The sequence below is a fragment of the Trifolium pratense genome, linkage group LG5, assembly GCF_020283565.1.
Source record: "Trifolium pratense cultivar HEN17-A07 linkage group LG5, ARS_RC_1.1, whole genome shotgun sequence".
Classification (NCBI taxonomy): domain Eukaryota; kingdom Viridiplantae; phylum Streptophyta; class Magnoliopsida; order Fabales; family Fabaceae; genus Trifolium; species Trifolium pratense.
In genome coordinates this window covers 1,028,305-1,100,393 of record NC_060063.1, presented here as the reverse complement: position 1 = coordinate 1,100,393, position 72,089 = coordinate 1,028,305, and the positions used below count along the sequence as shown (strand labels likewise).

The window sequence follows — 72,089 nt, the reverse complement described above, 5'->3', positions numbered from 1 at the left end:
AACTACCCACTCTAAAAAATAAACTACCCACTATCAATTATGTAATTTTATATTTAATAACCACTTTAAAAGCTAATTTTACCAAACACTTTAATTTCAATAAGCTAGCTTTTCAGCTATCAGCTATAAGCTAGCTTTTCAGCTATCAGCTAGCTTATCAGCTATCAGCTAGCTTATAGCTTATTTTTACCAAAGAGAACCATATATGAGTTTGAAACGGTTTTGCCTAATCTATAGAGAGTGTGGACTAATTATTTCTTACTGAGTCATGGTTTTATGTTTAGACTAATTTTTCTCTGTCAAAAAAAAATGTTGAGACTAATTTTTCCTACTTATCTTAATATAAGCTCACGATGCATGGGATTGGGGTGCCTAATCATAGCCTACATAACCGTTAAAAAAAAATAGTCTTTTTTTTTAACAAATCAAAATGAGATACTATCTCGTCCCTAATTATAAGACTCTGTTTGACCACTACACGTATGTCAATGCACAATTTCAATCACTAATATATATTGGGGTGCCTAAAAATTATAAAAATTTAATATTTTAAAAATACCCATCAAAACAAATTGAACAAGATCTCATATGCTAATATTTATATTTATATATTATTAAGAAAATACGATCAAAACAAGGTGAATGAATAGTACATTTTTGTCAAACAGAGTCTTATAATTAGGGACGGAGGTAGTATATATTAACCAACTAATTAATCATTTCAGCACAATGTGTACCAAAAGAGACTACAGGAGTTTAGATAGGATAAGTGTAAAAACAATCGTGAAAACAAAGTTACACGATGCCCAAACAAGTAAGCGAGTTTGACCACCAATTATGGTAGTTAGAGACTAAATTGATGTCTTTAACCACCGGTAAGAATAAAGCTTGACCTTGTCTAGCAACTGATATAAGGATTAGCTCTGAGTTTTTGAATAATCATTGATTTCTTTCATTCCAAATAACCCAGACACATATAAGCTGTAGGAAGGAGTGGTGCACTATGAGAGGACACCAGATGAAAAAGTAAACTGCAGAAAATGATCAACAGATCCATCGACGACAAGCCAATCCACGCCTCACTAACGACCAAAGAGAGCCAAAGATGCTGCAATAAATAAATAAGTGTTGAGCTGACTCCATGTCTCCACATCCAGCCACACAAGAATAGCATCTGGAGTGAGAGAAAGAAAAAGTAAAGTGAAGAAAATGATCAGAAGATCCACCGAAGACAAGTCAATCCATGCCTAATTGACGACCAAAGAGAGCCAAGGATGCTGCAGTAAATAAATAAGTGTTGAGCTGACTTCATGTCTCTGCATCCGGTCACACAAGAATAAAATTTGGAGTGAGAGTCGCCAAATTTGTTTTTGTTGGTAACCTGTTTGTGCCAAATAAGTTCTGCTAAGTCAATAGCTGGTAAGCTCTCGAACTGAATAACCTCTGGTAGGATCAAGCCGCCAAAGCCACATGTTTGGCGACTGAGCCTCGACTTGTTCAGCGCCAAATCGAATAAGAGCCAAAAACCTCACACAAAGGGATTCTCATCTAACCAAGTCCAAAAGAATATCTTCGTCCCATCCCCCACCTTCTTCAAAACACACTCCCCAAACCACCCACCGCCTAGACCATTTACTCCATCACGAAGATCTTAGACTATGTTTGGATTGGTGGTAAAGGATGGAATGAAATGGAATGGAGTGGTAACTAACTAAGTTCCATTGTTTGGATTTGCAAAAAATGAATGAAGTGGAATGGAACACAATGGAACTCATTCCATCTCATACCATCCAATCTTCTAATTTTCTTTCCCCTCCAAATTGGGGTGTATGCAATGGAATGAATATTTATAAAATATATTCAAACAATGGAATGGTATCTATACTCCATTCCGCTCCGTTCCACTCCATTCCATTATGTTCCATCCCGCTCCATTTCATTTTGTACCACCAATCCAAACATAGCCTTAGTGAATAGGGCACAGAACAGGGATCACCTTGATTAATCCAGCGACGAATCCTCACGAGCTACCTCCACCATGAAGACTCACTCCTTCCCGACCCTAAAACACCATCTCTCTACCCATAACAACTTTTCCGGCACCTTGATAAAATATTGTTGTTGTTATATAACAAGCACTATACATCCTTACACCTAATCATATCCACTTTTCATGCACTTTGCATTGTTTCATTTTTTTATTTAAGTATGCTAATGGCTAGAAAATCCACCTTTAAAAATGAATAAATTGAATGTTCGAGTTCGAATGCCGGCTCTTACACATATAATGCGATAAATGTCCCTACCAACCGAGCTAAATTCACGAGGACAAAATTAATCATAGTTAATCACACAATAAATTTAATATTCTTTAATTTCCGTAGTTAATTTTTATAATTCAGTCAACTAGGCTGATCAATTAATTAAATAAAATAAAGTAATTAATTAATCACGGACACATGTTAGCTTTTCTCATTTTAAAATAGGAGACTAATTTCGTAAATGATTGAAAATAAATACCAAAATTATAAATAAGGCAAAAAAAATTACTACTACCTACCCCCTTCATCCTTATCCTTAATTACTATAAATAAAAATTTATTTTTTGAATTGATTGAATAACTAATGTATCTTGTTTATATTATAGACTAGATACATCAGATACAGAATGAACTCAAGTAATTTGAATAAAAGGAAAGATGATATGGCTTTACACTATTGGATATGTTTAAAGAGTGTGACAACGGTGTGAGACCTATGATTACTCAAGTCTCTCTATATAACTAGGGTTTTGCATTGGGAATAACACATCATTTGACTCATTTCTCATTTCTCAATTTTCAACAAAAATCTCTCACCATTTTCTCCAATCAATGGCTCCAATCACAGTCGGAGATGTTGTTCCAGATGGCACCTTAGCCTACCTTGATGAAGAAAACAAACCCCAATCTGTCACCATTCACTCTCTTGCCGCCGGCAAAAAAGTCATCATCTTTGGTGTTCCCGGTGCTTTCACACCCACTTGCAGGTTAACCCTTTTTCATCAATTTTCTTTCAAATCCTAACCCTAATTAATCAAATAATCTTAATCAGCTTCATGGGCACCTTTGATTTACCTTAAAGTTTTAATTTTTATTTGATTTATTTGTTATTTAAAGTTTTAATTTTTATTTGATTTATTTGTTATTTAAAGTTTTCATTTTTACTTGATTTATTTGTTATTTGAAAATTGAGATGCTACTGATGTGATCTATGAGAATTTTGAAATGGGGTATTCAAAGTTTTGATTTTTATTTGAACCCCAATTTTGCTTAGTTGATTTATTGTTTTTGTTCGATCTAATTTTTTTTTTTTTGGTGATGGAATTGTTGGATCTAAATTAATATCCCTTTTGAGTAAAATTCGGAGATGATAAGGATAGTGTTTGAGATTTTTTTCAATTCCACTTAAGGGGTAGTGGAACATCATGGTTGTGACATGTATTTTTCTGTTTCACTATTTATAAGGTTTTTTTTGTAGTTATGTTTCAAGAGTTTTTCAATTTTGAGATCTAATTTTTGTTTTTTTTGTTACTTGTTTGGGACAGCTTGAAGCATGTGCCTGGCTTCATTGAGAGAGCTGAGGAGCTGAAAGGAAAGGGTGTTGATGAAATCATCTGCATCAGTGGTAAAATTTCAGAAATTTTGATTTTGTTAATTTTTCGAAGATAATAAAGTGTATTAATTAGTGATTAACTTGTGATTTCCTATGATTTTGTAGTGAATGATCCATTTGTGCTGAATTCATGGGCCAAGACATTCCCAGAGAACAAGCATGTGAAGTTTCTTGCTGATGGCTCAGCTGTCTACACTCATGCTCTAGGGTTGGAGCTTGACCTCACTGACAAGGGTCTCGGAATTCGCTCGAAGAGGTTTGCTCTTTTGGTTGAAGACTTGAAGGTGAAGGTTGCAAATGTTGAAGGTGGAGGTGAATTCACCATCTCTGGTGCTGATGACATCATCAAGGCTCTTTGAAGCTCTTAATGAATGTGTTGTTTAATCTTTTTTTAATACAACATTTTATGTATAATGTTATGTACTCTAGAAAAGGACATGATATGGTGCATATTATGTAGAAATAAAATTGCTAGTTTCAAGTTATGTGATTGTTTTTGCTGGTGAATTAATTAGTTTTTCAATGCTACAAATTCTAGCCTCTAATCTCGTGAAAATTATCTATCAATTTTTTTTTGTTAGTGTCGAGAAGTAGGAAATTTGAGATTTGAATTTCGGTCTTAGCAATAATATCTCTGGTAGCTATCTTAGCGATAACTCTCACTTTCTCTCTTCTATTGCAATAGCTTCCATTGCTATGTGAGCTATTGAATTCTTTGGAACTCTTCATCTAATCACCAACTCATTCACAAAATTATTGATACTTTTGAAGAATTCATTTCTCAACCTGTAAATAAAAGGACAAGTAAAACAAAAAATGCTTTAACAACAACAAATTGTCAATCGTTTCAAGTTAATTTTAAAGCCTTTCTCAGATCTTAAAACAAACGCAAAAAATCTCTTATATTGTTTTTAAGTTAAAAATTTAGGTTTGACAATTTGAGATTTAGGGATTTGAAGATTTTATCTACTGTTGTTTTTCAAAATCATGACAACCATTTTGAGTTATTCGTGTTGTTTTTTAGAATCATGACAACCCAATTCAGATTTGGGGATTTTGTTCATGTTTTTTCAAAATTTCTAGATTTTCTTATGAAATTGATGAACACGCAAAGAAGTTTGGAAGAAAGTGATGAACATGAAATTTTCAGGTTTCATAATTTCTGGGTTTTTCAAATTTTTTGGGTTTGATGATGAAGTTAGTGATGAAGATGATGAATGGTGATGAACTAACATTTTTTTTAAGAAAAAGCTAACTGAATAGAACAATGTGACAAACAAATGAGTTACACTTCTAGCATTTCCTGGCGTACCACAGTTCGCATGCTAACCCGCGAATGTGTAACTAGCAAAATGTGAGAAAAATAGACGTGAAGCTTAGAAAAACCAAATTTTAGGCATTTGACTTTTTGTTTGGACTCATTTTATTATTTCCATTTATATGAATCCCTAATCTTTTTTTCGTGTTCTTCCAGCTATTTGATGGCTAAAATGCATTAATTTTGAATTATGGTCATTAACTAATGTTGATCATATGTTAAAATGCATTAATTTTGATTTGTGTCCATTCTCATGCCCATTAATGTTGGTCATATCATATCCTTCATATTAAATACTCCCTCGATCCTTTTTATAAGAAACTTTGACCAATTTTCAAATGTTTTAATGTTTAATTTTATTTATACCCTTATTTATTATGAGAGATAAGTATGAGAGAAACTATGTAAACTGGTCTATGTAATTTTTTCAAAGTGTTTCTTATAAAAAATGATCGGAGGGAGTACATTAATTGTGATTAATTTGATTGATTTCATGCTCTCCATGGTACTATCCACGAGCATTTAATGTTGTATTCCTTTTTTATTCTGAACTTTAGGGGTGCTCGCGGTTTCAGTTTGGATTAGGGATGACAATAGATAGGGTATGGGTAGGGTACTAAAGTACCCATTTCCATACCCGCGGATTGAAAAAATACTCGTACTCATCCCCATACCCGCGTGGGAAACAACTTTTGCCCTCATCCCCATACACTATAGGTACCTAAGTACCCATACCCGCACCCGTTACACGCATTTTTACTAAAAATAAATTGATCAATTATAAAATATCATATTATTATAAGATAATTAAAAAAATTCAAAGATTTTAATATTGACTAATGAAAATTATAAACAAAATTATTTTTGTATAATGGTGTTATAAATAAATATTTTTATTAAAAATATGTAATAGTTTAATAGTGTTGTATTGTTTTAAATTGATTTACATATATTATTATATAATAATATAAATAAAATAAATAAATATATATTATGTGGGTATGGGGCAGGGTGAGTACTAAGGTACCCGCACCCGTACCCGTTCATTTTTGCGGGTAATTACCCATACTCGTGCCCGTACCCAAAATGCGGGTTTTTACCCTACCCGTTGTGGGTAATTTTTGCGGGTACCCTCTGGGTATGAGTCAAATTGTCATCCTTAGTTTGGATCGGTTATGAAACAAAAAGTCATCCGATCCAAAAAAAAATAGCATGCGGTTTGGTTCGGTTTTTGGAAGACTAAAAAAAAATATCCGATCCAATCCAATTTTATACGGTTTACTTCGGTTTGGTTTTATTCGATTTTTAAATACTCTACATAAATACTTGTAATATAAAAATTATATTTTATCTGGAAAAAACATTAAGCAAACAACTAATTATATTGTTAGATTTAAAATTTTTGGGATTGCTCACTAGCCATGCCTTAAGAAACTCCAGTTTTCATATGCACCATGGGACCAGAGTAACTACAAAATATCTAAAAAAAAAAATTAACATATAATAAGTTATTGTAATATATCATACTAATAAAAATAAGTATTAAAATATATGTATGTCGTTTGGTTCGGTTTGGGTCAGTTTTGAAAAATCAATCCAAAATTCAATCTGATCCAGTGATTTTTACAAAACAACATCCAAATACATCCAAAATTATTCGATTTTTTTTGCAATTTTCAATTTTTTTGGATTGGTTTACGATCTTTATTTGATTTGGTTTGGACTTGAGCGCCCTTACTCAACTTTAACTCGCCCCCTTTGCAACGTATCAAGAGTATTATTTGGTGTGTTAACATCTCGATTTTATTCATATTCGGCATGATCCCCTCATTAATGCATCCTGAAATATCATACTCTAAGTAGCGAATCATATTTCAGTCTGCACTCTAAATAGTGGATAACATTATTTTTTACTCAAATCCAACGTCTGCATCCCATGATTCCATCAATGAAAAGAAATAATGAAAAAATAAGTTCGCTTTTGAAAAAGAAAAAAAACCATGATTTAAGGAGGGTTATTCAACTATTTGAACTTTGAAAATCTATGTTGTCAAATATGGCAAATAAAGCCAAAATTGCTGTGTTGTACATTGTGGATAATGGTTGCCCCCACATGCGATGTCTGTCTGCCTGGTAGAAGAACTGAGTAGCAGCCGTGCGGCGGCTGCCTTAACGGGCCAACCATAAGTGCACCACTATTACATTTTACATATGGGAATGGATTGTCTCCCGTGGGCCAAAAACTGGAGGAAATAATGTTGATAAATCTCAACTCTTCATTTCTTTTAATGAGAAATCAATGGTCAGGATTACAAAGAGCATAACATATTTTGTCTCTTCTCCCTAGGCTTCCATCTTCTTCAAAACTTCAACAACCATTTTTCAGTTCTTCAATCACCATCATAAATCATAATCATCCCCAAAAATCACAATTGCAGAAACAAACATAAATTTAATAGAGAATGAGTGAGGTTATGAAACTTGTAAAAATTGAATTTTTATTAATTGAATGAAGAACTGCACAAGTATGTTTTCAAAAATTGGGTTTTTCATTAACAGTTTGTAAAAATTAAACAGAAAATGTTTATGGAACTTGTAACAAAATTCAAAGAAGATAATTACATTTTGATTTTAGAGGTTCATATGTAGTAGAAGAATGCAATAATAGAAATAAAAAAAAAATCAATTATTTAGAGCTAGGAAGAAGAAACAAGAAAGAATGAACACATCCATTATGTTGCTGGCATCTGTCATTGTGGCTGTACAGATTCTCTCCACCGTGCTGCAAATATGTTGTAGGCATGGTGTTACAAAGATCCGGCAACCGCACAAATGGTGGGAGGAATTTGGGCGTTGAAGAAAAATCAGGAAAGAGAAGAGAAGTGGACCCATAATGACATTAAACTTTGTGTTTTAATCATGACCATTGATTTTACATTAAAAAAAATAGAGGGATGAGATTGCACATTAATTCCTCCAGTTGTTTATCCACGGGAGAGAATCCACTCCCTTTTACGGGGGGAATGGATTGTCTCCCGTGGGCCAAAAACTGGAGGAAATAATGTTGATAAATCTCAACTCTTCATTTCTTTTAATGAGAAATCAATGGTCAGGATTACAAAGAGCATAACATATTTTGTCTCTTCTCCCTAGGCTTCCATCTTCTTCAAAACTTCAACAACCATTTTTCAGTTCTTCAATCACCATCATAAATCATAATCATCCCCAAAAATCACAATTGCAGAAACAAACATAAATTTAATAGAGAATGAGTGAGGTTATGAAACTTGTAAAAATTGAATTTTTATTAATTGAATGAAGAACTGCACAAGTATGTTTTCAAAAATTGGGTTTTTCATTAACAGTTTGTAAAAATTAAACAGAAAATGTTTATGGAACTTGTAACAAAATTCAAAGAAGATAATTACATTTTGATTTTAGAGGTTCATATGTAGTAGAAGAATGCAATAATAGAAATAAAAAAAAAAATCAATTATTTAGAGCTAGGAAGAAGAAACAAGAAAGAATGAACACATCCATTATGTTGCTGGCATCTGTCATTGTGGCTGTACAGATTCTCTCCACCGTGCTGCAAATATGTTGTAGGCATGGTGTTACAAAGATCCGGCAACCGCACAAATGGTGGGAGGAATTTGGGCGTTGAAGAAAAATCAGGAAAGAGAAGAGAAGTAGACCCATAATGACATTAAACTTTGTGTTTTAATCATGACCATTGATTTTACATTAAAAAAAATAGAGGGATGAGATTGCACATTAATTCCTCCAGTTGTTTATCCACGGGAGAGAATCCACTCCCTTTTACGGGGGGAATGGATTGTCTCCCCGTGGGCCAAAAACTGGAGGAAATAATGTTGATAAATCTCAACTCTTCATTTCTTTTAATGAGAAATCAATGGTCAGGATTACAAAGAGCATAACATATTTTGTCTCTTCTCCCTAGGCTTCCATCTTCTTCAAAACTTCAACAACCATTTTTCAGTTCTTCAATCACCATCATAAATCATAATCATCCCCAAAAATCACAATTGCAGAAACAAACATAAATTTAATAGAGAATGAGTGAGGTTATGAAACTTGTAAAAATTGAATTTTTATTAATTGAATGAAGAACTGCACAAGTATGTTTTCAAAAATTGGGTTTTTCATTAACAGTTTGTAAAAATTAAACAGAAAATGTTTATGGAACTTGTAACAAAATTCAAAGAAGATAATTACATTTTGATTTTAGAGGTTCATATGTAGTAGAAGAATGCAATAATAGAAATAAAAAAAAAATCAATTATTTAGAGCTAGGAAGAAGAAACAAGAAAGAATGAACACATCCATTATGTTGCTGGCATCTGTCATTGTGGCTGTACAGATTCTCTCCACCGTGCTGCAAATATGTTGTAGGCATGGTGTTACAAAGATCCGGCAACCGCACAAATGGTGGGAGGAATTTGGGCGTTGAAGAAAAATCAGGAAAGAGAAGAGAAGTGGACCCATAATGACATTAAACTTTGTGTTTTAATCATGACCATTGATTTTACATTAAAAAAAATAGAGGGATGAGATTGCACATTAATTCCTCCAGTTGTTTATCCACGGGAGAGAATCCACTCCCTTTTTACGGGATATGGCTGTATTGTTCTCTCAATTATATAATGGTGAATTCTTCGGTACACATATTATGTGGATGTGTATTGGTACATCGCTGAGGTGGTTAACAAGTGGCAAATATTTAATGCAGATTTTGTTTCTTTATTAAATCCTATTTTTTAATATTTGCAAATGCATCCTTCACATAAATGTAATCACTAATTATGTCCCACAATAAATCAAAGCATGCATCAAATCTTTCGATCTAGATTTTCATTTTTTTTAACAAGATTCAAATATTTTAATATTATTTAATTTCCATTTAAAAAAATATTATTTAATATCCTATAAAATAATATGATTTTAGTATTTTTAACAACATTTTGATATTTTTTTCTTTAAAAAACACGTATGATTTTAATAACTTTTTTATTATTATTATTTCCTTTCAATTTTTTTAATATTAGTAGTGTATAAAGTTTAATATTTATTTACCGTTTAACAATTAATACATATAATTATTAAATACAATTATTTTCTTGTAAAAAAAACTTATAATTTTTAATATGTTTATATATTTTATTGTAAGTCTGTTAATTTTTAGTGATTAGTAATATTTGATAGGGTTAAATAAGTTTTTTGCCTCTGCAAAATTACTAAATTTAATTTTTCGCATGCAATTTTAGTCATGTCACTACAAGAAAACCATGTTTTACAAACAGAATTTAAAATCACTTAGTGACGGATTATTCGGCCACTAAATTTAAGGAAATTGCCACTTTATTGACACAACCTTTGTAACGCAGTTAGTGGCGGATTTGTTCACCACAAAATTTAGTGACGTGCGTTTTAGTGGCAGACCTGTTCCGCCACTAAATTCTCAGTTAGTGAGGGAATAATGCACATAGTGAGGGAATAATTCCGCCAAAAAAAAAGGTTTTTCTTGTAGTGTGTTTTTAAGTTGATGTGTATTTATGATGATTTTGCAAATATGTATAGAGCGTTATAAAATTTGGCCCATGATGGATTAGAATTAGAACTCAGACTATACGTTAACAACACATACAACTTACCAACAAGACAAATAATCATCTTGTTAATTGAACCTATTTGTTATTATGGGCCCGATTGAATTTAGCTTATTTTTTAGTTTATGAAAATAACTTATTCAAATAAATAAAATTTATGTTATTTTGATAAGTTTTCACCAACAAGAATTGTATCTTTATAAGCTAATTTCTCATAAACTACCTTGAAAAACTTATATAATATTGCATAAAACCTTATTTGTTTGTATTGTTAGATTGATTAGGGTTGTTCTACCTTGTTTGTTTGATCACGTTGTATTCCCGTTTAGGTTTTAGCCAGGCTAGGTTTAATGTCCTCCAGTCTCTGTATTTTTTATTTTTACTTAATATATTTTTCCTTTTGTCTAAAAAATCATTTGACCTAAAAATCAAATATCGTGCTCTTTATTTTTGGACAAACTTTTTATAATGCTCTATACATATTTGCAAAATTATCATAAAATACACGTCAACTTAACACCATGACTCTATCTGCATGCATAAACAGTTTGAAGAGATGAAAACACAAATTTTTTTTATGTATACGAAAAATTTAATTTAGTTGTATTTAACCCACTTTAATAACTCGATATCGCCATTATATTTCTTCAATCCAACCGTTGAATTCAAAGATCTTATTGAGTAGATCAACTCCACAAATTTTTATAAAAATTCAAAATATGTAGTTATGTATTCAGACCATTGAAATTCAACGGTTTTTTTTAAAAGTTTATCGTACGTTCAATTGAAGTTGTTAAAAAAAGTATCAAACGATTTTGAATTTTAAAAAAATTTTGTGGAGTTGATCTACTCAATGAGATATTTGAATTCAACTGTTGGATTGAAGAAATATAATGTCGATATCGAGTTATTAAGTAAATCAATGGAGACTTACTCCTGGAGTCAATATATATATACACACACTAAGAATTATAAGTTTTTTTTTTACATAAAATAATATATAATTATATCTATCAATGGTTCAAAGGTAAATAAATATTAAACATTACAAACTAATGATATTAAACAAATGGAAATATAAATAATATTGAAATATTAAAATCTTCGTTGGATGCAAAAATAATAAAAATTTATCAGTTGTTTTTTTTAAAGAAAATACCAGATGTTGTTAAATAATAAAAAATCATATATTTTACAGGATATATAATAATATTATAATATTTGAATCTTGTAAAAAGAAAATATTTGCTTAAAAAAAATTTGAAAATTTAAGTTGAAAGATTTGATGCATACTTTGATTTATTGTGGGACATGATTAGTGATTACATTTATGTAAAGGATACATTTGCAAATATTAAAAAGTTGGATTTAATATAGAAAACTTAATAAAGAAACAAAATCTGCATTAAATATTTGCCACTTGTTAACCACCTCAGCCGTGTACCGATACACATCCATATAATATGTGTACCGAAGTGTTCACCATAATTTTGAATTACACAACATTATTACCTTATATACATGATCTCATGATGCAATTATGAGTATGATCTCTTGATTTGTTACATAATTATTAGAAGAAAAAAAAAAGATTTTTATAACGTTCGCTATTTAGAATGCAAACTCAAACACAGTTCGTTACGTAGGAAGCAAACTATGGTGTTCCTATTTTTTGCAATTTACACACTCGCTTCCTAAGTAGCGAGGGGGTAAATTGGGAATATCAAGGGGCGTGCATGTAACTCGGGGGTGCGAGAAGAAAACCTCTAATAAATTAGTGGTAAAATTTAATATATTACAATAAACTGCAAAAACAAAATTGTCAGGTCCATTATCTCTTAATTGATGATTTTGCTTCAAAAAATGTTCAAAAAATTACTCGTCTTAAATAGTTATAAAATATTTATTGTTATTGATTTATTATAAAACTCAGAATCGACTCTGCCATTAGGCTACTTAACAAAATTTTTTTTTAATCAAACTTATAAAAGCGATGGGAAGGAGTATATATATATCAACCATCTTTGATCTTTCAACTGATATTTGGGTGAACCGCTCCGGTTTTTGTAATTGAGAACACAAGTTTAGGTGCTATCGCAAGTGTTTGGATATATTATTTGTTGAATTAAGTCTTACATCGAGTAGTATGAGATCTTTAGCGAAGTTTTACAATCGGTCAATATTTCGATACTTATCACCATATTTGGCACATTCTACACAAAATTTACATGATTAGTGTTGCATAACACCGAGGATTTCAAAACTAAGACTACATTTTGTTTTTGAAAATTTCCAAACAAAAAATCAAAAATCATCCCAAATAGGATAAAAATGCTATAAATTACTAATAATTATTAAAAATTTCATTCTTAAGGTGAATAAATATGGACTATCCGAAGTTTGAATTCCGACTCATACATATATAATGTGATATTCTTATAATCCTATCAACCGACCGATTAAGCTCACAAGTCACAGGAACAACTTTATTGCGATGTTCACTAAATATTTTTGTTACATGGGATCCTAAATATGAGTTATTTATTGTGATGTTCACTAAATATTTTTGTTACATGGGATCCTAAAAATGAGTTATCTTACAACATGGTCTTTGGAATGTTGTATACATGCACCTATTCCCCGGCCTCTTTTATAAGCAAAAGTTTCCTTTTGCACACTTATTAAGTAGTAACTTTTTTGTCTTGATTTCATGTGATATTTCTATTAAAATTCCTAAAATGACCTTATAACTTGCATTAGAACTCTACTATTATGTTAAAAAGTATAACAATTAATTATGGTACTTTTGGAAGAATAACATTAAATAAAGTTGATTTTGACAACTTTTACTTATATTTAAAGCCAAAATATTTTATTGACTTTTACTTATAAATAAGGTCGGAGAGATTACTTTTAGCTGTCCCAATTTAGTTTATTCAAATCTCAATGGTAGTACTCTTTAACAAAAGTTGGACATTAGGACCTTTGAGGCGCAAAAATGAAAAGGAATGTGCGCATGCATGTTAATGTGACAACCAATAATCACTTTAGAAGTGAAACTTTTCATTAACCATATAGTAATCTTTTGGATCAAATTAACCATCTAGTGTTGAAAAAGTGTTTTTGTCTCTCGTCAATCGAATTAAGCTTAAGCATGCAGGTGCAGGTTATGGTGGGCACATGCTTTTATTTTCCCACCATGGGAAAATGGCATGATGACCATTGATAAAGATGTTTTCTCTCCCAACCCCCCTCAATTCTTTTCTACCCTTGAATTTCTGTTTTTGTCCTTGGGGGTACTGCGGTTTATACGAACCGAAATAAGCTGACATGCTGATAAATTTCAGTAACCACTTACCGAAATCTGGGATATTTCGGTTCGCAGGTACCGAAACAATTATTTCGGTAAACTTCTATCGAAAATGACCTAATTCCAGCGACCAACGTACCGAAATCTAGGACATTTCGGTTCGCAGATACCGAACAAGCTGACGTTCGTTTTTTGTGTACCGAAAACGCTAATGTTCGGTTTGCAGTTACCGAAATGGTCTAATATTTGGCTTCGGTGAATACGAACCGAAGTTTTTTGGCAAAAATGTTTGAAACCGCAAGAGGCAAAATTGGATTTTTGGGGGGTAGAAAAGAAATGAGGGGGGTCGAGAGAGAAAACATCATTGATAAATGGAAGAGATTTTTAACGGCATAGATGGTAGAGATGTTACCAATCAATTGTGCATCCAATTCCAACACATAAAATAGATGTATTTATTAGTATTTATCACTATAGTTTTTCATTAAAAAAGAAAAAGTAAAAACTTGAAGCAGTTGGTGTAAGTTTTATAAAATCTAATTAATGATGTAATTTTTATTGGGTATAATGATAGTATTTTTAGGAAAATATTACTTTCTCCGTTTCTTTTTAAGTGTTTATTTAGAATAGTAATACCAAATTTAAAAAAAAGTATTTTTGCACTTTATCTTCCTATTATACCCTAATTTTAATCCACCAATAAATTCCTATTTTCGCACTTTATCTTCCTATTTTTTCAAACACTTTCTCTTTCTAAAAAAAGTATGTTAATATTTCAAAAAATTACCAACAACAATATCCAAGCCATCCTTCCATAAAAACCAATATCCAAGCCATCCAATATTTTACCAACATATCAATGGTATATATGATCTTTTCCCATCATGGGAAAATTAACATACCTTCCCACCTTAACCTTCCACCAATCATGCATTCTTTCAAAACAAATGTTGCTTTTATCCATTGAATTGAACATACATTAAATTGTTACTTTTTAATATAAAAAATAACCTAATTAATATTAGGTTATTTTTTATAGGATAAAAGCAACTAATTAAAATAAAAAACCCACCTTTCGGAAGATAGCTTCCGAATACTAGCGCTTTCGGAACTATTTTCCGAACCATTCAAAACCTAACTTCCAAACTGTTTTGAAGTGGCAATTTTGGATTTTTGTGGGGCCTGAGCAATGCAGGGGTCTAAAGAGCAAAATTCATCTTTCAGAATGTTCTTATATAAAGTTGGGCCTAGGGCATAAATTTTAATTTGGATGGGCCTCTGGCCCATTAATTTTAAAATATGAAAGTGTACAAAATTGCTAGAGTGACATTATACAGTCAACTAATAACATATGTTTGTTTGTATGTGTCTGTCTCATTCATTTATGGGTATGTTAGCTTTGTCACACCCACAAATGTCTTCTTATGCAAGTCACCTTAAGTCAAAGAGGGAGATTGCCATGGAACAGTACAAAATTAAGAGAAAATATATAGAAAATTAAATATATATATATATATATATATATATATATATATATATATATATATATATATATATATATATATATATTAAATTCAATCAGAAAATAAAAATTTCATTTCAAAGTATCATCTGCGTTTTGAATTGTTGTCTGCCAATTATTTCCCCTGCTTCTTTGCTGCCACTGCACATTAGTGGGTTTGCTTGATTTTTTATGATTTATCATTTAGAGAAGGGTGGTTCAGGATCAATTTTGATCCGGAATCATCTCTCTTGATTGTTTTTTTATTTCTTTTTATTTAAATATAGGTTTCTTTCGTGTTTTTATCATTTGGTGTAATTTTATCCCGTCTTAGTGCAAAGTTTTTATTTTGATTTCCCGTCTTAGTACAGTGGTTATTTCGATATTTGTTTTTGTTCAGATTTGCGAGTTAATTTTGATCCAAATTCAGTGCAGATTCAATGACTTTAGCGGCGTCAACGTTGCAGATCCGGATACATCTATTCCAGATATTTGAATTTTGTTATATCAATTGTAGGCTTTGTCATAGACATTAGACCATTTTATGTTATTAACTCAGATGTTATGGGTTTGTTTGTAGATTCGTCCTTATTCATTTTTAGCGAAATTGAATATGTAATGATTTCGATTGATGTACTCCATATGAATTTGAATAAATGAATATTGTTGTTTTTAGTCAAAAAAAAAAAAACTATCGTCTGTAGAAACTTATCATTCGAACCTTATGAGACTCATATAAAAGACAATCTTTCTCTAAGAGTTTTAACATGGATTTGAACCCAAAACTTCGTTTAAAAGTTATTTTTCTAAATTTATTTGCTAAAGTAACACTAATGGTCATTTTACAACTTTATCCTCTATAAGCTCATTCTCTATAAACTAATTTATCAGCTATCCACTATTTTTTTACCAAAAAAACCCTAAAAATAGGAGATTAATACAATAAAAAACAGATTAAAATATTAATTTATAGAAGTGCATTGGGGAGCAAGTAAGGGTCACTTTATTAGTGATAGTTGGAAATAGTTGGAGTTTGGAAACAAGTGAAGGGATTGGATTTGGACTGTGGAGCTATGCCTTACCGTTTGAGAGAGGGTCCCATTTGTGTGTAATTCAAAAAATATTTCTGTTGTTAGATTTGAAATTTATTGAGTGGGACGATAAAGTGCACCAACTACTACACACTTTGACTAGTAGAAGAGCTACTTGTTGTACTATATACACATGTATGTATAATTTTTTTATTCAATCTTACATAGCAAGATGTAAAAAAAATTATTCAATCTTACATAGCAAGACCAAGAACTATAAGTATAACTATGGAACAACTAAATTAAATTTTTAACATATGATATATTGATGTTAAAAAACAGTTAACATATTAGATCAATATGCACCATATAAAACACTATTGCACATGTTAGACAAACCCTATAAATAAATTCATAAGTTAAAATATCTCTACATATACATAAGATTGACTATATATGTGTGATTTTCTTTTAATATACATGTAAAAACTAAAAAGATTTTTTTTTTGACAATAAAAAAATTATATTTATTGTGTATAAAAACAATTGTGTTATTTGAACACTCTTATGTTCATCTATAAAGTTTAGGTGAATTGAATATCAAGAACTCACCGTATCCAAATAAACTTTAAGAATGAAATAACGTTAACAGATGTACTTATATACTCCCTCCGGTCATATGGAACATTTTGAAAGAAAAAAAATTAGTCCTTTTTATAAGAAACACTCTTTAAATTTATTCTTTATTAAATAGATAATACATATACTCTTATTAAATTGTATAAAATGCAACTTATTCCAATGTTATTCGTTAATTACACAACACATTCCCAAGGTTAGTTTTGGAATAATACATAACATTTTAGAATTTTTAATAAAACAATAAGCCTCCTTGGTATACAATGAGTTAGATTAAAGTGAGATGAATAACTCAACTGATTAAGCTAGTTGAGCTAAGTATTAAAGTGTAGGAGGTCAATTCAAGTCCGGTATAAATTAACCACTTATTAATCGGACGAGACCTGTATTTTGTTTTTATATCAAAAGCTTGACAACTAAATATCATTTTTAAAAAAATTACTACTTCCTTAATTTGTCAATAATTTCAAATCATACTTTATAATTTTAAAAAATTAACCAACTTTTTAATCATTTTTTTTAATCTCTAGTTTCTCTAAACAAGGACAAGGGTCTCTCTCTCTATATCTATTTCTCTACCTCACTCTCACACTCTTTAATGCAAACTCAGATACCAAAATCCAGAGAAACCCCTTTTCTTCATTTACTCCTTCTTAACTCTCTTCAAACCTCAAAACTCAATCAAACTTTTGAGGTTGTTTCTTTCTACATTAAAAACCAAACAAGTGCTTGTCTTTTCCTTCTTATACTCTTAGTCTTACCAAACATTTCCTATTTTTATATCATGAGTGCATCAAAGTTCATTAAATGTGTTACTGTTGGTGATGGAGCTGTTGGAAAAACTTGCATGCTCATTTGCTACACCAGCAACAAATTCCCCACTGTAAATTTTATTCCTTAATCATTCATTCATATGATATAAATATAAATTTCCCTTTTTTTTTAATTTTTATTTTTAGAGGTTTTATTATTTAAATGCTTATTTTTCTTCAAGAACACAATATATGAACATGATAAAGTTTTGAACTTTTTAATGCCAATCACTCTATACTAATTTGTGCTTATATGCTTCATTATCTGTTTTCTGTTTTTTCTTGGCAATTTTTATGATTTTATTTATATTTATTTTTATCATAAAAATGTTTCTGATCTTTTTTTAATTTTATTTTATTTCTGTTGCAGGATTATATACCAACAGTATTTGATAATTTTAGTGCAAATGTAGCTGTGGATGGAAGCATTGTGAATTTGGGGTTATGGGACACTGCAGGTATATAATACTTTGTTTTGGTTTTCTTTTTGCAACAAAAAGAAAATAAATAAATAAATAAATAATTTTTGTTGTTTATTATTCCCCGTGTTACTATTATAAGCAAAAAAATTATTCTTAATTTCATTATTGACTAGATACATCAGTTTTTCAATAAACCTAAAAAGCTGTTTTTTTGCTTATAATAGTGACCAGAAACACGAAAAGTATTAATTTATTACTCTTTACTTTGATTTGACATTTGTTTTTTCAATTTTTGAAGGCCAAGAAGACTATAGTAGATTGAGGCCACTGAGCTATAGAGGAGCTGATATATTTGTGTTAGCATTTTCATTGATTAGTAGAGCTAGCTATGAAAATGTTCTTAAGAAGGTTAATTCCTATTTCTCTATTTCATCATATGTTACTTTTTCATTTTATTTATTTTTAGTTGCTATTTTTGGATTTTGGATTCAAGTTTTCAAAAAGTGAGACTTTTTCCTTTAGACTATGTTGCCATTTTGGGGATATATGGGAGGAAAATCAGGAAAAGAAAATAGTAGCAAATAGAAAATAGAGAAGAAAGTTTATAGTGCAAAAATATTATCTTTTTTTGGTCTTAGATCTCTAGTTAGATGAGAAAGAGGTTCTGATAGTCCGGAATTCGATTACGAGGTAAGTGAAGTTAGTTTGATCGATGATTGTTTCTCTACTAGGATTTGAACTCAGGTACTCCTGATTAATTTGACCTTTACCGAAACTCATTAACAACTTGAGTAAAAAATATTTTCTTGTGCTACATAAAACTTGGATAAAATTAAATTTTACTATGCCCTTTTACATAAACATGTTTTTGAAAAATGTTGTTTAAAATATTTGCTAACTGTTTAGTAGTACTATTTTGTTACAATTGTCAAAAAAGTGAAATTTTAATTTTGAAATGTTCAAGGTGTCTCTTGCAACTCATTTAAAACAGTGAAATTAAGTTGAATAATGAATCTTTGGTTTGTTTTTGCCACTATAGCTTTGTTGACTTTTCTCTTATGCCTATTGATAACTACTTGAAGATAGTCAAAGAAAATTCACCTCACAAATAAGCACATAATGTTAAATTTAAGATTACACTATATAATATGGATCGGTTATTCATGTCTACTTGTTTCGTTTTATCTCGCAGTGGATGCCCGAATTGCGTCGATTTGCTCCTAATGTTCCAATTGTTCTTGTTGGTACGAAGTTGGGTAAGCAGCCTCACATACTTCGTTTGTTTTGGTTATTTAACTTAATAAGAGAAGAGACTAATAACATAAATTATTGAATTGAATTGTTGATTTTAGATCTTCGTGAAGATCGTGGATATTCAGCTGATCACGCGGGTTATAATATTATAACATCTGCTGAGGTTTGGAGTCTTTATATTTATTTATATGTATAAATCATCTGAAATGATTTGATAAGTCATTGAGATTCGTCAAGATTAATTTACATCTTAAGCACTTTTTTAAACAACGTTTAAAGGTTCTCATTCTTCAAACATGGTACATTACTTATAGGGAGAAGAACTGAGGAAACAAATTGGTGCTGCGGCATACATTGAGTGCAGCTCGAAGACTCAACAGGTAACCGACCGGTTTAAATTTGATATTGAAAATTCAATGGTGTTAGGTCTTTTATGATGTATGTTGGCTTATATTTGAAGAATCTTATGATAGATAGAATCTAATTTAAGGTGTTGTCATGATTTAGAATGTCAAAGCGGTTTTCGATACTGCGATTAAGGTTGTTCTTCAACCTCCAAGGAGGAAAGAAATGCCGAGGAAGAAAAGGCAAAGAAGGTCTGGTTGCTCATTTGTGTAAGTACCTCTTGATCCTATGGTTTCAAAATCACAATTCAAATCATTGGTCTTTGCATTATATAGTGCTAATTCATGATTAACTCATGATTGTGTTAGGCAAGTTGATATTGCAAGAACTGTTACAACAGTTCGGTAAAACTGAACCCGAGTGTTAATGGTTCGTCCGGAACCAAATAAGTATAAAGGTTTGTTCGGCTGTGCACCAATTCTGTGCTTCCGAACCAAATCTGAACTTCTTTTACAGAAAACAGAATTGTACATTTTCGAACCTAACTGATTCTTTGTGAAATGAAGTCTACCAAATTGCTTTTATTAACTGCTATTAGGACTATAAAAATAACCAAATTGAACTGAACACACAACACCTAAAACAACCAAACCGTGGCGGACAGTTCATGAACCGACTGAATTGGCTCATTCAGTTTGTGAACTGCTTGGTTCATGTTATTTTTTTTTTTTTTTGCAAATGCAATGTCCAATAGAGGATTGGATTTCCCACAATTACAGCAGTGCTGTAAGTTGTAACTGATCTGGATTGTCCGATCTCAAATCAACGTCTGTGATTGATTACTACGTCAAACCACGCCATTATTTGACAGCAGTGAATCAGTATCCTTCCAATAGTTGGTGCTGAGACCTTATGATACACTTGTTACATTTGACTTGTCACTTGTATGTTAACATAACATGTATCTTATTTTGACTGACAGAGGTATTGTGTGTGGAGGTTGTGCTGCTTAATCCACATCAAATGTACCATCATACCTATTTTTGGTATGGATGTTATTTTGCTCAAGCTTCAAGGTCAAATTTGGAATTCTGACATCTGATTATTACATATCTAAATATGTATCCTTATGCTTGTATTGTAACTGGTGTAAGTTAGTATATCTATCTATTTTCAGTTAACAAAGACCTTATTGGATTGTGAAGGGAATTTTTCATTCTCTCAATTGTGTTACTAGCCATGTTTTGTATTATTACCAATTCATTAAGCCAAGACAACCTTATTTTTATCCTTCAAATGCTTCATTGCCTCTACAATAAACTATCACCTTGTCTCCAAAATATATGAAAATCTGTCAATTTAGTCTCTCTAATGTCATGAATATCGAGGCCTAACTCATCCTTACAAGACCGGCTAAACCGGCTTGTAAGGTGGGGATTGCTTCTCTTTATAAACTCTTCTTAAGAATCCTATCTATCTGATGTGGGACTAAATTTCACCGAGTGTTGGCCGCTAACATCTAACAACTTAATAGTTGAGATTAAATTAACGGATTTTATATATTTTAAAGACTATTTATATTTATATAGTTTAGAGATTAAATTGATGGTTTATTTAATTTGATATCTATTTCTAGAAAAACTAACGAATAAAAAGGCCATTTCATGCGACTGGAAGATCAAAATTGGCTGTTGTAACTGTTTCACATATAAATTTAAGTAATCAAACAAATACTAATAAGAACGAAAGAAAATAGAGATCAGTCAACTTATCTTATGATTGCGATAAATGATGTCGGCAACCGTAAAGTACACAACCATGAATTTAGCACTGAGAATGACCTGTAAAATAGTAAATCATGTAACAATACCTGAGGCGTGCTGATGACACTGTCCTTAAGGCATTTTCGGCCCTAGAAAATTATTTAACAACTCTTGATTCATTTGGTGCTGCAATCTGACTAATTTTACATAGTTTTGATCTCAACTATTCTTTCTAATTGGACAGTCTATAGAAGTTACTGCATAAAATCCGTTTTCTGTCACAAGAGAAAGTAATAATAAATAATCAACCAAATTTGTACAAGAATGGAAAAGTAGGTAATTTATCATTTCTGACTGTTAGGTGCTTCTTGAATTGTTGTACGTTGGTTGTTGTTATGAGTTGTAATTGAATGATGAGTACAAATGTTGTTCAAAATTGAAACATGGAGAATGTTTCAAGCACTGACATGTATCTACTACATATATGTTTTAAGACATGTGAATTTCAGCATATCATGTAGCTGTTCAAAGTATGATACTCAACTCTACTTTTTTCTATAACAAACAAAATATGAAATTATCAAAGATCAAAGAACTTATTTAAAAGAGTTGATGTTTAATATTTTTCCAAAAATACCCATAGTATAATAATTATTAAAGTAGCAACTTACATAAATGAGTTGAGTTTCTAGTGAACATAAATAAGTATAAAAGTGTTAAGTATGGTTGATATGCATAAGAAAGGGATATTTGTTATTGTTATCTGGACTGAATTATTATTGTTGTATATACCATTTGTAACATTAAAACTCTAATAATCGATATACATTTTTTTGTCGGTAGATGAAGTGGTAAATATCACTGAAACTCGTACACTGTCTGTGAGGTCTCGGGATCGAACTTGAGTGATCCAAAACATAGACATTGTTAGTTGTGTTAGAACTTAAGAACAATTGATATACATTTTTAATAACTAAATTAGAAAAATACTCCAATGTTACTTTTTATTTTTGACGCAAGCAAACTTAAGTTCTTTCATTAAAAATGATAGAAGCAATACAAGAAGGAATTGCATCAAAAGTATTGCGAGAAGAAGCAAATGTTACTTATATGCATGTAATTTATCATACATGTATCTATTTATTTTGTAAAACACATCCTACCAATTATCAAAGATAATGTGGAAGAAACCGAGTTCGATTTATGGTGAAAATAATTTTTAATTAGATTTTAATTATCTTACGAGCAAACTCTAGATTATCGGGATCTCTTTCTCCTGAGAACAAGAGGTTGATATAAGAAGAAAAAAAAAGACAAAGTGACTAGTCAAATTTTGTGACTTTGAAAGCTAGATGTGGGCTTTTGTCAATGATCAGTAATCACTATATCTCCTAGAAGAGCCCATGTGATATCTTGGCTTTGTTGCAGTGTGCCTGTAGAGTAAGTACCTTGGGAAATTATGTCTCAATGTCTCATGCATGTGCCACTCAGTAAGTACCTAAGAACCCCACAAAACCTGTTGTGATATTGGTGTATCATTAATACTCCTTTGAAAACAAGGACATATTATGTGAAAAAACCTCTAAAAACTGCATATTGGGAGTTTGAGGAAGGACATTGTTTTGTTTGTATTTATTTATCAACTTTTATTGTTTTGGTAGTTTGAGGAAGCCCTTACAAAAACAACGAGTTATGTACCAAAAAAATAAAAAAGAAAAACAATGAGTTAATGATTATGGTTATAAATTATAAGAGACTTTGATCTCCCTAACTTCACCTACATTCAAGCAAAATTTAATTAAGAAAGAGAAAATATGGCATACTCCAGTCCATACTCCTATGTAAGTACATTTATGTGTGAATACTCCACATCGGCAATTGATTCACCCTAAAGTAATTTGGATTCTCCGAATCAGCAATTGATTCACCCTAAAATTTTGCCTAAATATAGGAAATTATGCCTTTAGAAAATCCAAATTCACATTGACACTATCATTTAGGTGGAATCAATTGATCCATTTTTTCATCCTTAAAAGTGAATACTCTCTAAAACAATTTTATTTGTCCTAGAAATATGTAGTCCTCTAGTATTCAAAATGTTTGGATATATTGATTTCCCCCAGTAAATTTGATGCTTAGAAGTAGTTGGTGACAGTTAGATTGTGCTTCTAGTTAGTTAAAGAACAGTTAGATTGTGCTTCTAGCTTATGATATAGTTCATCTACTTGTATATATAACACTATTACATTGAATGAAGTAAGGGAAATCATTCCATTTCTAGCATCTTAACATAATTTCTCATGCTCTGATTCTTCAATGCCCCAATCTCTACTAATTCCATACATGGATACAAATATTTTCCAACTGTGGAGGTTGACTATAGTTGATATGTACGGATCATTTTACTCAAAGATAAAGCTGATGTCTATAATGTACCAAAAAAAAAAAAGCTGATGTCTATAATCGTGTTCAAAATTTCAACAAAATATGGTCTTGGACGGTGGCCAATTTTCATTGGTCATCGGATTAGCTGTTGCATATATTATGATGTATAAGAACAAGGTGACTATTATTGTCTCTATTTAACATCTCTACAATTTATTGGCCCAACCACCATCTCTTTAATTTGTTGTCTAGATCTAAATTGTGAAGTGTTATTGTAAAAATATGAAAAATCGCCCACCGTGGGGCTCGAACCCACGACCACAAGGTTAAGAGCCTTGCGCTCTACCAACTGAGCTAGACGGGCACTTGTTATGAGTTTCTTATCGTAAGCATCTAATGAATTTCATAACTTTTTATCATTGAAATCTATTTTTAATAGCATATATGAAATAAAATCTAATCTAAGAACTAGTAAGAGATCTACTATTACTAAATAATTTTTCTTTAAGTCATAAACTATCTGTAGTATAATTTAGCAGTTGACATTGTTTAAAACATCACTGGAGTATAAGACAAAATTACAAAAATTACTACTTAAATACTAAAAACAAAACACAATGATTTCTTCTTCTTTTTTATGTAATCAATCAATTTTTTGACCAAACTGATAACACCAACCATATTTATTATTTAATTTTTCTTGGGGTGTACCCTTTGACCAAGTATTTAATTATTTACATTTTAGCTAAGAAAAAAATTAGGAAAATGCTAAACAGTGCCCCCGGGGCACGGGGGCACTGGTTAAGGAAGTAAAAATAGTAATTTGGCATTGGAGTTTGTACAGTCAACTTCTCAAAAGTTTAAATAGTGTTATTTTCTATTGAAAACTTTCTTTTTTTGGTTTTCTTAACCAGTGCCCCGGGGGCACCGGTTAGCATGACCCAAAAAATTAATGACTTGATAACATTATGTGGTCCTGTGTCATGGTCCTATACCAATTAATAGAATGTAATAAAAAAATCCACAAATCCTAATTCATTTAACAAATACCGAAATTATTATATAAGACGTTGTAATCGAAAATCGAACCCTATATCGTTCACTTATGTGTGTGAGTTTCTAGTAACAATTGTCTTTAATCTAGGGGTGGCAAATGGGCCCGACTTACTGGGCCGGTCCATTTGACCCGTATTTTTTGGCAGGCCGGGCTGAAATTTTCATCTCAATATCTAAAGTTGGCCTGCCTCCGCCTAGCCCGCTTAAAAAACGGGATGGGGCAGGTTTGCCCGCGGGCTTTGTATTGAGATTTGAGAGGAGTCCAATCCAGTAACTTTTTTTCCTTGTTTTTGGTAAAAGTTTGATTGTTTATTTCCCTTATTTTTTTGACAAAAAAAGAGAAAGTTTGTTTCCCCTTCTTAAAACACGTATCTTCTTAAGGTTTGGTCTAATGGTGAGGGATTTAAGTAGTACATTATAGGTCATGGGTTCGATCCTCAGCTCATTGTAAACAAAAAAAAAACACGTATCTTCTTCCAAAACAATTAGGGTTTGGAATTCTTCCAAGGCTCCACCACTTCTGTTTTGTTCTTCCTCTCCAGAGTTTCCGACGTTTAAGACTTTAAGGCAAGCTTCAAGTCAATATTTCTATTTTTGTGTTTCAGTGTCTTCTACTTCTACACAAACTAGAGTTTTTAATCTTCTAAAATGTTGGATGATATAAGAATTAGTGAATCACAAACCAACTATTTCCACAACTCAAAGTTTTTAGTCTTCTATACAAACTCATTTATATCTTGTTCTAATTTTGTGTACACAAACTAAGGTTTAGTATAAACAAATCCTAATATACTCATTATCAAATTGTAAAAAATGAAAAAGAAAAAAAGAAGACGGACTTAAATGGAGCGGGCCTAAATGGGACGGGCCGACCTACTTTGCCATCCCACCTTTAATCTTATCAATAAAATATTTTATTCATCTCTGATTATAAATCTCTTTAGAAAATAATTGTCTCCAAATTACCTGGTGTTCTTATTATTATATTTTTAAAAATTTAAGTACCGGACAAAATAATATTACAAAATAAATAAGACAAAATTTAAAGTATTGAGCAAATTTTGTCTCGTACGATGTTTGATAGACAAAAGATTAATTTGGTATTTTAGACAGCTTGTGTAGATGAGAAAAAGTTGACCTGTGGTTCAATAAGAGATAATAATTTAAGTTTTTGTTCAGTCTCTGACCCATAGTTTGTTCAGTTCTAAAAACAGTTTTAAAATCATATATAGTGCAACTAAAGTTGTCATGTTTAGTCCCTTATTGATTTAGCAGGTCAAATGTAGAGGTATGCATATCAATATAAATAACAATTTTGGAAGAAATACACACAATGAACACATTAAATTCACTAACCATTTAAGCTTAATACACGTTAAAAAAAAGTCAGAACGCTTATAATAAGGGTCGGGTGAAATTAACATAAATCTTCTCAATTCAATTAAATAATCTTGTCAAAAAAATGTTAAAAACTATTGACGAGACGAGAGTTTGTTGTTCATTTTGAGTTCTACAAGACTCAAGAGGTTACTTTATGTATTTGCGTGTAGAGGATACTTGATTCTAAAGTTGGAAGTGAGTCAAATTGAATCAACTTAATTAGTTCGGATCGGCTCAATAAATCAACTCGAAACTCACGAGTTGAGTTCGCGACAAGTTTTTTTTTTTTTTAACTTAAATTCGATTCTCGATTAAAGCACACAAATAACTCAGCTAAACTCGATAGCCTAAACTCAATTCAACTCGAATCAAATAGATCAAAAGATTAAAAATGAAATAAATAATAATTGAAATGAAAAATAATTTAAAAGTATAAAATAACAAAATGAACAACTTAGGAAGACAATAACATAATGAGTTGAATAGAAACTCCAAAGAAAAATCAAACATTGGTAGCTGCTAGCACCATTCACAACAAATTCTCCAAAACTCAAATTTCTTCTTTTATTTTCATTTTCAAATTTTAAATATTTTATTTTGAGAAGAACTGAAAATGGATCCTCCAACAACAAGTTGGAGCATCCATACCCGACCCGAAATAACAACCAAATACGAAATCCTCAACCACATCGGCTCCGGTTCCTACGCCGACGTCTACCGTGGCCGTCGTATCTCCGACGGAACAACAGTCGCACTGAAAGAAGTCCACGATCACCAATCAGCATCAAGAGAAATCGATGCTTTGAAAATTCTTCGGGGCTCCGAAAACATTATTTTCATGCACGAGTTTTTCTGGCGAGAAGATGAAGACGCCGTGATTGTTCTTGAGTTTCTGAGGACTGATCTCGCCGCCGTGATTAGAGGTGCCGGAAGTGAGAGGATTGATGGTGGTGAAGTTAAAGGGTTGATGATGCAGATGGTTAGTGGGATCCACGCTTGTCATCGGAATAGGATTGTTCATAGAGACTTGAAGCCGGAAAATTTCTTGATTTCGGATGATGGGGTTGTTAAATTGGCAGATTTTGGACAGGTTTTGTTGATAAAGTTTTGATTTTTAAGACTTTGAATTTTACTTCATTTTTGTGTTTTTTATTCTTTGTTTATGGGCTTTTATGTGTGTTTTGCTTAATACTTTTTGTTTGCAATTTGTTTTTAATGTGATTTGGGTTAATCATAGATTATTGCAAAGGATCGTTACTACTAGGATTCGAACTTGTTCTTAATAAGAGTTCATTAACTACTTGAGTTTGATCACTTGGTTTAGATTATTGCAATTTTATCTCATTAGCTTAGTTTCAACTTAATGTTGCAATTTTAGTTTGGATTGACTTTTTGTAGCTTGTGTAATGACTAATGTGATTTGGATTAATCATGGATTATTGCAGTTTTGTGGCATTAGCTTAGCTTCTGCTGAATGTTGCAATTTTAGTGTATGTTTGGATTCACGCCGAGTTTAGCTGAATCTTCAGTGTGTTGCGTTTGTTAAAAATTGTGGTTATCACACTGAGAGATTCCGCCGCCAAATTCAACGTGAATCCAAACAGACACTGTCATAGTTTGGAGTTCAAGTGTGAAAAGTTAGGATTAAGTAGAAATACGTTAACTGAATAGTATAGAAGTTGATGATCCATATGATCATTGTCTTCAAGTTTTGGACAGTGTGTATTTGTTGGGTCTGTTGTTGATCCTGAAATATGTTTTGAACTTGGATTGAAGAAAAATGACCTTGTTTGTTTGGTTGAGTGACGGAAAATTGCTACCGTGATTTTCCATTGTGATTTTAGTGTTTTCCAAACACAATGTATCATAGTGTTTTATTGTATTTCTTAGGGCGTGTTTGCCTGTGTTTAATTTTACTTTGATGCATTCTAAGATGATTTAATTTGGAAGGGTCGTGTTCTTGATTTACTATGAATGTTTTTGATTTGACTACTTTTTCAGGCAAGGATACTTATCGAATCAAGATTTGATGCATCAAATCATGAAAGTTCATCACAACATCCTCGTGATGCTAATCCTTTATTAGACAACTCAAACCAAACCGAATTTGAAAATCAAGAGGAGGAGGAGGAAAAAATGAGTCATGATGAATATTTTAGAGTGTTAGATGAGCTGAAAATTAAGAGCCACACATACGATACCGATGATAAGGACACAAACACGCACGAAGGTAACAACTCGTGCCTTGCCACATGCACAACTAGTGATGACGACGATGATGCTTGGAAGAATTCTTTGCCATATGAAGGAGACGAAGAAGGAGGGAATGAAGAACATGGTTTTCTCACATCATGTGTTGGAACTAGATGGTTTAGGGCTCCGGAACTACTATATGGATCATCTAATTATGGTTTAGAGGTTGATCTTTGGTCATTAGGATGTGTTTTTGCCGAGTTGTTAACATTGAAGCCTTTGTTTCCTGGAACAGGTGATATTGATCAAATTAGTAGAATCATTAGTGTTTTGGGTAATCTTGATGAAGAAGCTTGGAATGGTTGTTCTAAACTTCCTGATTATGGAACAATTTCTTTTACTAAGGTGGAAAACCCTATTGGTCTTGAAGCATGCATGCCAAATTGTTTGCATGATGAAGTTTCCTTGGTGAAAAAATTGGTTTGTTATGATCCAGCTAGGAGAGTCACTACAATGGAGTTACTTCATGACAAGTACTTCTCTGAAGAACCACTTCCAGTTTCTGTTTCTCAACTGAGGGTTCCTCCTATAGCCGAAAAATGAACAAGACTAGGATTCTTCAAGTGGGGTTTTATGGTAACAATGAAATGGATTATGATTCTAATTTTGAGGACTAAAAATATGATGCACCTAATCCCAAAAAAAAATAAAAATATGATGCACCTTAAAATCTATTTTTGTTATTATGATTTTTTATCTGTAAAATTTGAAAATTTTGATTTTGGTTTTCTGAAAAGTATTATCTTCTTTTAGTTTGTAAAAATACAAAAATTGTGTTTGTCTTAGTCTGTTGATAAAGACTAAAACTGCACGGTTGTTTATAAATGTGAGACTAAAATACAGAGATCAAAATCAATTTTTGTCAATTTTATAGGGATAGAAGGCACTTCATTATTGATATATGTTTATGAAAATAGTGAATTCAGTGGAATCGAATGTGGTATTTGACTTGTTTGATTGGAATTTTATTTGCTTGACTTCACCTGTGGTTGGATTTTTCTTTTTTCAGATTAAGAAACAGGGAATTTTAGAATGCATTATTAAATAACAAGCATAGTAAAATAGTATTTGCTAAGTTATGATGTTATTATTAGAGCTGCATATGTTCTTAAAGACCACATGAATGATCTATAGAGTAGTTTTACATTTTCTCTATCACTATGGAAAGCTAGTTCAGATTATTGTTTATATGAAAATAATACTGTTGTAAGGAATGAAGTATAAATAGCTTAGAGTTGGTGAGAATATGCAAAAATTCAAGTAGATCTTTCTCTTTTATATCTTATGGCAAGGACAACCAATCCACTAAATAATGTGGTTTTGTTGCCTTACTCTACCGAATTAGCTCAATAGTACTTTGAGAATTACAATATTACAAGATTTTAAAGCAACATTTTGAAACAAAATTCAAGCAATTACAGTCCTAGACATAGTATTATATTACACAATACATACAGTATGTGTTGACAAATATTACGGGAAAGATAAATTTCCCACATTATTTTTCTCGTTGTACAGATTTCTCTATCCATGAACGCGGACATGGAATCACTGAACCCAAACATGAGATGCTAGAGTATCAATATACTGAGCCTATTTGTCCTAATGTTACACTAAAACAATACATAGTTCCTACCTTGAGCATCTCCTTGTGTACTATTAAGGGTATACCAAGATGCAATGTGTTCATAGTTAAACTGATGATAGACCAGATTATGCAAAACTATTGCCAGTGAATGGAACTTTGTAAGAAGCTCTATTCTTGGGGAAGAAGTGCGATTTCAATTTCTTGAAGTGATTTTCCTTTGGTTTCCACCACGTTTCTTTTTACAAAAACTACTGCCATGATACAGAATGTAGCAAACATTGAGTAAAGAAGTTGCGGACCAAGTTTCTCCAGTAAACGCAAGAACAGTAACCCAACAAAGAAATTTATGACCTGTGCAAGATTGCAATAAACTTTAGAAATCTTCGTTTTCTTAATTCAATCATGGTGTAAAGTTCAGGAACAACATGGAATAAATTAAACATATAACATAACCTATCATTATCGAACTCATCTAGACTAAATGGTGTGTAGCCAATAAACTATAACCAATTTGTAATAGGACTGCTGAAATTATACGTAGAAGAAAATTACCCAATGCACGGACATACAGAATGCCATGGCTTTGGCTCTGATTCGACTAGGAAAGATTTCGGTTAGAAGTAAACCTGGAACCGGGCCAGCTCCGAGAGCGAACGTAAAGACGAACCTGCATGGAAGAAGAAAAACTTCAGTGTTTGTTTTCCGGCAGTGTCTGCCCAAAAAGGCACTGCATGCAAACCCTAGCCAAAGGTGAATTTTCCAAATGACATCAATGATTATTATTGTTTTTTGGTCGAAGGCATCCTCAATAGCTCTCTTTTGAAACATCATCCACTAGTGACCTTAATTCGTTAGTAGAAGCAGCTTCTCTTCAGCTAAGAAAATGTCAAGTCACTATTTCTAAAAGTATGAATGTAGTTTTACTAAAATTTTCCCTAGAAATGCATCTATCAAGAATCAAAATTGGTATTCATAGTTACAGCAAACTTACAGTAGCATGCCACCAACAGATAAGTATAGAGCTCCCACATTTGGCAAAAGTGAACTTGCTCCTGCAGCTTGAATGATCATTGATATCGCCTATACAGTACAAAAAAAATATATATTATAAAAAAATTCTGATTAAAGACAAATTTAATCTTTTGTTATACATAATAACAAAATAATTAAAACACCATAATGCAACAATGGGAATTTCCCACCGTCTTGCGATGTTGTGTGCTTATTGATTCACATTCCAAATGATATTCCCATCTTCATTACTGTTGATTGTAATTATGATTATTGTTCATTTTCCTTCATTATTAGACTGTAGTTTCTAAAGATAGTTTTTTTTTTTTTTCACCCTCTGGTTCCTAGAGGAAGGGGGCCCTAGTAGTCCAGAGTTCGGGGCGAGTTCTAGCATCAAGTGGTTCCAGTCCCCTCCCAAATGCAGTTGCGGGGGATCGAACCGTGGTCCTCCCTACCAAGTTTAGCGCCAATCACCACTGAACCAACTAACGTTTGGTTCGTTTGGTTAAAAAGTTTTTTTTTTTTTTTAGTTTTTTTTCTTCTAAGGATAGTTTAGCTGCTACTGTTTTGCTCCTAATCTCGAGGAATTTAAATTACGTCTCATATATATAGTTGTAGAAATTTGTTGTAAAAATGATAATACAGTCATTCATATCTTTTAAGTTTTACAATAAACACCAAATCAGGACTTAAAAGAGGATAGCTTGTCCCTGAGTCTCATATTGTAATGTGTGTGAAAATCACCCTTAATATGATAATATGCTACCACTGGACTATTAAAGAAAAAATATAATAGAACATCTATGCATAATTTACCATGCCAAAGAAACTCCAAAAGAGTAGAACCTTCCTTCCAAGTTTATCCATCAAACCCGTCGAAATGATAGATCCTAACGAAAGCAGGAAAAAGAATTAGCATTTGAGAATAGAACTCTAATATCAGAATGAAAATGAAATTGTACCTGTCAAATTTGCAATTCCTATGCAGACATTTGCAAAATCCGATGGCACTCCAGCACTTTTAAAAACAGTTGAAGAGAAATAAAACACAGCGTTTATACCAGATAGCTGTTGTAAAGCAAATAGGGTTGATCCAATAAAAACAACTGCAAAACGAACTCGTGAATAAAAAATGACTTTTGGATACCTAAAGAAACCAGCGACAAGCTAACAACAACGACATATACACACAATGACACAACTATCCTAGAGATGGACATAAAATATTATATACCTTTAGAATGATGACCATGAAGCAATTCAGAGAACTTCACAGTATCAGTATCGTCTCCTCTATCTACCTTGGATAACTGTGACATCGCAAATTTTGCTTCGGATACACCAAGAAGCCTTTCAAACTCAACTTCTGCTTCAGCAGTTCTTCCTTGCTATACGAGTATATAACAACAAAGAGAAATGATCAAGGACTATTAAAAGGATGCAGGGATGAACACTTATGAGAAGAAACTTTAGTGGACTTCAGAAACACTAGGACATGAATGATCCTCATTCTCTTGTTCTCTTGCTGATAATAAGAACCAAGAAATATCGCAAATCATGCCAGAGAAGGCTAGAAAGAAACTTGGAGAATATGTTAACTGTTAAAACTATTCCTACATTCTTCTATTAAGAAGAGAAATGAAGACACTCATAGACGCGAGTAGAAACCTTCAAGAACTATAAACACCATATACTTTTCATTGTTTTTTATGACTATTCATAGGACTAAATATGGTGAGATTAAAAGAAGTGGACAAGGTTGGGAGGTTGGGGAGAGGGGAAACATAAAATATATTCAGTGAATTTGTTCACTTCATTTGATTTTTAACCGTCATCACTAGGTTTCTTATCTGACCATTACACTAGATTACTATATAATGAAGCTTGCACTTAATTGAAAATGTAAAAAGACACAGAGAGCGCGTCAACAAACTAACAGCTTGATTAACATAGAGATTTCAAGAGATTCAAACAAATATAGAAACAATAAGTTATAAATATATTGATAATAAGAGATGATTTCTAAAATGAAATAGTATTATGTGTCAACCTTGTATAACCAATGTGGACTCTCTGCACAGAAGACCATAGCAAGAGCAAGTATAGCTGCAGGTATGGTAGATACCCAGAAACAAACACGCCACCTGAGTTAACAAATTCACGGCATATATTTTAAAATAGATTAAGCATAAATATCACATACTAGTAATATGAATGTAAGATTTATATCATACCATCCAGAAATTTCTTTGACAGGGATTCCAATAAATAATGAGCCCAATATACCAAAGCAAGTTGCAATCTGGATTAAGGCCCCATAGGTACCACGCACAAAAGCGGGAGAAACCTATCATTCAAGATAGCAATCGCATGAATAACCACTATACTTTTATACTTCCCAATGAAACAGAAGCAACCATTTACATACCTCTGTCACATACAGAGCAGCAACAGGAGGGCCCAAGCCCAGGCCAGTCCCAACAAATAACCTTCCTACAAGCATCCCAAACAAGTTGTTTGTTGCTGCACTGAATGTTCAGAATTTCAAATGAGAAAATTAGCCATAAGAACTTATACTTGATAACCTAAAGGTAAAAAATGTCAAGGATCAAACTGAAATGAAATACAAACAGGAGGTCAGATGTTTCAGGGAAAACAACTTGAAAAGCATACTGACTCTAGTATAATACATATACACTAGCTTCGATAAGGAAATCTAAGCTGTGGACCTTAAAATCAAGCCTAAGGGTCAGCTACAGAATACCCTTTCAACCTATGATTTTGAAACTCAAAAAATAGGTAATTTGCACTTATGTTATTCCATTATACATGACAATGAAAGATGCAAAACATACGTTCTTTTCTAAAATTAACAAGATAACATTCAAATACATAATGGGAGAAGAGCCCTTACGGAAACCATAAGATGGAAACTTGACAATGAGGTGCAAGAGGGATGGGGGAGAAAGAAGTAAAAAGATGTTATTACATTATAGAACACATATATAATATAATCTGTCCTTCCACAGTAGCCAAGAGATCAAACTTAAAACTAGAAAGTCAACAAATAAAAACCAAGTACGAGCACATGAATACATTCATAGAACATTGTTAACCTTACTAGTTCCGTTGATCAAAAGGATAATAGATATTAAAATATCTTAGCTATGTTATAGTAGTGTGAAATTGACAAGGAAAACTTGCTTTATTAATAGAAAGAACCTCATAGACTAAATTAACTAATATATATTGAATCTGGAAGTAATAACCTCATTGAAGCACCAATTATCATTGGCAAAGCACACAACTGGAAAGCCCTGCGTCGCCCTACCGCATCAGCAATCCAGCCACTAAGTAAACATCCAAACAAGGCACCACCGAGACATATGCTCACCACCAGACCTACATTTGAGATCAACCCCAAAAAAATCGAATTATAAGAAATTTATAACATGATAGTATCAAATTAAGTACATGTTTTAAAAAAATAATAATAATTAACCTTCTGCCAAGGTATTTCCATTGAATCCAAGATCCACAGAAATGCTCTCCAGTGGTTCATTAACTACTCTGCAGAACCCGAAAAATCCAAGGATTAAAAGTTGAAGTCTTTAAACGATTACCAATTAAAGCCAGAAAACAAAAAGAGGGCATGGGCAAATAGAAACTAAGGAAGCACAAACCCGAGATGGTATCCAAATAGGAATGAAGAAATGGTTGCCACAAGTACGTGTGGTAAAGAAAGCTTCCATGAAGGATTTGAGGTTTCCTTATCCATGGAAATGTCCAAAAGATCTATCAGACACATAAAACAGCATGGTTAGTATTTATGATGATTCAATAACTAATAAAAAATATGCAGTACATCACTAAAAAGACATCTTCAGCAATCAGCACTGCATTCGATTGCAAACTATCTATAGTAGAGATAAGAGCAATAACATATAAATAAAACAGTGAAAGCCAGATTAGATGAAATTATGAAACTAACAAGAGCAAGATTAGATTATTAGCTTTTCTTCTGAATAATAAAATGTTGAAAGGATTATGCTAGAACAGTGGCAATGATTTCAGAGGTAGGATATTTCCATGAGGAGGTTTTCAGGTTAGATGCAATATTTCACAGCAAAGAGGAATTGGTTAATAGATGTCACATAATCATTAATCTTAAGTACATTTGTAAATGTTCAATGAAGAGATACCTGAGTTTTCTTCCACGTCTTCTTCCATGTTTGAATTATCTCTTGAAGGAGTGCGTTTGTACATAAAGGAATTTTCACGGTGATGCCCCCACATGCCAAAATTTCACCGGACAGCTTGCCGAATCAGCCTAACCAAAAAAAAATCAGTTTCTATGCGTCTGCAGAAAAACAATATATAACTAATAGGTTACAAGAAAGTTCAGCAAAGTGAAGAATAAATAAATCAAATTTAAATACATTGATGTCTTATGAAACACTAATAGCATTTGTGTCATCCTAGGAAGTGGAGTTAAGAAAACAACTTGTGCTTCAAATACATATATCATCTTTCTTTGAGAACCAAGATATATTTCTAGATCGTTATCCTTATCAACTAGAGTTTTCCAGCAGCATTTCAAGAAACCCCCTCCAAATTCTGGAGGCAAGGCTGTCTTCATATCATACAAGGAAGACAACTTGGCCTGTTTACTTTTAAAAACATTATCAGTTTTCATTTTCTAAAATATGTGTTCATTTTAAATTACAAACAAGGATATAAAAGACTAAAATGATAAACAATTGTGATAGAGAGAAGATGGAATGGAAGCCAGAAAATGTATTTTTAGAAACAATGAAAACTGTCATTTTCAAAAATGTTAGATCTATTTTCAGAAATCGTACAAGAAAACTGATCGGGAAACATTTGATCTAAATTTTCTCATACGTATTAGCTGAGGTGAAAATGAAAACAGATTAAAATCTTAAGGAACTGTCTTCTATCCAAACTCAAAACTCAATGTTATTCAAGCATGTACTAATAACAGCCAGTCTTCACACTAAAATCATGATACATCACATGTATTGTTATTTTTTTTCTTCCTTGGTCTGAGAAAGAAAATCAACTATCATATTAAAAACAGTTATTCTATTCGGGAACAGCTAGGTATCGAAACCAGAGTAGTTCTGAAAATATTCTAGTCCTTATCCTACATACACATAAATGCATACTGTCAAAACAAAACTAGCTGGAGAAGTCTCAAGCATTAAAAAATGTAAAATTTCAGCTATAATAACCTATAGAGTATAGACTATAGCTATGAATCACCTGACACGGACACATACATGTCGACATCGACAATAATTTAAGAAAATAAAAGTGATCGAATATAACTAAATGTTGGTGATGTATCACGTGACAGACACCAGATGCGCCTTCGATATGAAGTGCCAGTGCTATATATAGAACTATAGTACTCAGATTCCAACTTCGCTCATAACTCCGAGAAATTTCAAATCACTCTAGAATAACCTCATCCCTACTAATCTACTACACAAAATCACCGAAAATGAATCACACATTCACATTAATGCTAGAAACACTATTACTTTCCAAATCACGATCCAGAAACAACATCCAAATCCAGTAACAAACTTTCTTTCTTCATTTCTTAACTTCAAAACAAACAAGATTCTTACTACTCAACTAAACACACTGAACAGATTCATTTTCCTATCGATAATCCAAACACTGATCAAAACAACAAGATTCCTACTACTCAACTAAACACGCTGAACAGATTCATTTTCCTATCGATAATCCAAACACTGATCAGAACTTTCAAATCACTCTATAATAACCTCATCCTTACTAATCTACACAAAATCACCGAAAATGAATCACACATTCACATTTATGCTAGAAAGTAGAAACACTATTACTTATCAATCGGTTCAAGCATCACGATTCACCAACAACATCCAAATCTAATAGCAAACTTTCTTAAAAATAATAATCAAGATTCCTACTACTCTACTGAACACACTAAACAGATTCATTTTCCTATTGATAATCGAAATACAAACGAGTTCCTCTGTTTTACTAACGAAACAAAAAATCGAAAAAAAAAAAAACGGAATCTACAAAAACTTGTTAAACAAGATCGCAAAACAGAAAAACTAAATAAATCAAGATCAAAGAAACAGAGAAATAGCAAGAAATGAAAAATAATCGCAAACGAAAATGAAAAAGAAACGGAAGAATAGTATACGATTACATACCGATGAACAGAGAGCTCCGATCTATCACAGAGCTCTCTTTTTCTCTTTTGGAATCTCTGTGTGTGATTCAGATGAGAGAGAGAGAAATCTGAGAGAGTTTAGTTGTTTGGTTTTGAAACGGAATGAAAGAGACGGTGGTGAAACGGAAACGTAACCGTTAAACGGCGGGGAAACGGAAGAGAAGGTGCTATCGTGCGCCAGGTGTTGGTTGCTGGTTTATGAAGTAAATGGAGAAAAGGAAAGAATCTGGTACGATAAAATCAGTGATGGTTGTTGGTTTGAGGGAAAAAGGAAGGAACTAGAACAATAATGGCACGAGTGTATAACAACTGTATTTAGTTACGTGATTTTTGTTTCTTCATAAACTAAAATGATTTTTGTTTCTTCATGAACTAAAATAATTAGGTGATTGCTTCTTCAAAAAAAAAATAATTAGGTGATTAATTTATTAAAAAAAAATCATTCAAAAAAATTAGGTGATTTTTTTTAAATAGTAAAATTTTATAAAAATGTGTGGAATATGTGTTGAAAATTAAAATATTTAACTGATAAAAAAAAAATAATTAAATGAAATCTTTAAAAATATCTCATTTTTCATAAGATTAGGACAAGTGTACATACTTGGGAGGGGAGTGGGGTGAGGTCTTAAAACTTTACAAGTGTTAGTTTTCTATAGGTGAAGCTGAGACCCGCACCGCACGACTCACAGTCGACAGATGGTCTCTATTTGGAATCTTATTTTTAAATCTTGTCTTCTTTTTTTGTTTTTAGTACAAAAATCGTAGGATTTATTTGGCAGGAAAAAATAGCGGATAACTACCGATTGTTAGTTGGTTTGATGATAATTTGTGCTGAACTTGAAAGGGAGGATCACAGTTTAATCCTCCGCAACTGCAATCAGAAAGGACTGGAATCACTTGATGCCAGAACTGACCCCTAAACCGAATTAAACCGGTGGTGAAAAGCAAAAATGAAATAAAATAGCACATAACTCATAATCTAGTTTATAACAAACGATCTTATAATGAATAAGTTAACCGATTGAATATTAGATTGTGCTCGAGCACATATTTTTTTTCGACGAACCCTTCGGACACATGTTAGTATGACTCATTCGCTAAATAATTTTATAAGCTATTGATGGTGGCTCTGCAGGTGCACATAATCGCAACCAAGTAATAAAGTAGTAAGTTATCGTCTCCACAGGGATTGTGCCAAGGCGACTAGTTTCGTTTAGGAATCAGGATAGTTTTGCTTTCGCTTTGTTGGTTTGAAAAGATTTTGACAAATAATAGTAAATAACAATTAAAATAAAGAGCAATTGAAATAAAGAGTTGAGTTTCATATGAGAACTGGTGATTAAGTACTTTTGAATTCCTCTCATATTCCTGCTTGGTAACTAACGTTATATCTGCTTACTATCAAAGTATTATCTAGAGATTAATTTCTATTAAAGTAAGCCTAGCATAACCATACTTATTTCTATTGTAATTTGTTTTAAGTTAAGCCAATTAAACTAGGTTTAGTCTTCGTTATTTTTGTGTCCTCACCCTTAACGAGTTCAGCTTTTAATGGGCATCCTTACCTTTAGAGGTTCCTAATCTAACAAGTTCTCTAGCTTAACCTGGTTCCCTAATATCGGTACAAAATTTAACGCCGTGTGATTCGTAATCTCAATAATCACAGATACTGAATTTAATGGTCTCATATAAGTGGGTTACAGTATCTCTTTGATTCTGAAGTCTTAGATGTGTCACGATATCCACTTCGACCCTAATTACTAACAGGATATGCGCGTGTTCATATATGCTAGTGTATAAAACGATAAATACAGATACTAACGGATACTAAATGAATAGCAATTTGTAAATAGACTTGGAAAATAACCAGATTACATGTCTCAAGCAGTCCTAAGAGAGTTCATCTACTAGACCTAACCCTGATGGGTTTAGCTACTAAAGACCATAATAAAACAATAAGGAAAAGAAAGCATAAAGATTACCCCTATATCCTCGGAGCACCTGAGCCCTCCTTGTCTCCTTCTTAGAGTTCTCCTAACTCTCTTGTGAATATTGAATGATTCTCAATATTTCTTAATGAATAATAGTGAAGGAGGAAGATTCTATTTATAGTTTTTCAGCTGAGTTTGAACTTTTTCTGCATCACACCTATTGTGGCCACGATGGCGTGTAATTTTGCCTCATCGTGGGCACGATGGATCATATCGTGGTACGATAGAAGATCTCTCCAGATTTTCTGCGCTCTTCAACCGCATTCATCGTGCCACGATGACAAGTCATCGTGGTACGATGGAAAAGATTTGTTGCAGATTTTCTTCAATTTAAACTGCCTTCTCATCGCGCCACGCTGGATCTCATCGTAGGTAAGATGGATTGCGCTTTCTATTACGTTTTTGCCCTTTTTTGATGATTTTTCCATTTTTTTTGCTTCTGGGCCAAGTAACTTCACTTTTCCAGGTATTTGCTTACTTTTGGGCTTCAATTGCTATTAAAACTATCTTATTTTACTACTAAAAACAAAATATAATTAACTGTTATCAACTATAAACTATAAACTAACTTATATATCTTCCTAAACAGAGTCAAAATAGTATCTCATAAATTTTCAAGAGGTTATGAACATGATTATTTAAAATATTTTATGGCCCGTTTGGTGCATGGGATATGATAGTGACAAAATATGATATACAACAGGATAACGATAGAAAAAGATATCAGCAGGATAACAATTATCCTCAGTTATCTTATCCTGTGTGTGGTGCATAAAGGATAACAAACATGATAACTATTATATCATATTTTTAATACATACTTGCTCATAACAATATGGTAAGATACATAACATATTTAAATGACAAAATTACCCTTGTAAAACAAATGTTATTTTTAAAAAATTATATTGCAATACTTTGAATTTTATAAATAAAAATATAAATAAGTAATCAAATAACTTTATAAAATTTTAAATAAAAATCATGAGAAAATAAACAAATTAAATTTTTTATATGAATCATGATCAAATAAATAACTCAATTATATATGTCAGATAAGCTAAATAAATATATGATATATCTCATACGTAAATAATAAAACTACCATTTTGCAAAAGAATTATTTTTAATTTGTTATAAAATTTAAACTAATATCCCTATTTTGCAATTTTTTTAATAATTATTTTACTTTAAAAATCAATTATTTTATTATTAATTTACTATCAAATTATTATATTATTTATATTTTATTAATTTTCAGTTTTTTATTTTAAAATATATTTTATAGAATAAATCAGCAATTTTTTTTCCTTATCCTATCATGCTGGTAACCCAACTCAAATTCAGTATAAGGATTTTAACTAGAGAGACATGATAGGATAAACTTCAGGATTAACTTATCATATCCTGCTATGTTACCAAACACTGGATTGAGACATGATATGATACAGTTATCCTATCCTGTGTACCAAACGGGCCAAGAGTTTGATTTTAATCTTAAAAAAATTGAGTCTAACAAAAGGAAAGTCTTGTTAGATTTTTTTTTTATAAGTAAAAAACGAACTATAAGGAGTACAAGGGGTACTCAACCCTTATAATTTAGAATAGATCACTTTAGATGCGTTGAAAACAGTCTAAATGATTATTACGCTAGTCAGAGAAAGCTAAAATGACATTGTTCCTTGTTCGGCCTATAAACCAAAACCAAGAAAAATAAATAATTTGCTCCACTAAAGATGATATATTGACGCAGTCTCCTCTAAAAATAATGTTATTACGCGTACGCCAAATACTCCATGTCGTCGCCAACCAAATTATATGACGAATTTGCTTGCTATGATTGTCTTTTGCTAATTCACCAAACAAAGAGAAATGACTTGTAACGTCCTCAAAAGAGATAATATTAGTGCCCAACCAAACAAATATTTTCTGTCAAATTTGTGAAGTAATGCATCAAGTGAAAAAAATGTGTTGTATGTCCTCTACCTCTTTGAAGCCAAATACGCAACTTCTCTCATGATTATTCGTGATAATACCTTTGCGAAATAAAGCCTCCCGAGTTGGTAATTTTTCAAGTAACAACTGCCAACCGAAAACGCTAACTTTTGATGGAACATTGTTCTTCCATAATATTTTCAATGCTGCCACTGTATGTGTATCCAGAGCAGTATCTACACGCCTGTCCTGCAAAACCATGTACGCTGATCGAACCGAAAAAGAACCATTAGAATTTGATGACCATCTTCGCCTATCGCTAGAAGCTCTGTTAGGCCGAACCTATTCAAGCAATTGATGCAATTCATTGAAGGATTCAATATATGCATCATCAAGTCTTGTTAGATCTTAAAAATTATTTTGAAATATTATATTTTTATCAAATGAAACACTAAAAATTCAATTTATGTCTCAAAGTTTTGAGAAAATATGTGATAATAGTTTTGTTGCATGGTGATGTCTAACAATTTTTCATAACAATTTTTTAAATATTTGATTCTATATAAATTTTTTACTTTAATATTATAACGAATTTAAATATCGAATATAAATTAATAAATCCGTGTATTAGTTATAAAAATATATACGGAACGATAATTTTAATAAAATAAATGTAATGAGAAACCTATGTATGAGTTTCCTTCTTATGAGAATGATATAAAACTAATTAAAGAAAAATAACAACAAACTAAACTAAGCATGAAAAAACAAGCATCATTAGCTTTAAAGTTAGTAATTAGAAAACATAACTGATAATAAGAAGCTATTTTATTCAAGATTTACTTCAAGTGCTACCAACCAACGTTGATATGTTACTTATTGAGAACAAATAATGAATATTGATTGATCTTCAAACTACTACAAATCTGTTCTAAACATGGAACAAACACCCGATTGGAAGCAGTTCACCAATTTTGATGGATGAAAACTCGACCCCTGCAGCTTTGTTTGGCTTCAATTTTGCTGCTAGTTGATTAGAAACATCATGCATTGTCGGGCGAGATTGAGGATTTTGTTGCAGACAAGCAAATGCCAACTTTGTCATGAGAATTACCTTGTCTATCTCATCCATGACAGGAGGTGAAACACGTTGGTCGATTACATCTTTTAGCAAAATCGTCAAAGAAGTGGCGGATGATGATAATATCGACGATAAGATTAGATCACCTGGATGCATCCCCATCACCACTTCTAATGTTAGCACCCCGAAACTGTACACATCACACTTCTCGTTTACCTCCTCAGTATAAGCAAGTTCTGTAACAAAAACAACAGGCATGAGTATTTGTAATTTAAACACTAACAAATAATCCCCCGCAACTGCCATTGGGAGGGGTTGAAAGGTCACGACGTGAGTTTGGGTCGTGACAAAGTTCCACTTGATGCCAGAACTGACCCCTGAACCAGATTAGACGGTCCAGTGGGCCGAATACTGGTGGTGGAAAAAAATAAAACACTAGCAAATAAAATATAAATTGACAGAATACATAATTATCGTGGTAAAAAAGGAAAACATGCCTGGAGCTGTGTATCCGAATGTTCCGGCAAATGAAGTCTGATAAGATGAATTGTGACTCAAGAATCTTGCAGTGCCAAAGTCTGTTACATGAGCTTCAAAATTCTCATCTAACATGATATTCTTGCTTGATATGTCTCTGTGAATCAAGGAAGGTGATACTTCATGATGCATGTAGGATAATGCATCTGCCACTCCTTTAACAACATTGAATCTATTAATCCATTTGAAGTTTTGAACTTTTTCATGATTCATCAAGATATTTGAAAGGTTGCTTCCATCCACAAACTGATAAACCAAAAATGAGTTCCTAACATGTGAACAAAATCCTAATAGCCTCACAATGTGACGGTGTCGCATTTCAGTTAGTGCTTGAATTTCAGATATGAAGCTTTTCTCTATTTTAGACGACCTCAAAACATCTTCTGAGTTGTGGAGTCTTTTCACTGCAACAACTTGACCAGTTGATAACTCGGCCCTATAAACACTTCCATATCCTCCCTGCCCGATGCAATATTGAGAATTGAAGTCTCCAGTTGCTTCAATAATATTCTCATAGACCATTTTCCCATCAAAGCTCCAAATTGAAAGCAAATCATCTATTGGATTAATCACCTCCGTAATTTTCATAGTTTTTTTCCCTTTTCGGGCACACATAAAAATTCCAACTAGGACGACAATCACAACAAAGATTCCTACGAACACTGCGATCAATATCACGACTTTTTTTGAGCTTTTCTTCCTTTGATTTTTTGAAAAACATGGAGTTAGACCATCAATATCTCGTCCACAAAGACCTTTATTATTCTTCACCAAATCGGATGTAGCATTTCGAAAAGCTAGAATATTAGGCAATGGACCTTCTAACTCATTATTTGATATATCTATTGATGTCAAACTTACACAATTCTCAAGAGTAGATGGCAAAAGACCTGATATGTTATTGTTAGAAAGCCTTAGAGTTTCTAAAACAACAAGTTTCCCGAATTCTTGAGGAACTTCACCACTCAACTGATTATGACTCAAATCAAGATTTTGAAGCGAGCGTATATTTCCTATTTGTGAGGGAATATTTGCACCAAAAGAGTTAGAACTCAGATTCAATATCTGGAGGTTTCTACACTCTCCAATATCTCGAGGAATTACGCCACTCAAATTGTTTGATCCTAGGTTGAGAGAAGAAAGCTCAGAGAGCATTCTAATTTCGTTCGGAATAACTCCAGACAACATGTTGCCTTCTAAGTTAAGATTGAATAAAGAAGTCATATTTCTGAAAATAGAAATTGGAATTTCCCCTAACAATTTATTCGAACCAAGATCAAGCATATGAATTTGAGAAGCTTCTCCAAGATTTTCAGGTAATCTCCCACCAACTTTGTTGTTTGAGATCTTCAAGCTTGTTAGATTTTTACATTGTCCCCACTTAGATGGTAGTGTTCCATAAAAGTTATTATGACTTAGATCAATGTAATTCAAGTGAGGATATATTCCTCCAAGGTCTATCGACAAGTCTCCGGATAATTGGTTCATTTCAACGCGAACTCTTTTGAGAGTAGTACAATTTTTCAAGCTCATAGGCAGTCTTCCGGTAAATTGATTTTGGTTTGCAGCAAAGTTAGTAAGTTGTCCACCGAGACATATGTTATCCGGTAAAGAACCAGAAAGATTGTTATTACTAAGTTGCAAATGTTTAAAATGTATCAAGTTATTGAATTGTTTGGGGACTGAACCAGATAATTGATTAAGATCTAACTGTAATTTCTCCAATTCCACTAAACTTCCAAAGGAAGAGGGTATTGAACCAGATAATTGATTTTGATTTAGGTATAAGATCTGTAATTTCACTAAATTGCCGATGGAAGAAGGTATCGGACCACTCAAATTGTTAACTGATATTTCAAGATCAACTAAAGATGTTAGCCTACCAATAGTGTTAGGAATTGAACCAGATAACTCATTTTCATACAAATATAAGGTTTCGAGTTTCACTAAATTGCCGATGGAAGAAGGTATCGGACCACTCAAATTGTTGATTGATAATCCAAGAATAACCAAAGATGTCAGCCTACCAATACTTTGAGGAATTGAACCATTAAGTTGATTGCCATATAGTTGAAGCTTTTCTAGTTTAATCAAGTTTCCAATCGACGAAGGAATAAATCCAAATAGTTGATTGTAGGAAAGTGTAAGGGTTATTAATTCCGTTAAATTCCCAATAGAATCCGGGACTACACCTGTTAGGGTGTTTCGACTCAAATCGAGAAAAGTCAGTTTGACAAGGCTGTTGCCGATTTGTTTAGGGATAGTGCCAGAAATATTGTTATGGTAGAGGCTAAGAATTTCTAGGTTGGTTAGTAAGCATGTGGAAAGTGGGATTGATCCAGAGAAATTGTTATATTGTAAATCAAGGTAGACTAGTTTGGATAACATGCTTATGTTAGAGGGAATTGTTCCATACAGTGAATTATTACCAAGGGAGATTTCTGTGAGATGTTTAAAGGATGAGAAGGTGAAATCATGAAGTGTACCTCTTAAACCATAACTATCAAGATATATAGTTTCGACTCTTTGAGCTTCATTACATGAAATTCCAGACCAATTGCCGCCGCAAGGAGGGTGATTTGGTTGCCATGAAGCCAACATATGTTGGCTTTGTTTGTCCAGGCTACCTTTCCAGGTTAGTAGAGCATCAAGCTCACTACTAGCATCATCATCACCTATTCTTGAAAATAGTTTGAGAAGCATCAGTGGAAGGAATGGAACTCAGATAACAAAAAGAAATATATTATGAACAACAACAACAATGTCACATACAAGGAAATGAAATGGTAAAAACTCGGGAACTTATTTCCAATAATTTTGAGTGGTCTGTTAAATATGCTTGAATCTCAACTCTAAAAGATAGTTCAGAGGGTGAAGTTGCCCTCATATATTTATACACTCAACAATTCGAGAATCTAAGCAATGTGTGACTTCAAAAAAACTTCAACAATACAACTACATTTTCAACATGGTCGATGTCGAGAAGAAATGATGAACATAAATGATACTTTTGTACAACCACTCAAAATAGGTATTTATAGGCACAAAGATACAATGAACTGATTAAATATATAGATATAAGGTGTTCATCTAACAATATTAACATTGTTAATTAAGCTAAGACTTATAGATGGAATACCCTAGTACTTCAATGTTAGAAAAAAAATAATATTAAGGCTAAAGTTAGTCTATTAAAAAATTTACTACAACAATAGCAGAATCTGATTGAAAATACTTTCAAGTGTGAAACTCACTGTAAGAATTAATCATTTCATCTAACTAATTGAGGTATCTAAGAAATTTGATTCAAATTCAATTAAAAAATTTGTTGACTTGGAGTTGACTAAGAAATATAGCAGAATGCATGCATTGACCAACATATATCTGTTGGGTTTCAAGTGTGAGTGATTAAGTCTCACATCGACTATATATGGGAAGAATGTTGGATTTATAAAAGAGGTGACCCATTAATCTAATGCCTTAAGGTTTTGGGTGGAGAAGTGGCGTCTCTCTCTTGTGGTCCTGGAGCATTGACCCATTGTTTCTCCCGAGCTCCCCCAGACTCCCCCAACAAGTGGTATCAGAGTCGTGGTTCGGCTTGGTGGGAGAGCAGGAGGGGATCCTGGTATTGGATCAACTATAGGATGTGGGAACTCACGCTTGGGGAGAGAATGTTGGGTTTCAAGTGTGAGTGATTAAGCCCCACATCGACTATGTATAGTTTTGGGTGGAGAAGTGGCGTCTCCCTCTCTTGTGATATACTGGAGCATTGACTAATTATTTCTCTCAAACTCATCCGGACTCCACAACAATATCATTAATCATCTTATTGAACTTCATTAATTAAATTAAACATGAATAACAACAAATCTAAAACTTCAACTCATTTGATATGTATGACTATATATGAATGCATATGATATGATAAGAGAAGAGATTAATTAATGCTAATTTAACATAGTAATTGTTAATTACCAACCTGTCTCTTGGAGTGCAATGTTGGTTGGAATATTATATTGGGTGGCGGTGGTCCCCACAAGTGGAAATCCAGGATCATAGGCTTGAAGGTGGTTATGGAGGGAGATGAAAAAGAAGAGGATTAGTATGGTTTTGAAGTTGATCAAAGGTTTCATCATATGTTTTATTTTTCTGTTGATGTGATGAAAGTGTGTGTGTGTGGTATATGGAGTTGAAGGGTGTGAATGAGTTTGTGGAATATATAGTGAAGAAGGAACAAGAGTTTGGTTTTGTGATATGAACGTAGAGAAAAGGATAACTAAGGATTTAATTTTGGGTTGATTTGGTTGGTGGTGTTGTGAACGTAGAGAAAAGGGACCCTAAAATATACATTGGAGTATTTCTTTGACTTTGAAAAATAGTTGAAGGATGGTGTAAATTTGTGGAATTGTGAAGAGTGAAGACAAAAGTTTGTGATTATCATATAAGGGTTATGTATGGGCAGGAAGGGGAAGTTCTTGGCTATTTCCAAAAAACCTTCAAGTTGCAATAGAAACCATGGTATGGTATTATTGAATGAGACACAACAAACCAAAAGGTCAATGGTTTTGCTTTGTATGTATTATGAAATGAATAAACTACTTGTAAGTAATTCAAATTTTTTTTAGTACAATGAATATGGAGAAATGTTGAAAAATAAATTAAAAAAATAATAGTATAAATTATTTTGAATATGTATATTGTATCTAAATGTCTATCAAATTATTGATACATTAACATTTTTATACTAAAAATATAGTAAATAAATTGTGTAAAAAAAAATATAAATATATAAGTGATGTCATACTTTTGTCATGTGATATTTATTTTTTGGTTTTCACCATCGGTATCCAGCTCACTAGACTGTCTAATTATGTCTAGTGGCAAATTTGTCTGCTTATTTTGTCTTGTAATATTTATCTTCGTATTGTGATTAAGAGATGACTGCATTTTTGTAAAAAAATAAAATAAAAAGAGAAAAGAAGAAGAGATGGCTGCATCTCTTTTAATCTGGTCCATGAGTCCTTAAATAAGTTAATGAGCTGAACTAATTCGGTACATCTCTTTTTTCCATATTTTTTGGGTTTTTGGCTAATTTTAGGTTTTCGGCCGAGTTGGGTTTTTCGACATATTTTTTTACAATTATTAGACGTCCTAGGGTTAAAAGTATTATCGCACTTAAGTAAGATTCATTAATCATTTGAGTTTTTTTTTTTACGAAGCTTTTACTTTTGTTTTTAAGAAGTCAAATTAGCTCACTCAATTTGACAATAGAGAGAATCGAATTTGAGACCTTAAGGAGGATCACACTTCCAGGTCCTAGGCCACTTACTTTGTTGTTATAATACAAATACGAATAAAGTATTTATACTATTTTTTTTTGTTTTCACCGCTAGTATCCGAGTCATTGGACTATCTAATCTGATTCGTCAGTCAGCTTCAACATCAAGAGAGTTCAACCCATCTCAATCGCAGTTATGGGATCCAACCTATTTATACTAAATATTTACTAAGTGCATAAATATATGTTGTGTATAAATAAAGTCCATATATAGCTAGTTTATATTAATAAAAGCCATTAAATATAAATTAAACTAGTTTCTGGTAAGTCATTCATGCTTATTGAAACATGTTAAGTTAATTCAATTGGGCAGATGAGAACAATCATTTATAGCCACTTATGATGATCCCCCATAGGATCTCACTACAACACCGTTAACCGCACTTTGTTCACACACCATAATCCAGCCACCGGACACAATATTACGACCCTATAGAAGAAATCTTGTTCAAGTAAGGTTATAAGTCATTCATGCTTATGATTCTTTACTTTTTTTTTGGAAAAGCAAAGGAAATAATAAATTAAAAAATAAGCACAAGAAGTGCTATAAAACAATACAAGCAAGTCTATCACAGAGAAAACAAAAAGAAGCAGATCAAAGCTAGAATTATTAAGTCAAACTAGCCTATTGAAGCACCTAAACAAACAGCCTATGACCACAAAACTCAATACCATCACAGCAGGGCAGTTATTCAAGAGATACACCATAATCAGAATTAGCTAAGATACACCAAATGAATGTATGCCTACCAAGACCAAAACATGTCTGATACTAATATGGAAAAATAAAGCGCTCAATACGACTTGTCTTTCTTTCGAAGAACCCACAAGAAATCAGCGAACACCTCAAGGAAGCAGCAAAACAATGCTAAAATAATGCGACTCGAGATCTCGCGTCATGTCACTTACGCGCTTAGGCAACAGAAAAACTGAAAGTTTCTGACCCAAGACAAACTGGACGATGACCTTATGAAATGCAACCGAGATGCATATTTTAGCAGATCAGCTTCCAAAAAACGTCTTTTGATGCCAATACAATACCTGCATAATAACCATAACAACAACAGAAAACCAGAAAATAGCAGAGAGCACAAAAATGATAATTTCAATCCACCGAAACAAGACAATATCGTCAGTTTACTCCAAGGCATGCTAACGGATTCATCCGCCATAGGCTTAAAATGTTGTTGAACCCTTTAGACCGAGCTCTAAGAATTCTCCAAGAAAGGATCTTAATTTCTTCCAACAGTTTTTCTAAGTCAAGACCTGCTTGGTTAAAGATAATATCATTCCTTGCTTTCCAAATTAAAGAAACAGTAGAAAACCATATTACTCCAATTCTGTCCCTAATCTTAGAATTACCATTCACCATATTTTTCCAAAGATAAAGATGGGTCGGACCCCCCTCTGCCAAGACTACTGGAATCCCTATCCATCTCACTAACTCCCTCCAAACTGCTCCCATCATAGGACAATTAAAGAATAAATGATCTTCTGTTTCCGTACATCCACAACCTCCAACACAAAGAAGAGAAGAATTAAGCGTTATTCCTCTCTTAGTTAAATTCTCCTTAAGTCGGTAGCCTCTTATAGAACAATCTCCAAGCTAGCGTCGACATATTTGAAGGAATCAATTGATTCCAAATATCTTGTAAAATTTTACAAAAATCTCCATGTTCAATTTTACAAAAATCTAAAATCGTTTGATATACCGTTAATCTTGATCGGTCTCAATAACATATCAAATGATTTTAGATTTTTATAGAATTGAACATGAATGATCTATATGATATAAACTTTCAATCCAACAGGGGATTTTGTAAAATTTGTATTCGTTGAAGCGTTATTGAGCGGTGTAACATTACTCAAATGTTACACCGGTGTAATTTGATTCCTCCCCATATATATATATATATATAATTTGTTTTGCCTTTTCAAAATAATGAGTTCATTGAGACCTTTCCAGTTTCCACACCCTTTTCAATTTGTTTGAAAGCCAAAGCCAACTTGGACCATATAGGCCAACTTGGACCAATATCATATTTGGCGAGAGATATATTATTATACACAACATTTATAATTATTATTATAATTACAAACAACAAGTATATATAAATGAAATAGAAAATAAAGGACACAATAACACGTTGATCGGTATAACTTTAATGTATTTTCTTTTATCTTATGCTACGACAATGAAATGATTTCTCCCGTTATCTTTAGTGTTTTAAATGTGTTTTTTAAGTTTAGTTTAATTTTGCTTCTATTTTATTTTCATTACTTATTTTATGAATAAACTGCAGTTTGACCTCTTCTCACTCTACAGGTCATAACTTGAGCTACAATTATCGGATTAAGGCATGCGAATATGCGTTGGAAAGCTAAAACGAAGAGCTACAACTTTTATTTTGAAGCCAGGAGCTAATTCATAAGCCACATCGTGCCACAATGGACTACAATCGTGCCATGATGAAGAGGCGGATCCAGATTTTTTTGTTGGTGGAGGCTAAAAAATATTGCAACAAATAAAAATATTTTTTTATGATGTTTGGCTTTTGTTACCACGTTATAGATATAAAATTTCCGCTATGATTTAATGATGATTAATTTTCGTCGTAGAACTTCTTGAATACAAAATGTGATTTCACCTCTTCCATCTAAATTTTCTACATGTGCAAGAGTTGGAGTTTGAACCTCAAATAGATTACTTAAATGGTTCAAATCTCTTACAATTTGTACCAATTCATTGTTGATAGACTATGCTTGAATTAATTTACTGACAATTAAATAAATATCTAATACTAGTTGAGAGATAATGCAGACAAATATTAATTGATGTTGAAGTTAAGAAAAATGATTTATGTGCCCTCTTGGTAGGAGAGACTGCATATATATAAGAAATAAGAACATTGTGAAAGTTTTGACCGAAGAATAGAGAACCTATGCAACAATAATTAGGAAAAAGAAATGGAGGTGATGAAAAGTTGGAAAGTGAACTTGTGATAAGTATATAAATGCTAGTTACTGAGATAATCAATTTGATGGGGGGCTTAAAATAAATATTGTAGTAATTTATTTACAACAAAATTTATACAAAATTACTAAATGTTAGTTGGTTTAGTGGTGATTGGCGCTGAACTTGGTAGGGAGGATCACGGTTCGATCTCCCGCAACTGCATTTGGGAGGGGACTTGAATCACTTGATGCCAGAACTCGCCCCGAACTCTGGACTACTAGGGCCCCCTTCCCCTAGGAACCAGAGGTGAAAACAAAAAAAAAAAATATACAAAATTATTATCATAAACAAAGTTTGTTTCCTTGCGAGGGCTTCAGCCCCCAATTCTATACACCTGCATCCGCCCAGAGGATATATTTTGGAAGAATATCAGCGAAGAAACAAAAAAGGAAAATTTTTGTTGACATATCGTGCCACGATGCTAGCCTTCGTGCCACGATGGTGCGTGAATTCTAAGTCGAAAAAGGCTATAAATATAGCATCATTCTGTCATCATTTATTCATTGAGTGTCCACGAAAATTACTATAATATTTTGGATTTCATGGCCGATAGTCCTAAATGATAAGTCTTGAGACAAATATGACGATAATTACTTGTTTGCTGCCTCGTATAAGCAATCTGTGAAAATTGGCCAAGCTACAAGTGAATGGATAACTTGTCACAACAGTCAAGGCAGTTAAAAAATGGTTAAGAGTTGTTAGAGTTTTTTTTTTTTTACGAAAACAAAGGTATTCATTTATTCAAATAGGCAAATTATATCAATCGAAATAATTACATATTCAAATTCGCTAAAAACTAAAAAGGATGAGCTCAATGTCTACACATATGACAAAGCCTACAATTGATATAATAAAATCCAAGTGTCAGGAATACACATGCATCCAGACCTGCAACGTTGACGACTCTATAATTATTGAATCTGCACTGAATTTGGATTGAAACGGATCTGCAAATTTAAACAAAACAAACACCGTACAATGACGGGATAAACACCGTATGAAGACGAGATAAACAAACAACTCCGCACTAAGACGGGACGAATAAATCACAAAGGAAAAAACTCAAATGAAACCTAAAATTATGTATAAATCACTTATTGAATTGAAAAAGAAATAAAAAACAATCAAGAGGGGTGATTCCGGATCAAAATTGATCCTAAATCACCCCTCCCTAATGGATGAACCAAGAAAAAGCAAAGATGAATTAGGGTTGTGTGGCGGCTGAGTGTAAGAGAGAGAGAGAGTATTGTGGGTATTCATCTTAGTTGTTAGAGTTAGTTAGAAGGTAGTTTTAATATGTTAGTTGATCATTGACATCACACATAGTGTATATAAGTGTGATTAACTTATTTGTAACTTTCAGATTTGTGAGAAATAAAAATTCTTTTTTTCTACTTTCATCTAGAATACTGTTGTGAATTTGTCAATAAAATCACATCAATGAAAACTTGATGTGTGGAGTAATAGAACGACAATCAATAATTAAGCGGAATAAGCAATAATAATAACAACACCGATAAAGAAGATAAAGGAGAAGAAAGAACACAATGTTTGTTTACCTAATTCGGTCAAAACAACCTACTATGGGGAGAGAGCAGCCCCTCCGTTCCACTATATCAAAGAGTAACTTTACAAAGAAATTCTCAATTGGGTTACAAGGAATTAATCCTAATTCTACCCAAAATCCAAATCTCTTTCTGTGGCCAAGAGACTCAATTTGATAAGTTTCCCAATGTGTAATCAATCTCCTTTGCCCAAGAGTTATACCAAGAGACAACCCCCTCTTGTTTCTCTCCAAAACCCTAGCCTTGTGTCGGCGGCAAATCTTAATTGAATACCCTACATTGTTGCTCCCTTATTTTTCTATGAATAAACCACTCCCTATTTATAAAAAAATATATGCCTAAATATTAGTAACAAATCTGTTTTAAAATAAAACAAATCCAAGTCAGAGTGTCCTCCAAGAAAGGATATTTTTTTACAAAATCTGCAAAACAGCAACAAAAAAAAAAAAATGCATCATGCGTCTGCGCCTCGCGCAAGAGGCAGAAACAAATTTGCAGCGATGAAATGAACCTGCGCCTCGTGCAACAGGCAGATTCACACCAGATTTTTCCGACTTATTGTAACAAATACAATGTTGTAGAGCTTGTGGCTTCCATTTAAGCTCAATTTGCGGCTATGTTCATGGCTTCCATTTAAGCTCAATTTGAACCTATGCTATGGACGTGAATCTAAATCTGCGACCACGAGAATGCACAACGATAAAGATGGAGATGACGAAGGTTTGTTCAAAAGTTGGGCAAAGCAAACAAAAATGTTGGATTTGAGGGAGACAAGGAGGAAGCTGTGGAGAGCCACTAAGGAGTTGAAGCATAGGGTTTCGTCGAAGGTCGATGTTGTAGAATTGTCATGGGATTGTGAGGTTTTCGCTTAGGAGGTAATGCATGTATGTGAAGATTTGTGTTGTTCGTTGAAGTATGTGGGTCGATTTATGAAGATTGATGCATAAAGAACACATAGCAACAAATTCAATTGGGATTGAGAGGGTGATTGGTTGAGAAGATTGAGAAATCGGAGATGATGTTGTTGATTTTGTTCTTGTTGTTGTTCTTGTTATTCTTAGTATGTGTTGTTGATTGAAAAACGCCTACTCTTCAAAGATTCATACCCAAATTCAAACTTAAAGTTGTCTTCCTCCATTCTAGATTTATGAATTTGTTGATTGCAGGTTTTTGAGTTTTTCTGTTTTTTGAGATTTTTGGATTTTTTACAGAGAGATTTGTTCTTGTTGTTCTTATCTACAATATCTTTGATTTGCAGGTTTTTTTCTTTTAAATTAACTAAAATGAATAAAAAATCCACCTATATCAATATTTATTATGTGTATTAATTAAATAAATAAAAATGAAATAAATTTCACGTGTATGTGTCATGTCATCAAAATGGTACAGTCATATGCTCAATTGTTTCACGTGTATGTGTCATGTCATCAAAATGGTACAGTCATATGCTCAATTGTACAATCACAGGACAAAATGAGAAAATCTTCATATTACAAAAGTGTGAATTTGCAAAAAAAAAAAAAACGGATAAATCAAATCTCACTAACTTTATAGGGGTAAAGAATTATTTACCCTATAATTTATTCATTCAAAACAGTACTCCGTACATAATACATGGAAACTTTCACATAACATACACAAACGAAAAAGCTAGCATGTTACATTGCATGCCTTATTATTATTACATCTTAATAATAAACTAGTACTCCCTCTGTCCCAAGGGGTACGCTTGCTCGGCGGATACATGTTTGACTCGTTTTACTAGCATCCTTTGCAAGGGGTACGTTGGCTCGGCGGATCCTTGGAACGCGGCGATCTCTTGATAGGTGACGATCTCTTGACAGGCGGGCTGCCACATCCCACAATTATAGTTGCTCTAGGATTATTGCAACGACTTTCTTCATCTGTATTAAATAAATTAAAGCGAACTCAGATTAGTAAAGTAATACTCCGACAATTCTATAAACACAATTTCCAATATATATACTCCCTCCGGTCCTTATTATAAGGAACACTTTGAAAAAATCACACAGACCAATGAAGCACATTTAAACATAATTATTTTCATTTAATGCTCTTATAAATTTTAATGTATTCCATGTATACCCTTATTTAATTACTCTTTATTCAACTAACTTACTTATTTTTAAATTCTCTCTCATAATAAATAAGGGCATAAGTGAAATTGAACATTTAAAACATTTGAAAATTGGTCAAAGTTTCTTATAAAAAGGACCAAATTTTTTGCCCTAAGTGTTTCTTATAAAAAGGACCGGAGGGAGTATATAGAGAGAGATTTGACATACCAGACAATTGATACAATTGACGTGAAGCTAACGCTGCATTTGATGAAATGTAGAGGAGAAGAGTAAAGACAATTCCAAATACGATGATAAAATTCTTTGAAAGTGTCATGATATAAATGAATTATTAGATATGTTTATGTGTTTGTTGGGTGTTTGAATTGGAGTGAGATTCAGCTCTATTTATAGCTGAGTTTCTAAATTACTACCAAACTGTCAAGAAGGGTCCATATGCTGAGTTTCTTGGAAACTGTCAAGAAGGAATGATGTTGGTCTTCTTGGAAACTACCAAATTATTAGATATGATGCTGGTCTTCTCCTAGTAGTCTTTGGCAACTTGTGTGTAGAAAATGTAACATTAGTAGTAATTATAAGAGGAATGCATTGACTTGTTTAACTTTGAAAATGAAAAGATTTACTCCCATACATAGTTGCATATGCATGCACTCACGGTATTGAAAGTTTTTTTTTTACATTATTGAAAGATTTTTAAAGAGAAAGATAAAACTCGGTATATTTACTTTGAAAATGAAAAGATTTTTTTTTTTAAAACTCGATATTTAGTTCTACGACTGTGACTAATTTGAGGGATCAATACCACCGCTCACTTGCAGGAACACTATTTAAAGCTATATTTTTTTTTACTTTGTATGGACTGACGACCCATCAAAATTGCCACTAGAGATAATTGAAATTAAACCTTAAGAGGAGCATACTTCAAGGGTCCAAACTAACTCAATGAATTTATTAAAATAAGTTTTTACTCTTATAAATATATAATATTTCAATTTTAGTCCATCTATAAAGTTCCATTAAATTTATTTTAACATGGACTATAAATTTATTTTAATAATAAAATTTATTTTAACAACAGGGACTAACTGACTTCTTAACACGTGTTTGTGTTCTAAGAATACATGTTAACATTTCCTTTAATTACTTTATTTATTAAAAATATTTTTTTTTTTATTTTTTATTTATAATTAGTACTGAGCAAGACTTTTATGGTCACGCGTCTATATAGACAATTAGACACATTCACATGATTTTTTAATTATTTATTTATGAAATAATTATAAGAATAAAATAAAAAAGTAAATATTATGATCGTGACTAAAAGAATTATATTTAGTCACATCACCATATAAGAATAAATTCATTAGTATTCTTCTAGGCATGGCAATGGGGCGGGGCGGGGACGGGTTTTGCCCTCCCCAAACCCAAACCCATAAAGTTTGGGTTTCCCCAAACCCATCCCAAATTCTAGCGGGGATAAAAATAATAACCCCAAACCCATACCCAATGGGAATCGGGTATCCCCATCGGGTTTCGGGTATCCCCATTACGCCTCTTTCCACATGAATTTAGATTGTATTTTAGTATTTTTTTTATTAAAAAAAAAGTTAAATGTCCAAGATTATTTTCTCTCAACAATATTTTTTTAAATAAAGAAAAAAAATAGAGAAAAATAGTTTGTTTAATACTCAAATTAAAAATAAAAAATAAATATATGAATGTAATTTAAGAGATTGTTTAAACGTTTCTAATTTAAAAGAGATGAAATCTAATTTTTAGTATAAGCGGGGCTGGTTCGGGGACGGATTCGGGGTGGGTATCAATGTACTCATTACCCACCCCAAACCCATCTTTTGAAATCGGGGAAAACTCAAACCCGAACCCAAACTCAGTCAACTCGGGTTTTCCCCGTCAAAACGGGTATGGTTTGGGCGGGTACCCACGGATATGAGTTTTATTACCATGTATATTCTTCTCTAAACTTGTTCAGCATTGAAAAGGAGAACCATGGCATGCTATTGAAAAATAGTTGAAAGATGATGTAAATTTGTGGAATTGTGAAGAAAAAAGTTTGTGATTATTACAAGGATTTGATTATCTATGGGTAGGAAAGGGAAAGCTGTTGGCTATTTCCAAAAACCTTCAAGTTGCATAGAAAAACATTGATGGTGATTTGTGGTTTGACGTATTGCCAAAATAGCAAGCTGTCGTTAAGACTATTTGATTTTTTTTATTTTTTTTTGCTTCATAACTATTTGAATTTTCTATTCTCTTTAAAAATGAATTACCATTTAAAATTATTATTTATACTTTACTCCCTGTTTTTCTTTTGTGACAAATAGGATGGCAAAAAAACTCAAACCCGAGAGACTCACCCGAACCCAAACCCAAGTCAACGGGCGAAACCCGATTTGATTGGGTTTGGGTGACACCCGATAATATGGGTGTGAGTTTGGTATCAGAGAAACTCACACCCGAAACCCATACACCCACCCGAAATATTTTATAATTACCTAATTACCCCCATATAGTCTCTCTCAATTTCCTTGGAAGACCTTAAATTTTAGTTGTAATTTAATTTCTTGAAAGTCTATGTTGTAATTTCTTGAAAGTCTATGTTTGAATTTCCTTGGAAGACCTTAATTTTAGTTGTATTTCAATTCAAAGTCTATGTTGGAATTTAATATCTTAAATTTACAAATTATTTTCAAATGTGTTGCGGGTTTGGGTTTGGGTGGAAAAAACCCGAACCCAATGGGTGTGGGCGTGGGTGTAGTTTTGCCACCCGAACAGCGCCTTTGGGTTTGGGTTTGGGTGATGATTTCGGGTGTGAGGTACGTGAGGTGAGAGGATAAATGTCACAAGCAAATAATACAAATACAAAATTCTAATCACTTCCCACAAGAATGTTTTAATTAAAAATTCTTCATTTTTATTTGGATTAATCAACCATTATGAAGACATGTTTATCTCTATAATCAGTGGCGGAGTCAGAATTATTGAAGAGTTTGAGCAAAAAATTTACTTTAAATTTACACGTGATATAATATATAAATAGTCATAAATTAAAATAAAGGAGGCTTTGCCCATTTTATTACAAAAATACAATTTTAAATAAAAGAGATTAAACATAACATGCTAATATGAAGTTTATCATACAAAATCTTTTGTCTAGCAAGTATGAACTTTATAATATTGGAGAGAAAGCTTTTTAAGATAGTTTATGATAAAAACAACTTATAAAAATATAATTTTTGTTCATGAAAACTTATGAATTAACATAAAACTCTATAAAAATAATTATTTTCATAAACTTAAGAATCGATTGATTGAACTATGTAATTTAATATATAGATCATTGTTGTTGTTTGGAGTTGAATAACATAATGATGAATTATTGAGTTTAATGATGTTAGATGCTAATCTAATCTTTATGTAATTTAAATTGTAGTTCCATGGATCTTCAATTTTGTAAGGTGCCTACTTCTCTACCCTCACAAAAATTGAGGATATATGCCCTATGCTGATGTGGTCAGATGTGACACCAATGAAATTCATCCGTATGTAACCATTATTAATTATATTATATATATTTTTAAATTAATTAGTAAAGAATTCATAAGCATGAATGACTTACAAACTTATACTTAAACAAGATTTATTCTATATGATCGTATGTGTTCTTGATTTTTAAGGAAACATGAATATAAATCTGGTGGATGGATTATGATGTGTGATCAACGGTGCTGTGGTGAGACCCTATGGGGGATCATCACTGGCTATAAATGATCATTCTTAGCTATCCCTGCCCAGTTGAATTAACTTAACAGATTTCAATAAGCATGAATGACTTACCATAAACTAGTTTAATTTGTTATTTATTGGATTTGCAGTTGTGTACGTTTTCTATCGCCATTTGTATGCCTTATACTTATGGTTGAATTTATAATATAATATTTTTTGATTAAAAAAATTGTTATTTATTGGGATTATTAATAGAAACCTGTTATATCGAACTTTATTTATACACAACATTTATGCATTTAGTGAAAATTTAGTATAAATCATATGATGTCAGAACTGACCCCGAACCAGATTAGGCGGTTCAGTGGATCGAATTTAGGTGGTGAAAAAAATTATTATAAATATTGTATTCGTATTTGTATCTCTAACAAACAAAGTAAGAACTCCGTAAATGAAAACGAAGCAATTAAACTCAAGTGATTAACGAGTCTTACTTAAAGGCGATAATACTTTTAATTCTAGGGCGTCCAATAATTGTAAAATATATCAAGAGTTTGTCTAAAATAGGCAATATGCATGACATATGTTAAAGCAACCAAAATTTACTATTTTTAACTTCTTAATTAACATGTGTACAAATTTGCACTATCATAGAACCAACCATATATCAAAGATGTAGAACCAACCCTATGTCTCTAAAACATAGAAAACCAGAATCCGAAACCAAGGTATGAGTACATTGTTTTACATTAATTTTAAAAATAATGAGTATACATTGAATCCTTTCCACCCTTTTCAATTGTTTGAAAGCCAAAGCCAACTTGGAGCATATCTTGGACCAAGATCATATTTGGCCAGAGATATATTATTATTATTATACACAACATTTACGATTCTTATTATAATTATAAAAAACAAGTATATATGAATGAAATAGAAAAGGCCAATCATTTCAATAAGATACTAAATTATGCAATCGCAATCTTTTCAATAAGATACACTAATTATTCAGAAAGCTAGCATGTTACATTGCATGCCATATTATTAGTACGTCTTAATAAATTAGTAACATATATAGATAGAAGCTTCATTCATCTTCATATTTCAAGCATCATCCATATCAAGTTAACGAAAGCTTCGAATCGTTTTACTGACATCCTTTGCAAGGGGTACGCTCGCTCGGCGGATGCTTGGAATGCGGCGAACTCTTGACAGGCGACGATCTAGTCGGGCTGCCACATCCGGCAACTTGAGTTTGAGTAGCAGTATTGCAATTTCTTTTTTCCTCTAGAATAAATAAATAAAAGCGATTCACCAAAAAAATATATAAATAAAAGCGAACTCGGATTAGTAAAGTAATACTCCGACAATTCTATAAACACAATTTCCAATATATATATAGAGAGAGATATCAGACATACCAGACAATTGATACAATTGACGTGAAGCTAACGTTGCATTTGATGAAATGTAGAGGAGAAGAGTAAAGACAATTCCAAATACGATGATAAAATTCTTTGAAAGTGCCATGATATAAATGAATTTTTAGATATGTTTATGTGTTTGTTGGATGTTTGAATTGGAGTGAGATTCAGCTCTATTTATAGCTGAGTTTTTGAATTACCAAACTGTCATATGATAAGGATTTTGGGTGGAGTTGGTTGGTGGTGTTGTGAACGTTGAGAAAAGTGAGGGAAATTTCTTGGGACTTGTTAAAAAATTGAAAATTATTAAATTGTAGTATTTCTTTGACTTTGAAAAAGAGTTGTGATCATCATAAGGATTATTAAATTTTTTTGAGCTTATGCAAATAACTTATGCAATATAAATTAAGTTTTATGCTATTTTATAAGTTCACACTAGTGGAAATTGTAATTTTATAAGCTATTTTATCATAAACTACCTTGACAAACTTATAATAATATATAAAAATTGCATAAGTTGTTTACATAAGCTCTAAATAAGAGGAAAAAAAGACAGGTCAAACGATACCAAATATAGACCAAATACATCACTTTTTCAATGAATCTAAAAAAACTATTTTTGCTTACGTATGAGGCCGGATGAAGCATTGCCAAAATCTGTCGTTATTAGTATACTCCCTCCGGACATAACTATAAGCAAAAAAAACACTTTTTAGATTCATTGAAAAAATAATGTATCTAGTCTATATTATTGACCAGATACATTACTTTTTCAATGAATCTAAAAAGTGTTTTTTTTTCTTATAATTGTGTCCGGATGAAGTACTTGTTAAGAGTATTTTAATTTTCTATTCTCTTTAAAAATGAATTATTACCATTTAAATTTATTAGTTATGCTTTAATCCTTGTCCTTCTTTTGTGACAAAAGTAAGTGATGTGAGGATAAATTAATGTCACAAGTAAATAATAGAAATACAAAATTCTAATCACTTCAAAAAAAAAAATTCTAATCACTTCTTTTTTTTTCAAACTCAGGACCTATACCGTATTGCCCAAAGCCCTACAAGTATGCTTTAATGAAATATTCTCTCCATTTTTATATTTGGATTGATTAATCAAAACCATAATGAAAACATGTTTATCTCTACAGTAAATCAATTTGGAGATTTCGAAATTTCATTCCAAAAATTGATTATAAATCTAAATTGTTCTAGTTGCGTGCATAGATGTTGACAAGGGTTAATTAGTACTTTAGCCAAAGATACTTTAAATTTCACATACGTGATTTAAAGAAAAAAATATTCCATTTTAGTTATTTAAAAACATCTCCGTTATAGTCCTCTCAGGCAACTTCCTCATAATTTCATTATTGTCCTAATTAAATATATCTTTGGCTTATTTGCTTGACTTGATATAGTCTTCTGAACCTTTTGTCAGAAAAACTACCATACTTGAGTGGGTGGCATATTTGACTGTGTCCAACTAAAGCACCGTAGCACAGCTATATCCAATCCTTCAATTTGCACTAATATTATGTTTGTTTGTTTTTTTATTTTTAACTCACATGAACCCAATTTAGATTTTCAAATGGATGGTCTTGATATTTAGAAAAAAGAGTTAGAAAATGTAAAATAATAGTATAAAAAGAAGTCATCCTAATATAGAAATTTGTGGAATTGTGAAGAAAAAAGTTTGTGATTATTACAAGGATTTGATTATCTATGGGTAGGAAAGGGAAAGCTGTTGGCTATTTCCAAAAACCTTCAAGTTGCATAAAAAAACATTTGATGGTGATTTGGGCTTTGACGTATTGCCAAAATAGCAAGCTGTCGTTAAGAGACTATTTGAATTTTTTTTTTTTTTTTTGCTTCATAACTATTTGAATTTTCTATTCTCTTTAAAAATGAATTACCATTTAAAATTATTATTTTATACTTTACTCCCTGTTTTTCTTTTGTGACAAAAGTACGTGAGGTGAGAGGATAAATGTCACAAGCAAATAATACAAATACAAAATTCTAATCACTTCCCCACAAGAATGTTTTAATGAAAAATTCTCCATTTTTATTTGGATTAATCAACCATTATGAAGACATGTTTATCTCTATAATCAGTGGCGGAGTCAGAATTATTAAAAAGTTTGAGCAAAAATTTTACTGTAAAGAGTCATAAATTAAAATAAAGGAGGCTTGCCATTTTAATACAAAAATACAATTTTAAATAAAAGAGATTAAACATAACATGCTAATATGAAGTTTATCATGCCAAATCTTTTGTCTAGCAAGTATGAACTTTATAATATTGGAGAGAAAGCGTTTTAAGATAGTTTATAATAAAAATAACTTATAAAAATACATTTTTTGTTCATGAAAACTTATGAATTAACATAAAACTCTATTTATTTTCATAAACTTATGAATCGATTGATTGAATTATGTAATTTAATATATAGATCATTGTTGTTGTTTGGAGTTGAAGAACATAATGATGAATTATTGAGTTTAATGATGTTAGATGCTAATCTAATCTTTATGTAATTTAAATTGTAGTTCCATGGATCTTCAATTTTGTAATGTTACCTTGGTTTCGGATTCTGGTTTCTTTGTTTTAGAGACATAGGGTTGGTTCTACATCTTTGATATATGGTTGATTCTATGATAGTGCAAAATTTGTACACATGTTAATTAAGAAGTTCAAACTAGTAAATTTTGGTTGCTCTAACATATGTCATATTGCCTATTTTAAACAAACTCTTGATATATTTTACAATTATTGGACGCCCTAGAATTAAAAGTATTATCGCCTTTAGGTAAGACTCGTTAATCACTTGAGTTTAATTTCTTCGTTTTCTTTTACGGAGTTCTTACTTTGTTGTTAGAGATACAAATACGAATAAAATATTTATAATAATTTTTTTCACCACCTAAATTCGATCCACTGAACCGTCTAATCTGGTTCGGGGTCAGTTCTGACATCATATGATTTATACTAAATTTTTACTAAATGCATAAATGTTGTGTATAAATAAAATTCGATATAACAGGTTTCTATTAATAATCCCAATAAATAACAATTTTTTTTGAATCAGCAAATATTATATTATAAATTCAACCATAAGTATAAGGCATACAAATGACGAGAAAAAGGGTACACAACTGCAAATCCAATAAATAACAAATTAAACTAGTTTATGGTAAGTCATTCATGCTTATTGAAATCTATTAAGTTAGTCCAACTGGGCAGGGCTAGCTAAGAACGATCATTTATATCCAGTGATGACCCCCCATAGGGTCTCACCACAGCACCATTGATCACACATCATAATCCATCCACCAGATTTATATAGAGCCGGGTATACGGACCAAGGTCCGCGGGCCGACCCGTTTAACCCGCAGCCCGCACGGACTTAAGACCAAATTTTTTTGGCCCGTATGGGTTGGACCGTTAAAACCGCGGGTTATGCGGGTTAAATCTGCGGGTTCGCGGGTTAGCACGTGGCCCGCCTTCTTTTTTTTTTATATAATTAATTACAAATTTTATCAGATATAAATAACTTGGTCCATGTCCAAATTCAACTTTCTTAACCACAAAAAAAAAAAAAAGACTTAGTCTAAACCCTAATTATAAAAAGCAACAACACACTTCAATTTTAATCACGTAGACAACAACACAAAACATCAGGATTCAAACATGTTCTTCTACTTATAATCTTTTGTTCTTTTTCACTATCTTTTACTTTGTCTTAGCTGTATATACATTTGCTAGTATTTAAAAGATACATGTCCAAATGGGTAGTTATTTTTCTTGAGGGTATTTTCCGCTATTATGTTTTGAATAATTTGGTTATCTTGATGTGATTTAGTTAAGTTGAATCTGTTAATCTTTTTATGCTTTTTTGGGTACATGTAAAAAGTTTTTCTCACTAAAATGGACAGTACAAAAATGACGATAAGAATCAATTGAGTTTGATTTTAGTTGCATTAGTTACAAAGAGAAGATAGATAAATTCAATGATATCACAAACTTTATTTATTTTTATTTGTTAGTTACAATTTATATGTTATAACATAAAATTATTAATAATATATTTTTTTAAGCTTTCATTATATCAATATTTTACTAATTTAGTTTATTTTTTGAAAAAAAGTGATTTTTTATTTTTTTTGGTAATAGTCCGCGGATTAACCGTTTAACCCGCGGGCTTATGCGGACCGGACTCGGACTTAATATTATAACTCGTTTATATTTGCCGACGGGCTTGTTCGCCCCGTTTAATATGCGGGTTTATGCGGGGCGGGTTAAACAGGGCAGGCTAGCCCGCATACCCAGCTCTAGATTTATATTTATGTTTCCTTAAAAATCAAGAACACAATAGTACGATCATATAGAATAAATCTTGTTGAAGTATAAGTTTGTAAGTCATTCATGCTTATGATTCTTTACTAATTAATTTAAAAATATATATAATATAATAAAGCACTAATAAAGCACCGTAGGACAAATGGATGGTATTGATATTTAGAAAAAAGAGTTAGAAAATGTAAAATAATAGTATAAAAAAAAGTTAGGTTAACATGTGTCATCAGTTAGTATAGAAATTATGCATTTAATATTGTAAGAAATTTAATGCTTAAAAATAAAAAATGCACAAGTTTCAAGAAATAATTTCTATATTTATTTTTTTAACATGTGCTGATGTGCATGTGCCCTAACTTATAACACATTTTAATATTCTCCTATAAATTAAATATAATTTAAGTAACCAATTATTAAGTGTGGATGCTATTACTATTAGGTAACAACCATTAGATAGCAAAAGTCCATTTAATTTAGGAGCTTACATAATTTAGTAAGCATCACTAGTGCAGAAAGGAGATTCCACTACTGGCCAAACGGACTTTCCACTACTGGTCGTGGCCGTAGTGAATGCTGGCGTCGTTGTAAGTCCAGACTTTCCACGTCGGGTCTTTTAATACCCGTCGTGGTATCCTAATTTCTTCTTTAATTATTATTTAAAATTATGGACTTTCCACGTCGGTTTTTCCAATTATCCGTAGTGGTATGTATGAGATTCCACGTCGGTTATAATGAATACCAGTAGTGGTATGTATGGTTTCAAATTTTTTTAATATATATCATGGCGATTCCACTAAGGGTATTTACACATATCCGTAGTGGTATGTATGGTTTTCCAGTTTTTTTTTTAAAGAATTGGGGATTCCACTACGGGTATTTACGCATATCCGTAGTGGTATGTATGGTTTCCAGTTTTTTTTTTAAAGAAATGGGGATTCCACTACGGGTCATTACCTTTACCCGTAGTGGTATGCTTAGTTTTCACGTCTGTTTATTATAAATACCAGTAGTGGTATGTTAGTTTTTTTTTTTTTTTCGTTTTTTTGTAGCTTCCTGTGCATTAATTATATCGTCTACACTTTTCCGGCGCAGAAATTATACAACATAATTTCAAGTCACTGGTAGCTAATAACGCACAACAAAATTACTGGTAGCAAGTCCAAGTCTAAGGTTTCTCGACTCTTTGCCAAAATTTGGAAACAAAGAGTCGATTTTCTTCCATTGCAAAGAATCAGCTACATGGCGAATTTGACCATCACATTTTCTCTCTTCTGCATGCCATCTAAGATTCTGTGCGTCATTTGCATTAGCAAACAATCTCTTGAACCTTGTAATTATTGGTAGGTACCATACCACTTTCGTGGGAGGACCCGTTTTGGTCACCTCATCATCACTAGAATCACCATCTTTCTTTTTGTAGCGAGACGCCTTATATGTCGGACAATGATTATAGTTTACAAACTCTTTTCTGTATAATATGCAATCATTAGGGCATGCATGTATCTTTTCATACTCCAAACCCATTGGACACAATACTTTCTTCGCCTCGTAATAACGATTTGGCATTACATTACCTTCTGGAAGCATTTGTATCAACAATTCAAGCAATTCAGTGAAACTTTTGTCGGTCCACCCATTTTTTGCTTTCAGATTAAACAATTTTAACACCGCAGACAAACGGGTAAAATTTGTGCCTCCCGGATACAATGGTTCATCCTTGTCACTGCATAAAGTTTCATACACATGCGCCCTCTTAAACGAATCTTCTCCAATATCACGCATCATGTCTTCCAGTCGATCATCGATATCCACACTACCACTTTCTCTTTGGGACACACTTGGCGTTGCTACTACTTCACCGTGCCATATCCATTGTGTATAATTTTGACAAATCCCGTCACAAATTAGATGATTCATGATTTCTTTCTTAGTACGTTTTCGTTCTTTATTTGCACAAAAAATACACGGACATAGAAAAAGTGGAGGAAATTCAGGAGGAGGACGTTCTAGTTTAGCATTACTTTCAGCAAACTGTAGAAATTTCATCACTCCATGTCTGTACTCAGTACTTAATCGATTAGCTCTCATCCAACTACGGTCCATACCTACGTTTTGAAATTAATGCATTCTAAGTTAAAGGAATGACTAGGTTGTTACTATTGCGAAACATTCTCTCGCCCTATTTTAATAAAAATTCATAGCCTATAACAGAATTTGCATATAGCAGAATTTTTACATAGTAATTTGCATTGCATCTAAGTTTATAGCTTCTATGTTTTGAAATAGAATCGGTACCTGTAGATGAGACCGTGATTGAACCTTCTAACTTCGAACAGAACACGAACAACCAACGAACTATCTGTTGGTTTTTTTTTATCTTATATTAATTTATTTTAAAGTTAATCATATTATTTTATATACAATTATAATATTAATTGTTGTGTTAATTTTATTTATGCTTGGCTTGGTCAATCCGTTGCTACTTAGTGCCTTAATTTCATTCAAGGCAAAATTAATAAGAAAAATAACGGATAGTAATTAAATAGGAATCATGGGTTGGCATGAAGAAAGGATATTGCAACGTTAACATGCATGAGAGGTGATCCTAGGTTTGGCTTATATATAAAGATTACGATTAAGCTCTCTAGAGGCAGAATAAGGATATGAAAATAAGTAACACAAGTAAAATAATAAGTTCCCTTGAGCATCCAAAAAGTGGTTCTTGAGACCTTGCTAATTCACGTGCAGTGCTAGCAAGAAGTGACTGTTGTATCCTGGAGGGTATTAGCTATGAGACCAACTGCACCGGGTAATTTACCTGTGGTGGCGAAATACTCTTAAGCCCAGTGCATTGCACGCCTCAGTCATCAAATCGATAAGTTCTTTTTATTCTATATTTTTATTTTATTATGTATCATAAATATTTGTAATATTTCTTTGATTTATTGTATTGAAATAATTCTATGTCTCATATTTTTCCAACAATCTTAAGAGTATTCCTTTGGCATAGAATTATTATTAAAAAGTTTACTTGTGTTACTAATTCTATTATTTGATTTGTTTATACCGTTGCTAAGAAAAATTGTAGATTTTGATCGATAATTAAAATTGAAAATTTGTGAGCGGTGTACTAGCAACTTGGTGAATTTGACTGTACAGAGAAATGGTGAATCAGTTTCTAAAAATTGTACCTTGTACACTTCATCCAGGTTCTATCTACTATACTCTTCTTCCCTTGAAACCATCCACAGAATTGTGATATGCCTTTTAAGTTGAAAATTTTGCTAATATAATATACATTGATATATGTGCATGTTTAATTCGTGTGAAAGTATGTTAATGTGGGGATACAATGATATTTATATTATAAGAAATCATTATGACATGTTTCCTATAATTATATATTTGTGGATATCATGAAGGGATAAATAATTTTTTGTGAAAATTATGATTTATTGAAATTGTGTTTTTGTTGAAAATAATACTTTGGTGTGTTTCTTTCGGATAACATATTGTGTCGACTCTTGAGATTTAAATTTTTATACATTAAGGCAAGTTTTTGTGTTCTCATTATTGTTTCAAGAAATATTTTGTTGTTGGTGAAAAACTTGATTTTATGAACTCTTGTTTAATCTGATCCTCGTTATCCTTAACTGAAAAATATTGTGGTTGTCTTGCTTAATTATTTTGAGATCATGATATGTGTGTCATGATTTACTTTGATATGACAAATTTTTTGTTTTGTCGATATGCAAACTCATATAATATGCATGTAAATGTAAGTACTTGATAATTGCTATGTGTGGAATTAAAATGAAGTTGATTTGGAAAACAAGCTTTCCCATATATAAGAGTGATTCTTTGATAATTTGTATACGTTTTACCTACTTATGTGATCTGTATCAATAAGACTAATTATCATTCCTACCATTTATGAGTATGCTAAGTAAAATAAGTTATAAACCGAATTATTTATCGTATTTATAATTTGAGAACACCTATTGATGATATATGATCTTTATAACTGGAAAAATAAAATTTTGCGGGGATAAAATTTATTGATATGTACACTTCAATTTGTGTAAAATGTTTTTTGATGTGGGGGTTTATCTCATATTGTCAAAATTTATTTTGTACTTATAATTGAGAAGTCTATGGATAAGTTTTTTTTTTGTGTATGTTTGAGACAATATAAATTGAAGTAAAAGTTTTGTATATCTTTATGGCACTTCGGGACTTTGGTGGAATTGCTAATAAAATTTTGCTGCCAGCGAAGTATGTCGGTTTCTAGAGCACGCAGTGTTGAAAGCAAATTGAGGAGATATTTTATTAAGAAATTTCACGACCTGAATATTTGATAGAAAAGATGTCGCTTAGAAATATTCTAAGTAGACTTGAATATGATTGTGACTCGTGAGATATTTGAGAGACAGCATAAATTATAATATATGATATATTGTGGATTATCCATTGTATTAAAATAATACAATGATGATTAATAAAACTTTTGATAAGAAAATAAATATTTGAGTGGATTAATTTCTCCAATGTGGGGGTTTGTCGCTTGGAATTCTTTCGAGTAGACTTGAATAAATATTTTTCTTGGAGAAATATTTCTATCAAATGTAGGGGTGTTGTTACCTGAAAATTTTCAAGTAGACCTATACAACAAATCTAAACATAGATTGATTTCTCTTTTTGTGCGAATGTTGTTGTTTAGAATTTGTTTAAGTAAACCTATGATAATATATCATGGATGAATGTTTGGCAATATATGATGAAATATTGATTAAGAGACGTCTTAGTCAATGTATAATTGAAATTTGTGAAACAGCTGTTGATTGATATAAATAAAGGATCCTGTGATAATCCCACTGAGAAATAAATTAGTGGATGATATATACATCGAGGGGGGTGGAACTATATATGTCCAATACAAAAATTGAGAGTGATGGTAACCCAACATAGATTGTGAAAATTTGCAAGGCTATGTTCATATGGGTAAGAACAAGTCACTTGTCAATTTGAGGAGACACTATCCAATTTCTATTTGAGTTCATCCCTATGGTGTAGTATGGTGTAGGATAGTGTATACTACAGCATTGGAGGTTGAGTTTATTCTCTTAATGAATCTATAGCTCATAAAATGAGTGGTGTGCTTGACTGTGGTGTACACTTGATAGATTCACCTATATGAGTGTTGAGGTGGGGCCGCCTCTATGAAAGCTTGGGCAGACTTTCTAGAGCCACTCATGAAATCCAGGAATAGGTGCAAGGCCAAAATGCACCACACCGCGTTGAACAACTTTGGACGAGAAATCAATGTGAGTGATGAAGTCACTGTTTCACATACGGAATGAGGTTCATAGAGGTTATAATCTCACCGACATTCTAGTGGATCAAATTTCATTTGCTCTATGTGCTAGTTCATAGTCCAAAAGACACTAGTGCTTATGCGTTGATTTTTCACGCTCTTGGGAACACTTAAAACTTAAAATCTAAAACTTTAAAATAAAGTGTGGGGGATTGTTGGTTTTTTTTTATCTTATATTAATTTATTTTAAAGTTAATCATATTATTTTATATACAATTATAATATTAATTGTTGTGTTAATTTTATTTATGCTTGGCTTGGTCAATCCGTTGCTACTTAGTGCCTTAATTTCATTCAAGGCAAAATTAATAAGAAAAATAACGGATAGTAATTAAATAGGAATCATGGGTTGGCATGAAGAAAGGATATTGCAACGTTAACATGCATGAGAGGTGATCCTAGGTTTGGCTTATATATAAAGATTACGATTAAGCTCTCTAGAGGCAGAATAAGGATATGAAAATAAGTAACACAAGTAAAATAATAAGTTCCCTTGAGCATCCAAAAAGTGGTTCTTGAGACCTTGCTAATTCACGTGCAGTGCTAGCAAGAAGTGACTGTTGTATCCTGGAGGGTATTAGCTATGAGACCAACTGCACCGGGTAATTTACCTGTGGTGGCGAAATACTCTTAAGCCCAGTGCATTGCACGCCTCAGTCATCAAATCGATAAGTTCTTTTTATTCTATATTTTTATTTTATTATGTATCATAAATATTTGTAATATTTCTTTGATTTATTGTATTGAAATAATTCTATGTCTCATATTTTTCCAACACTATCAACCCAAACTTCTAAACTGCACATAATATGAATTCCAAAAGTGATTAATGTGTTTAAAAAAATGATTCTTTTAAACTATGTAAAACGGCTATTATGAATTCTAAACTGCACATAATATGAATTCTAAACTGCACACAATATGATAATCTGCATAAACACTAGCTGCAACATAGTATACTACTAGTATAGTGGAATGATGAACAGAAAAATAACTCAAAATCCGGGAGTTTTGAATTGACAATAATGTTTGTGAAGTTATGGCATTTCCATTCTCAAACTAAGGCTGCAAACAGTTCTGAAAATCTGATAATATTCCTAGATTTCTTATATTATGAACAAAATTGATATGGTTTTTTGTGTTTTTGTATTGCAGAATTTGGTGAGATATAATTTTAGGGAGAAAACTCTCCTCAAATATAGGGTTATATGAAGAATACTAAAGTTCTTATTTTATTCATTATGCTTATGGCTCTATATATAGAGCTACATAAAAACAAATCATATATTTTTAAAACAAAACTAATCCTATAATAAATTCTAAACAAATCTTAAATATTCTAAATAGAAATATAAATCATAAAACCTAATATTATCATATTTTAAATATAAATCTAAATAATATTTAAATCTAAGATCTTCAGAAGATATTTAGGCATATTATTCTCAACACTCCTCCTTGACTGAATATCTTTTGTGCGTATCCAATCTGAGCTTCTTGAAAAATTATTCTTCTTGTTTTGATTCTTCTTCTTATCGCAAGCTTTAGCATCTTTGTGTCTTGTGGACTTTATGGTAGAAACATTGCATTTGTTATGACTTTTAGGTGATTTTTCACAAGCATATTTATTCTCCTCCTTAACTTGAAATTTCTTCAAAATACCTGAATCTTCGCGATCTTCTTTGAGTTTAAGTTCCTTTCTCTCTTCAATAATATGATCATTCTTCATTAAATCTAAAACAAATCTTTTGCCTTTAATCTGAGATGTGATCACTTCCTTATTGTTTTGATCCTTAATCACACAACTTTTATGTTCAAATATCACTTTATAATTTTTCTCCAACAACTGAGCAACACTTAAAAGATTCTGATTAATTTCAGGAACATATAAAACATTGGTAATTTGTTTCATATCAAGAAAGTGGGGTGAAGTGGAGTGATGTGACAGAAAACATGGTTGATATTGGTTGAAAGTGTAAAATTATTTTACACTATTGGTGCATATCAATTAAATGCTTATT

General features: G+C 32.0%; 5 protein-coding genes, 3 long non-coding RNA genes and 1 other non-coding gene across 12 annotated transcripts; 4 read left to right on the top strand and 5 right to left on the bottom strand.

Moving 5' to 3' along the window:
- Nucleotides 1–2,722: 2,722 nt before the first annotated feature.
- LOC123886985 (peroxiredoxin-2B-like) lies at nucleotides 2,723–4,161 on the top strand. Its single transcript, XM_045936248.1, has 3 exons — nucleotides 2,723–3,028; nucleotides 3,587–3,666; nucleotides 3,760–4,161. Exons 1-3 carry the CDS (start codon nucleotides 2,874–2,876, stop codon nucleotides 4,011–4,013), a joined length of 489 nt encoding a protein of 162 aa, XP_045792204.1. The 5' UTR covers nucleotides 2,723–2,873; the 3' UTR covers nucleotides 4,014–4,161.
- A 13,487-nt stretch (nucleotides 4,162–17,648) lies between these two features.
- LOC123887160 (rac-like GTP-binding protein ARAC7) lies at nucleotides 17,649–21,138 on the top strand. Of its 3 annotated transcripts, none has more exons than XM_045936448.1 (9): nucleotides 17,649–17,828; nucleotides 17,862–17,963; nucleotides 18,263–18,350; nucleotides 18,613–18,722; nucleotides 19,507–19,570; nucleotides 19,667–19,731; nucleotides 19,883–19,948; nucleotides 20,076–20,182; nucleotides 20,896–21,138. In XM_045936448.1, the coding sequence occupies exons 1-9, from the start codon at nucleotides 17,679–17,681 to the stop codon at nucleotides 20,924–20,926; spliced, it is 783 nt and encodes a 260-aa protein (XP_045792404.1). In that variant the 5' UTR covers nucleotides 17,649–17,678; the 3' UTR covers nucleotides 20,927–21,138. The 3 variants fall into 3 exon arrangements, with proteins under 3 accessions (XP_045792404.1, XP_045792405.1, XP_045792403.1); XM_045936449.1 differs by having other exon boundaries at nucleotides 17,650–17,820; nucleotides 17,855–17,963; XM_045936447.1 differs by having other exon boundaries at nucleotides 17,650–17,963.
- Nucleotides 21,139–24,352: 3,214 nt separating this feature from the next.
- Nucleotides 24,353–24,425, bottom strand: TRNAK-CUU. The gene has a single exon. It is a non-coding gene; the product is annotated as a tRNA-Lys (tRNA).
- Nucleotides 24,426–26,949: 2,524 nt separating this feature from the next.
- Nucleotides 26,950–29,424, top strand: LOC123883153 (cyclin-dependent kinase F-1-like). The gene is made up of 2 exons (XM_045931883.1): nucleotides 26,950–27,587; nucleotides 28,499–29,424. The coding sequence occupies exons 1-2, from the start codon at nucleotides 27,111–27,113 to the stop codon at nucleotides 29,291–29,293; spliced, it is 1,272 nt and encodes a 423-aa protein (XP_045787839.1). The 5' UTR covers nucleotides 26,950–27,110; the 3' UTR covers nucleotides 29,294–29,424.
- A 581-nt stretch (nucleotides 29,425–30,005) lies between these two features.
- LOC123883152 (probable plastidic glucose transporter 2) lies at nucleotides 30,006–38,101 on the bottom strand. 2 transcript variants are annotated; one of them, XM_045931882.1, is made up of 14 exons: nucleotides 37,589–38,101; nucleotides 35,552–35,679; nucleotides 35,033–35,144; nucleotides 34,852–34,919; nucleotides 34,619–34,751; nucleotides 33,778–33,877; nucleotides 33,584–33,696; nucleotides 33,400–33,493; nucleotides 32,584–32,737; nucleotides 32,312–32,455; nucleotides 32,166–32,239; nucleotides 31,330–31,418; nucleotides 30,891–31,005; nucleotides 30,006–30,689 (listed from the first exon to the last, which is right to left on the bottom strand). In XM_045931882.1, the coding sequence occupies exons 2-14, from the start codon at nucleotides 35,643–35,645 to the stop codon at nucleotides 30,507–30,509; spliced, it is 1,473 nt and encodes a 490-aa protein (XP_045787838.1). In that variant the 5' UTR covers nucleotides 35,646–35,679; nucleotides 37,589–38,101; the 3' UTR covers nucleotides 30,006–30,506. The 2 variants fall into 2 exon arrangements, with proteins under 2 accessions (XP_045787838.1, XP_045787837.1); XM_045931881.1 differs by having other exon boundaries at nucleotides 35,552–35,709; nucleotides 37,589–37,950.
- Nucleotides 38,102–42,344: 4,243 nt separating this feature from the next.
- LOC123884323 (MDIS1-interacting receptor like kinase 2-like) lies at nucleotides 42,345–47,603 on the bottom strand. Its single transcript, XM_045933401.1, has 3 exons — nucleotides 47,132–47,603; nucleotides 43,113–45,827; nucleotides 42,345–42,851 (listed from the first exon to the last, which is right to left on the bottom strand). Exons 1-3 carry the CDS (start codon nucleotides 47,286–47,288, stop codon nucleotides 42,466–42,468), a joined length of 3,258 nt encoding a protein of 1,085 aa, XP_045789357.1. The 5' UTR covers nucleotides 47,289–47,603; the 3' UTR covers nucleotides 42,345–42,465.
- Nucleotides 47,604–50,612: 3,009 nt separating this feature from the next.
- On the top strand, nucleotides 50,613–51,143 carry LOC123887031. Its single transcript, XR_006801323.1, has 2 exons — nucleotides 50,613–50,657; nucleotides 50,817–51,143. It is a non-coding gene; the product is annotated as an uncharacterized LOC123887031 (long non-coding RNA).
- Nucleotides 51,144–54,599: 3,456 nt separating this feature from the next.
- LOC123884907 lies at nucleotides 54,600–55,954 on the bottom strand. The gene is made up of 2 exons (XR_006801017.1): nucleotides 55,378–55,954; nucleotides 54,600–54,975 (listed from the first exon to the last, which is right to left on the bottom strand). It is a non-coding gene; the product is annotated as an uncharacterized LOC123884907 (long non-coding RNA).
- A 3,889-nt stretch (nucleotides 55,955–59,843) lies between these two features.
- LOC123884452 lies at nucleotides 59,844–60,694 on the bottom strand. The gene is made up of 2 exons (XR_006800777.1): nucleotides 60,336–60,694; nucleotides 59,844–60,201 (listed from the first exon to the last, which is right to left on the bottom strand). It is a non-coding gene; the product is annotated as an uncharacterized LOC123884452 (long non-coding RNA).
- Nucleotides 60,695–72,089: the final 11,395 nt, after the last annotated feature.

Bases quoted from the DNA above. Each gene is read 5' to 3' on its own strand.
- LOC123886985 (XM_045936248.1), top strand. From the start codon at position 2,874: ATGGCTCCAATCACAGTCGGAGATGTTGTTCCAGATGGCACCTTAGCC. The intron at 3,029-3,586 runs GTTAACCCTTTT...TGTTTGGGACAG, and splicing joins GCTTTCACACCCACTTGCAG to CTTGAAGCATGTGCCTGGCT. The intron at 3,667-3,759 runs GTAAAATTTCAG...ATGATTTTGTAG, and splicing joins TGAAATCATCTGCATCAGTG to TGAATGATCCATTTGTGCTG.
- LOC123887160 (XM_045936447.1), top strand. From the start codon at position 17,679: ATGCAAACTCAGATACCAAAATCCAGAGAAACCCCTTTTCTTCATTTA. The intron at 17,964-18,262 runs GTAAATTTTATT...TTTCTGTTGCAG, and splicing joins CCAGCAACAAATTCCCCACT to GATTATATACCAACAGTATT. The intron at 19,732-19,882 runs GTTTGGAGTCTT...CATTACTTATAG, and splicing joins ATATTATAACATCTGCTGAG to GGAGAAGAACTGAGGAAACA.
- LOC123883153 (XM_045931883.1), top strand. From the start codon at position 27,111: ATGGATCCTCCAACAACAAGTTGGAGCATCCATACCCGACCCGAAATA. The intron at 27,588-28,498 runs GTTTTGTTGATA...CTACTTTTTCAG, and splicing joins AATTGGCAGATTTTGGACAG to GCAAGGATACTTATCGAATC.
- LOC123883152 (XM_045931882.1), bottom strand. From the start codon at position 35,645: ATGTGGGGGCATCACCGTGAAAATTCCTTTATGTACAAACGCACTCCT. The intron at 34,920-35,032 runs GTTTGTGCTTCC...CGGGTTCTGCAG, and splicing joins CTATTTGGATACCATCTCGG to AGTAGTTAATGAACCACTGG. The intron at 33,878-34,618 runs GTTATTACTTCC...CTGAACATTCAG, and splicing joins ATAATTGGTGCTTCAATGAG to TGCAGCAACAAACAACTTGT.
- LOC123884323 (XM_045933401.1), bottom strand. From the start codon at position 47,288: ATGATGAAACCTTTGATCAACTTCAAAACCATACTAATCCTCTTCTTT. The intron at 45,828-47,131 runs GTTGGTAATTAA...TTTCAAGAATAG, and splicing joins CATTGCACTCCAAGAGACAG to GTGATGATGATGCTAGTAGT. The intron at 42,852-43,112 runs GCATGTTTTCCT...TTTTTGTTACAG, and splicing joins ATTCGGATACACAGCTCCAG to AACTTGCTTATACTGAGGAG.